Genomic DNA, 72,089 nt, shown 5'->3' with positions numbered 1-72,089 from the left:
CAGCAGCCTCAACATCATCTACGCCGAGACCCTCGGGCTCTTGGAGATCGATCTGTCCACGATCCGGGCTGGTGTGGCGCCCTTTCACGGGATCATCCCCGGGAAGCGTGTCCTGCCCCTTGGACAACTCGATCTGCCTGTCTGCTTTGGAACTCCCTCCAACTTCCGAAAGGAAATCCTCACGTTCGAGGTGGTCGAGTTTTGAGGAACCTACCACGCCGTGCTGGAGAGACCGTGCTACGCCAAGTTCATGGCCGTCCCCAACTACACATACCTCAAGCTCAAGATGTCAGGCCCCAACGGGGTCATCACCGTCGGATCCACGTACCGACACGCGTACGAATGCGACGTGGAGTGCGTGGAGTATGCTGAGGCCCTCGCCGAGTCCGAGGCCCTCATCGCTGACCTGGAGTGCCTCTCCAAGGAGGTGCCTGATGCGAAGTGCCACGCCAGCAACTTCGAACCAGCTGAGGCGGTTAAGTCCGTCCCTCTCGACCCCAGCAACAACGCATGCAAGCAAGTCCGGATCGGCTCCGAGCTCGACCCCAAATAGGAAGCAGTGCTCGTCGACTTTCTCCGCACGAACGCCGAAGTCTTTGCGTGGAGTCCCTCGGACATGCCAGGCATACCAAGGGATGTCGCCGAGCACTCGCTGGATATCCGAGCTGGAGCCCGACCCATGAAGCAGCACCTGCACCACTTTGACGAAGAAAAGCGTAGAGCCATAGGCGAGGAGATCCACAAGCTGATGGCTGCAGGGTTCATCAAAGATGTGCGACATACCAAAGGTGCATGAACCACGTGTTCGGAGAGCACATCGGTCGAACGGTCGAGGCTTACATCGATGACATCGTTGTCAAGACGAGGAAAGCCTCCAACCTCCTCTCTGACCTTGAAACGACATTCAAGTGTCTGAGAGCGAAAGGCATGAAGCTCAATCCCAAGAAGTGTCTTTGGAGTCCCCCGAGGCATGCTCCTGGGGTTCATCGTCTCCCAGCGGGGCATCGAGGCCAACCCGGAGAAAATCGCGGCCATCACCAACATGGGGCCTATCAAAGATTTGAAAGGAGTACAAAGGGTCATGGGATGCCTTGCGGCTCTGAGCCGCTTCATCTCGCGCCTTAGCGAAAAAGGCCTACCCTTATACCGCCTCTTAAGGAAGACCGAGCGCTTCACTTGGACCCCCGAGGCCGAGGAAGCCCTCGGAAACTTAAAGGCGCTCCTTACAAACTCGCCCATCTTGGTGCCCCCGCTGCGGGAGAAGCCCTCTTGATCTACGTAGCCGCAACCACTCAGGTGGTCAGCGCCGCGATCGTAGTCGAGAGACGAGAAGAAGGGCATACACTGCTCGTCCAGAGGCCGGTCTACTTCATCAGTGAATTGCTATCCGAGACCAAGATCCGCTACCCGAAAATTCAGAAGCTACTGTACGCAGTAATTCTTACGCGGCGAAAGTTGCGACACTACTTCGAGTCTCATCCGGTGACTGTGGTGTCATCCTTCCCCCTGGGGTAGATCATCCAGTGCCGAGAGGCCTCGGGTAGGATAGCAAAGTGGGCAGTGGAGCTCATGGGCGAAACACTCTCATTCGTCCCTCGGAAGGCCATAAAATCCCAAGTCTTGGCGGATTTCCTGGCGGAATGGGTCGACACCAAATTGCCAACAGCTCCGATCTATCCGGAACTTTGGACCATGTACTTCGATGGGTCGCTGATGAAAACGGGAGCAGGTGCTGGCCTGCTCTTCATCTCACCCCTCGGGAAACATCTCCGCTACGTGTTGCGCCTCCATTTCCCGGCGTCAAACAACGTGGCCGAGTACGAGGCTCTGGTTAACGGGTTGCACATCGCCATCGAGCTAGGGGTTTGGCGCCTCGATGCTCGTGTCGACTCGCAGCTTGTCATTGACCAAGTCATGAAGAACTCCCACTGCCGCAACCGGAAGATGGAGGCCTACTGCGACAAAGTTCGGTGCCAGGAAGACAAGTTCTATGGACTGGAACTTAACCATATCGCTCGACGGTACAACGAGACTGCGGATGAGCTGGCTAAAATAGCCTCGGGCGGACAACGGTTCCCCCGGACGTCTTCTCCAGAGACATACATCAACCCTCCGTCAAGACCAACGACACGCCCGAGCCCGAGGAGGCCTCGGCCCAGCCCGAGGAGGCCTCGGCCTCGCCCGAGGTATCCTCGGCCGCCGAGGCCTCGGCCCTGCGCGTCGAGGGAGAGCGGAATGGGGTTGCGCCAAATCGAAAATGGCAGACCCCGTACCTAGAATATCTCCTCCGAGGAGAGCTACCCCTCGACAAGGCCAAAGCTCGGCGACTGGCGCGACGTGCCAAGTCGTTCGTCTTACTGGGTGATGAAAAGGATCTCTACCACCGCAGCCCCTCAGGCATTCTCCAACGATGCATATCCGTCGCCGAAGGACAGGAGCTATTGCAAGAAGTACACTCGGGGGCTTGCGGTCACCATGCAGCACCTCGAGCCCTCATGGGGAACGCCTTCCGACAAGGCTTCTACTGGCTGACCGCGGTGGCCGACGCCACTAGGATTGTACGCTTCTGCCAAGGGTGTCAATTCTACGCGAGACAGACGCACCTGCCCGCTCAGGCCCTACAGACAATACCCATCACCTAGCCGTTTGTTGTGTGAGGTCTGGACCTCGTCGGTCCCTTGCAGAAGGCACCCGGGGGCTTCTCGCACCTGCTGGTCGCCATCGACAAATTCTCCAAGTGGATCGAGGTCCGACCCCTAACCAGCATCAGGTCTGAGCAGGCAGTGGCGTTCTTCACCAACATCATCCATCGCTTTTGGGTCCTGAACTCCATCATCACCGACAATGGCACGCAGTTCACTGGGAAGAAGTTCCTGGACTTCTGCGAGGACCACCACATCCGTGTGGACTGGGCCGCGGTAGCTCACCCCATGATGAGTGGGCAGGTGGAGCGTGCCAACGGTATGCTTCTGCAAGGACTTAAACCGAGGATCTACAACGACCTCAACAAGTTTGGCAAGCGATGGATGAAAGAGCCACCCTCGGTGGTCTGGAGTCTGAGGAGGACGCCGAGTCGAGCCACGGGTTTCTCGCCGTTCTTTCTAGTCTATGGGGCCGAGGCTATCTTGCCCACAGACTTAGAATACGGTTCCCCGAGGACAAAGGCGTACGACGATCGAAGCAACCAGACCAGCCGAGAAGACTCACTGGACCAGTTGGAAGAGGCTCGAGACGTGGCCTTATTACACTCGACGTGGTATCAGCAGTCTCTGCGACGCTACCACGCCCGAGGGGTTCTGCCCCGAGGCCTCCAGGTGGGAGACTTGGTACTTCGGCTGTGGCAGGACGCCCAAGGGCACCACAAGCTCACTCCTCCCTAGGAAGGGTCATTCATCATCGCCAAGATTTTGAAGCCCGAGACATACAAGCTGGCCAACGATCAAGGCGAGGTCTACAGCAACGCTTGGAACATCCAACAGCTACGTCGCTTCTACCCTTAAGATGTTTCAAGTTGTTCATATACCTCGTTCTCTTTACATACACAAATAAAGTCTAACCGTCAAGGAAGGGTCAGCCTTGCCTCGGCAAAGCCTGACCCTCCCTCGGGGGATAGAAGGGGGAACCCCCTCTACGTCAAAATTTTCCTCGGAAAAAGTCTTTTGCCAGAATGTCTTTCGCGCTTTTTTGACTGCTTCGATAAGCGGGGTCCTGAAAACGACGGGAGTACACGTAAGCGGCAAGGCCGACCGAGCCGAGGGACTCCTACGCCTCCGGGATACGGATACCTCACACATCACCTTCCGTGATAAGTAACTCACGCTCGGATAAGCGATTTTGCTGCCGAACAAGTCCTAACGCTCGAAAAACTTTTCTGCCAGAACGACTTTCGTGCCTTCTCGACTATATCGATAACAGAATCCTACGAACGAGTAAGAGTGTGCGTAAGCGGCAAGGCCGACCGAGCCAAGGGACTCCTACTCCTCCGAGATACGGATACCTCACTCATCACCTTCCGCGAAAAGTAACTCTCGCTCGGATAAGCGATTCTGCTACCGATGAACAAGTCCTGATACTCGAAACAAGAGGAAAGGAAACACAACTTTATAACACGACAATAAGATGTTTAGGCCTCGGCGGCCGCAAAAAACATACACATAATACAGACAAATTGTTCCTGCAGGTTCAGACATCGACAGAGGGAACAACAGCACCCTCGGCGTCGTTTCCACCTTCGGCGGAATCTAGCCCGACCTCGGACGGCGACACAGGCGAAAGGATCTCCACTTCGAAGGAGGACGCCAGCACCGCCACTTGCGCCAATGTCGCGCCTTCTCGACTGCGGAACCGGTGCCGTGACTCGAGGCAACCCTGCGCATGGCCCAACAGTGCCAATCGAGCACAACGATCACGGGTCAGTCAGCCATGGGAGGAGGCGCGACGGTCGATATGGCCAAAAGTGGACCGACAGTAATGGCGGCAGCAGACGAGCGGAAGCAGCGGTCAAAATCGCCTGCAGGCTCACGTCCCCTCCTGAAGCGGCAGGGGAGCCCTCTCCCACGGCGTGAAGACGACATGCCCATCTTCCGTTCCTCGAATGACTTGTGCACGCGGTCACTCCGCGAATCGCCCGTTCTGTCGCATTAACTCCTCGGCAGGGCAAGCGACACCTTTGGCAGGCGAAGCGGGCGTCGTTTCACCTCCGCCATGATAACCGCATCAAAAAAGGTGCGCCACACCGTTTAAATTCATATCCTTTTCCTCTTCCCCTTTCTCTCTCTTGCTACAGGGACCAGGAAAGGGGATATTTTGAAAGGGATCCTTCTCCGCGAAGGAAGCGGGCCCCGAGCCCTCCTACTGATCAGGGGTTCGAAGGCTGGCCCCTCGGAAGGGTTCGACAGCCGCCCCAGAGCACTCAGGCTCCAAGCCCTCTTACTGATCAGGGGTTCGAAGGCTGGCCCCTCGGAAGGGTTCGATAGCCGCCTCAGAGCACTCGGGCTCCGCGCCCACTACTGATCAGGGGTTCGAAGGCTGGCCCCTCAGAAGGGTTCGATAGTCGCCCTAGAGCACGCAGAGCGAGGGATGACTCTGGGTACGTCCGTTACATGGCCGAGGCTCGGGCTACGCTCCCGAGGTACCCTAGGACATTTCTGAGACCAGCAGGAGCGATTTTGTAATGGAATCCCATCAGAGGGAGGCATCGAGCCCTCGGGCCCTATCGAACGGGTCCGGGTCCGGCAAATCACCTGCATGTACTTTTGGAGCGCGCCTCTGGGCCACTAGCCGACCCTTATCAAACGGGGCACGGGCGTCCACTCGGATCACCCGTTAGCAACTCACTGGAGACACCATGTTCGGCGCCCTCCGAGGGCAACATGGCGCTTCCCCCCCTTCCTCCTTGCGGAAAGGCGACGAAGGGACGTATAATAAAAGTCGAGACAGTCCTTGATCGTCCTCTCGCTCCGTGCAGAGGCTCGGGGGCTGCTCCCGCAAAACCCGGCTACGGCCAAACCGTTGACAGTGTCAACAAACCAGCCTGAAAACTTGGGACCTGACCATGCACCCAGGCTAGAATCAGGTCGCATGAGGGAACAACCAGGCCGACCAAGGCATCACGAAAGGCATTAAGACCTCAGAGGAGTCAAAACACTCCTCCGAGGCCTCGAGGGCTACACCCGGCGGGTGCGCTCGCGCGCACCCACCAGAACAAAGTGTAACCGAGAAAGGCCGGTCCCCTCGCAAAAAAGTGCAACAAAGCCTCCAAGCGAGTACCAACACTCCCTTTGAGGCTCGGGGGCTACTGTCGGGTACCGTAATTAGGGGTACACCCAACACTCCTAAACACGGCTGGTAAACACCATCAGCACAAGCTACAGAGACTGATGGGCATGATTCAGGTCAAGGCTTCGTCTACTCAAGGGATGCGATCTTGCCTCGCCCGAGCCCAGCCTCGGGCGGGAACAGTAGTCCCAGACGAATTCACGCCTCGCCCGAGGGCCTCCTCAAGCAACGGGTGCACCCTCGACTTGCTCGAAGCCCAGCTCGGGCATGGTTCGTCATGAAGCAACCTTGGCCAAATCACCTCACCAACCGACCGTATCGCAGGCGCATTCAATGCGAGGATCGCCTGACACCTTATCCTAACACACGTTCCTCAGTCGGCAAGGTCGAAGTGACCGCAGTCACTTCGCCCTTCCACTGACCGACCTAACAGGAAAACAGCGCTGCTCGCCCCGCTCCGACTGCTGTGCCACCCACCAAGGTGAGGCTGACAACAGCTAAGTTCAGCCTCAGGCGCAACAGGAAGCCCCTTCTCGCCCGACCTTGGGCCTCGGCCTCAGGAGGAGGTGTCCGCCTCGCCCGACCCCAGGGCTCGGCCCCCATCTCGGCCTCGGAAGGTGGTCTCCGCCTCACCCGACCCCAGGGCTCGGCCTCAGAAGGTGGTCTCCGCCTCGCCCGACCCCAGGGCTCGGCCTCAACCTCGACCTCGGGAGGAATCGCGTCCTCGCCCGACCCCGGCCTCAGCCTCAGGAGGAGTCTCCGCCTCGCCCGACCTTGGGCTCGGACCGACCATGCCACGGGGGATACATCATTACCCTACCCCTAGCTAGCTCAGGCTACAGGGGAACAAGACCGGCGTCCCATCCAGGCTCGCCCCGGTAACAAGTAATGATGGCTCCCCGCGTGCGTCCATGACGACGGTGGTTCTCAGCCCCCTACGGAAGCAAGGAGACGTCAGCAAGATCCTAGCAGCCCCGACAGCTGTGCTTCTACAGGGCTCAAGCGCTCCTCCGACGGCCATGATACCGCGTACACAGGGCTCTAGCACCTCTTCGACAGCCACGTCGGCATGTACACAGGGCTCAAGCACCTCTCTGCCGGACACGTTAGCGCATAGTTACACCCCCATTGTACACCTGGACCCTCTCCTTGCATCTATAAAAGGGAGGTCCAAGGCCTTCATGCGAGAGGGTCGCGCGGGAGAACAGGCTGACGAACAGGCTCACTCTCTCTCTCTCGCGCGAACGCTTGTAACCCCTACTGCAAGCACACCCCCCTGGCGCGGGGCAACACGAGCCGCGTTTTCCCCCTTATGTTCCGTCTCACGCCAACCCTTCTGGGCTGGGACGCGCAGCGACAAATTTACTCGTCGGTCCAGGGACCCCCCGGGGTCGAAACGCCGACATATAGTGACATGGGTTAAGCAAGTATTGTGTTGTTGTTGGGTTGTCAGTGCTCTATGTAGAGTTTTCGGCATTTCTTCGATGAACTGTGCTACGCAAGATGTTATTGGCTTCTTGTCGGCTTTATTGCTCCATTAGTTCTGTAGATTTTCTCCGTTTTGGTGGGGTGCAAAGTATGTTAGATTACATGATTATCTTTTCATTATGGCAAGAACAAGGTTTAGGAAGATTAGGAGTTTTGTTTCAATATAACTACTTGTTTCGTGGTGCTGTGAGGTGAGGTGTTTGATCTTCTTATACATTCAACTGGTGTGGATGTTTCACCATTGAATTAAAATGAATTGTTGAAGTTGGTAAAGGTTGTGCTTAGTGCGTATTACCCCTTCATAAAAGAGTGTCGTTTTAAGACAATGATGTTGATGTATGGCTGACAAATAATGGACCCATGTTTTGAATGGTGCTGCTATATGGGGTACCTTGGATGTTTTGTTGGAGTGGTCGAATTCGAGGACGAATTCTTTTTAAGGGGGTAGAGTGTAATATCCCAAAAAAAAAGTTGCCAAAGGTTGATCTTCAGTGCATGGATGTGGGAAAAAGGGTTGTGGGTCGTTGGATGCTAAGTCAGAGTCATCTGTGGAGTCGTTTCGTTTCTCCCGCAAAGAAACCCTAGTGGTGGCCCTTTCCCCCTTTTGCCCTTCTTGCCCCCCCCCCTTTCTCCCCCCACACACTTGGCCGCCCCTTCCCCTCTCCCCTTGGTTGGCCGCCCTCTCCTCCCATGAAAGCCCCTCTCCACGGCTTCCTCCTCCCTCTAGATCTCCCCCACGCAGCAAGGATCGAGAAGAGGAGGAGCACGTTGAATTGAAGAGGGAGAGAGGATCAAGGAGATGTTCTTCCCCATCTCTTCTTGAAGATTTTCTTGGGGAAAACCCTAAGTATGGATGAAATCCTTGTTCCTCCCTATAATTATGTGCTTTTGGAGGTTGTGGATCATGAGGATTAAAGGATTAGAGGTTGGATTAGATGTGGGGTTAGGTTTTGATCTCGAATTTAGTTTTCTGCGGAATGGCAGATTTGATAGTTTCTGTTCATGCCAGTTTTCCATGGTCTTAGTGACCTTAAAAAATGAAAAGTCTATATATGAGTCGTAGATAACTTGTAGATCTTTCCGTGGCCGCGAAGAACACCTCAATCGGACATCAGATCTGAAAGCTATTGCAGTTTGATTATAGCAGTTTTTCAGTCTCATAATTCTATGCAGAATCTGTTCTCTTAAGATTTAGGCAATTTTATCAACATAATTCAACCTTAGATTTGTAAGAAAAGTTGTAGATAATTTCATAAGCTTTCCAGATTGTTAAAAAGTGCATTCATATGAATTATGAAACTCCAGTTATGTTTGTTTTACTGTGGCTGTTCCTGTTTGCCTGACAAAAATGAGCGGGTCTGTTCACTGGTAGGTTTCATGCCCGCTAGCAGGTGGCTACACTCCAGATCATGCCTAGTACATTTCTTCTTCTTCGATGAAGGCAAGTGAATGTAGTGGTGGTTGCTTCCGTTCTGACTTGTATTTCTATTGCCTACACTCTAATATTCAGAAGTATTGGATTCTTTCATAATTGGACTCTATGGTGATGCTTTACTTGCTTGCATTATACTGATGCTCAATCATATATTGATGATGATTATGATTCGAGTATGACTCATGAGATTAATTCACACCCCTGAAGGTAAATAAAGTATTATTTGAGGTTGGTATTGTATCTGAAGGTAAATGAAGTATTATTTGAGGTTGGTATTGTATCTGAAGGTAAATGAAGTATTATTTGAGGTTGTATTGTATGTGAAGGAAGTGGAGTATATTGATAAATGCATCATGCCATTTACATTGCATGATTCACTTGCATTTGAAGTTGGGTCGTGACCTATGGTCCGACCGTACCGGTACAACTTAGCATCGTATGTTTCCCGAGGAGGGGTACGATGCGGCTTCATACCCTTAGAAATATGAAGGCAGAGGACATATTGAAAGGGAAATATGGTCAAACCTTTTCCTAAATAATTTTGGTGGTTGAATTGCCCAACACAAATATTGGACTAACTAGTTTGCTCTAGATTACATGTTCTACATGTGCCAAAGGTTTCAGCACAAACCAATAAAAAGATTAAAGTTAGGGTTCAAAAGAAAGGAGCAAAAGAAACCGAAGTGAACCCTCGTCTGGCGCACTGGACTGTCCGGTGTGCCACCAGACAGTGTCCGGTGTGCCAGGGTGGATCGACTTCAAACTCTTCACCTTCGAGTTTCTGAGGCCGCGCTCCGCATAATTCACCGGACAGTCCGGTGGGTCACCAGACTGTCCGGTGTGCAAGCGGAGCAACGGCTCCCAAGCGCAACGGTCGACTCCAACGATCGCCTGCAACGTGAACAGTGCGCGGACAGTTCGCGCAGACTCAGAGCAGCGCCAGAAGGCGCACCGGACAGTGAATAGTGACTATCCGGTGCAGCACCGAACTATCCGGTGGCCCAGGCTGTCAGAGCTCCAACGGTCGAAACCGTCAGAACCCTAACAGTTGGGTGACGTGGCTGGCGCACTGGACAGTGTCCGGTGGCGCACCGGACTGTCCGGTGTGCCCATCGACAGCAGCCCTCCCGAACGGCTGTTTTGGTGGTTGGGGCTATAAATACCCCCCAACCACCTCTATTCAAGGCATCCAACTTTTCAGCATAGTGCATTCAATACAAGAGCTCTAGACTTCATTCCAAGACACAAACAAGAGATCAAATCCTCTCCCAAGTCCAAAATCACTCCAAACACTTAGTGACTAGTGAGAGAGAGATTTTCGTGTTCATTTGAGTTATTGTCGCTTGGATCGCTTTACTTCTTCCCCATTCTTGTTCTCTAGACATTTGTAATCAAAGCAAGAGACACCAATTGTGTGGTGGTCCTTGCGGGGTCTAAGTGACCCATTTGATTAAGGAGAAAAGCTCACTCGGTATAAGTGACCATTTGAGAGAGGGAAAGGGTTGAAAGAGACCCGGTCTTTGTGACCACCTCAACGGGGAGTAGGTTTGTGAAAGTTGCCTAGAGGGGGTGAATAGGCAAGTGGAAACTTTTTCAACAAAAACTATAAACGAACTGGGTAAAATTGGTTCAACCGGTGTCAAAACCGGTTCAACCGGTTTGCACGAGCTCAACTAAAGAATGAGATATAAAACTGAATTGATCTCGAAATCCACCCAGTTAACTTTGGAAATGAGATGTTCTAGTTGATCCACAGGGTTCAAAGTAGTAGATCTGAGAAGGGCACTTCTCAAAATCCACACACCAAAAAGATATGAACAAATCTTCCACGGAAGGGTGAGAGAACGAAGACCACAAACAAACACAATGAGCAAGAACACAAGAGACACAAGATTTATCCCGAGGTTCGGTCACACCACCAAGGTGCCCTACTTCCTCGTTGAGGCGCCCACAAAGAGTCGGGTCTCTTTCAACCCTAATCCTCCCTTTGCCGACCACAAAGGTCAAGCCCACACACTAATCTTTGCTCAAACGAGCGGGTAATACAAACTTTCTTGTGGTCTTCCACAAGATTTGGAGACTCACAAGAGACACCTAGTCGTCTAGTAGCTAGAAGCTCCAAGAGTAATGAATCCACAAAGAACTCGATGTAGTACCAAAGCTCGAATCAAGAAGAGCAAGAGAGATTTGGAGATGAAGCACAAAAAACCGCAGCTCTCAAACTCACTCAAAGATTTCTCTCCAAAAATTTGAAATGGGAGAGGCAAGAGATGTGTGAGAGAGAGTGGGAGGTGTTTCTCAGGTTGGAAATGAAGTTTTGTGCGTGCTCTTCTGTGGAGGAGAGAGGTGGGAGTGAGTATATATAGGTGGGGCTCCAAAACTAGCCGTTTTTTACTTTTCTGCCCAAAAAGCTGCCCACAGCTTTTTGGCTGACACAGCAGACTGGCAGAAAAAAGTGAACAGTGCAAAAACCGGTTGAACCTGTTTCCACCCGACAAAAACCGGTTGAGTGTCCAGCTAAACCAGTATTTTCCAAAAAGGTAAACAATGCAAAAACCGGTTGAACCTGTATTTTCCAAAAAGGTGAACAGTGCAAAAATCGGTTGAACCTGTTTTAAAACCGGTTGAACCTGTATTTTCCAAAAAGCAATTTTGGCCAAGATAGACTTAAAAAGGTTGTACTACATACTTTCACTAAGGATTAACAAGGGTAAAATGGAAGTATTAGATCAAGGATTTTGAGCTTTAGTACCAACACCAACCTTCTTTATGGATCCCCCTTGATAGTACGATGATTCCTATACTCAAGTCAAATAAAATATAATTAAGTAAACTCCTTGAGTCATTGGTATCTCAAGTGTGATTTCTCCATGATGTTGCTTCATAAGGATCACAAACATCTTTGTCTCACCTTTCGAAGCAAACACAAAACGAGTCTGTGACTTGTGCCATTTCACCATATATGAGTTCAAATCATGGCTTCAAGTCACCTTACTGATGCATCAACATGTTGTAACTCTTCATAGCTGATTAGTTCATCGACTTAGTACAAGTACTCTCTTCTTCACCTTAGCCATGGTACCTCGGTCTACAAGCCGTCGCTTGGCCTTCACCTTCGCTTAGTTCCTCGAAGCCCTTTCCTTGCTATCTTCACCCTATCAAGCCATTCTTGAGTCACATCCTATTGAGCATCCATTGAGAGAATCATTTCTTCAATATTGTGAACCTTGCTTGAATGTCATCTAGATATAACTACTAAGATCAATCAAGCTCTAGTTTGATTCTCATATATTCATATATGGACTAATAGTAATATGGTCAAGCCAATTCACGATTCCTCATATCTTATTCACTTTGGCTTGACCAATCCTCTTAATCACTTCAACCTCTATTATGATCATATTTATGCATAGTGATTTCTCAGGACTTGTCCATATATTCAAACCAATATAGAGACCATATTATATCCATTTGCATTGTATCACTGGTTATTTGACCTTGTGTTGAACCTTGTTCATTGATCATTATACACTATTCAAGTATGTTCATCATACTGAATTTCCTGTTCAACACTTAGCAAACCTGTTAGACCTTTAAATGTGTTGTTATCCAAATCACCAAAACTCACAAAAGGGATGAATGCACTTTCAATCTCCCCCTTTTTGGTGATTGATGACAACACATTTAAAGCTTACATAAGATTTGATAAATAAGATTTTGAATCCTATGATATAGTTTCTTCCCCCTAAATATGTGCATTTCAGAAAATACCAATTTTGTACTCAAATGCCAAAAGCACATATTTGGGTCAAAGAGTGAAGACAACTTATATCATACTATTCATAGGGTGCTTTGTGTCATAAATAAATGTGATGCTCATGACATATTATGCACTCATCAATTTCCTTCATCTTATGTTTTACTTATGATTCAACCTTTTTGTTAATTATTTCTCCCCTTTTCAAAAGTCTTCTAACACTTAGTTACATAAGACTAAAGGTAAGCTTTAATGCAAAATTTCTCCCCCTTTGTCATAAATCTCCAAATGGATACAAAGAATAAAAAGGGTAGAAATTATGAGTAAGCATGATGTGAACACACTATCATGAAGAGGGTCCTTAGATGGCACAAAGGTAATGGAGAAGTGTCATAAGTGATATACCTTTGTGTTTTACCTTTTCAAAGGGGTGTTCCACACTTGTGTTGTATTTAGAGTTCATTTTGCAATCTCTTGTTGGCATAATTGTGACATAGGTCCAAGATATCAAATGAATATTGTCATACTAATTGAAAGATAAATCTTGATACCTGGAGTCTAGATGCCACCTAGCATTTTCTTATCATAACAAGAGGCAGCATGAAAATTGCACAAGTATGGATTATACAACTAGTGATCATGTATGAAAAATATCAATTGAAAAACACCAATTGATACAATTTGATAGATAAGCAGATCACTAATAGCATATTACACTAAGTTCTCCTCAAGTTTTAGTACACACATATATATGAATTCAATTGATATCTGTTGAGAGTACTTATTTGCAACTTAAAGTACCATTGGCATAAAAGGAGTATCAATTGAACATAATCATGCAACATAAGAAACATGTGCACTATTTAATCAATTAAGTTCTAGACAGGAGAATTTATAAGCTATGCTACTTTAGACATTTGCAATCCAAAAGAATATGATACATGTTTACGGTTTACCAGTTTTAGATGATTTTGGAGTAGCATATAAAAGAGAAACTCATTCTCTTATGAAATGTATAAAAGATACATTTATTGGAGCAAAGAATTTTTTTTGATTGATACCCATCAAAATTTGCAGTGGAAGCGATTGTCTTTGCTTGAAGATTCCTTTCCAATTTGAGACTACACACATAATAGACTTGAAAATGAAGTTAGTCTCAAAGATTCAAATTATAGACCATTCTCCCCCTAAATGTATGCATACAAGTGATGCTTGTCAGGCCAGGGGATTAAGTTCTACAATTTGAACCTTGGTACAAATAAAGTATGAAAATATGAAATTGCACCAATTTAAGGAATTACTCATAATCAAAAGGTATACTAATAGACATGATATGCAATATTTTAAGCCAAGATTCAAGTGCAACCTTATGATGTGACTTAAGATATTGCATATACATGCATACACTGACTTGTAAGAGCCTAGATACACAAATGTAATACAATAGTTTATGGAGTGACACACCTTTGTTCCATGCCATATGGTCTTCATTATAATCATGAATTTCTATCTTAGCTTTTGATAGGCTTGACATTTTAAAGAGAAACTTATCCTCTTTAAATGATCAAGAGAAACTCATTCTCTTCAAAGAACTACACAAATTCACTAAAAGAAAATGTTAGTCTTTAAGGACACAAGATATAGAGTGAGCTCCCCCTAAATGTATGCATCAAGTACTCGAATACTTGTAACATGCACTTGATTCAATTAAGATTCTTAGAGGAGTTCATCATATATCTTGGTCAAGGCATAATATATTTGAAACAATTGAATTTATGCTAGAGAACACATATTGTTCCCCAATAGAACTAATCCATGGGGTGACATGTGGTAAATATTTGATCATTTCCTTGGAACCCCTCATCCTCATTTGATGTTCTCCAAGGTGTGAGACTACAAAACATGAACTTGAAGAAATCATTAGCCTCACAAGATATAGGCTAAACTCTTCCTCAATTTGTGCATGCAAGAGTACACAAAGTACACTTATGCACATCAACAATACGAGGTTAAAGGTGAAGTTTGCGCTATATCTTAGTTTAACATAACATGCTTTACATAGATGATGAAAATCAAACCAATTGAAAGTTTAAGAACTGAAAGTATATCAATTGAAATTCTAAAGGGTAAAACATGCTAATATGAACCTCAAACCTCATAATAAAGGATATCATATAAATATTTCACTACATCTTCATTATTTGGTTGACAAAAAGTGTAACTCCCTTCTTGAATGATTGTGCTTTCTTTTCTTTTATGATTTCATCCAACCAAGTGACCTTGAACTTTATTCATCTTTGCTTGGTTCGATCATACTTGATATGAGACCCATTGAAACTCAATGATTGAAAGAACCAAGACTCTTATATCCGTAGATTTTGAATCCATCTTGAAAGCACTTGGAAAGACCTTATTGAAACACTTAGAAAAGAGAGCATTAGAAACACAAGGGAGGGTTTCAGAAATGATAATCCTTATATGTGGATGGAAAATGAATAATCATTCTTGAAACCCAAAAGGATAGATTAAATTCCTTTAAATTAGTGCACACATATAGTTGATGTCAAAGTTATATGCACTATTGAACATTTTATATTGCAAGGAAATTTAACCTATACTATGGTACATCCCACTAATGATAGAATACTAAAACAACTGAAGGAGAGGAAGTTTTCATACCTTGGCCTCTTATCAACTTCTTCTTACTTTAGTTGAATAGTATCCTTTAAGCTTGTGATTTATACAATTTAAAACAAGCACCATCTCTTAACATAGATTTTCTATGGATAAACTCAACACAAGAGATGGCATTCGTAGCACAAGCACTAGTTTCTTATTTAGCAACCCTTTATATGTGAAAGGCAAACGAGTTGCTAAAATAGAGAAACATCATAATATGGACTAAATTTCCCTTGAGCCCTCATGCACAATATATTTTGAATGACATGGATAATATGCATGGTTATTCAATGAAGTCTAAAGGGCTAACTTAATCCATATTATGGTGAGTGTCTAATAAAGAAGAATCAAATCCAAATTAACTAGATAGAGAATACGTCACATAATTTTGGATTGTTCACCATATGATAATATTCATTCAACTTCCAATTAGACCTTTATTTCATAAACAACAACTGATGTATATCCTCAAATGCTTCTTTTTCCTTAGTGGCTACACAAGTCACAAAAAGATAAGATTTGAAAATAATATGCATTTGAGATTCAGTTGTTATCACCCTTGCTACTATCTCCAAATATGATTTATACATTCATTATCGAGCACCCAACTTGATCCATTAAAGAAGTGATCCTGCAAAACAAGTTTAAGCTTCGTATCTTGGTACCCAATTTGAATTGGGTCCTTTGAGATTAGTAGTAAGAGCCTTGAGTAACCACACAATCCTTATTGTGGCCTTTCTCTTTGTGTAGGCACCCACATATACTTGACAACCATCTTACATGGTTTCAAGTCAATATTTAATCACATAGATAAAAACTAGAGTTAAGAATAGGAGCCTTTTCTCCTTTTTGTAATACATCGTTGTGTTGCCTTCTTGATGATGAACCTACCTTGACTTTGGGTGCACCCAACTTATCAAGGTTAGTCGCACAAGCATTCATATCATAAAGACAAGTTATGCATGGAATTTACAACTTAGTGATCCAATTCAATGTGAAGCATATGGATATCGATTGAAGTAGATTTCTAAGATATCAAAATATGGGTTTCCAAAATTTAGAGAGTATGGATCACTAATTGTACCTTTTACAGTTTAAAAATCATATCCATGTTAGTGCATATGTATGTGATGAATATCAACAAAAAGATTATTATGCACTTTTAGAATTAACGATAAGGGAATTTTAAACTGCTTCAAGAGTAGCTATTTAGAAAACAAAGATTACAATCCATATGAATGAGATACAAATTTATCATTTTGGATTGTCTTAGTATAGCTTACTCAAGTGAAACTTATTCTCTATGACACAAGATATATAATGTTCTCCCACTAGATATGTGCATCAAGTATTTGAATGACTTGCCACATGCACTTTCAATTTAGTTAAGAGTCTCATGAGGAGTATATTACATATCATGGTCAAGGCATAACAAATTTGCAATGAATTAACTTATGCCTAAGAATACTGTTGGGACCATGCTTCGTCACCGAAGGTCCTGCAGGAAGAAACAGCTTCGGCTAAAGCTGCTTATACATGATGACCGAAGCTACCACTCATGAAGCTTCGGTGTTATAGCGTATCCGAAGATGAAGGATCAAACCGACTTAAAGATAGAATGACCTTTTAGTCCATAAGGGTCTGAGTCATTGTTGTAAACTTTTATAAGGGGCATGATTGTAATTCCTTACAGGCTGTGTCCTGTGCCTATAAATAGTGAACAATATTCCTTTACTGTTCACGGAATCCTGTAATTGCAAACGCATTGCTCGGAAATTATTATTTCCTGCCAAGGCAAAGGTATAAATGTACCTAAACATTATGTTCTGATATTTAGGTTCATATAATAAAATATGTGAATAATGTTATCTATTTTTGATACATCTATCTCTAATGCTTCATGTTTTATATTTTATTTCATATTATTTTGTAAAGTTTGATCATGAAGGCGTGACCTTTGTGATATTCTACTCATGGTCTTCGTCCGAAGTTCATTAAATCCTTGGGGAGATAATGCTTCAGCGGATGAAGGGCATTAATATTTAACATTTTATGTTGCCTTGTTCTTAATTTATAGCATTTGAGAACAAGTCCCCAACATTGGCGCCCACCTCCGGTGAACTCACTTCCACTTTCCTGAGACAATGGCTTCGTTCAAGAACCAAGCTGGAACTGCTTCGGCCCCGAAGCTGATTCTCCCGATAACAGGCGGTTCATGCTCAGAGCCGGCTAACAAGAAATAGAAGAAGGAGGCATAGAGAAGAGTACAACATGTAGGGGTACAAGGACCCTTCATCAAGTCAAGATGGTCTCACATTCCAATTACCTTCTCTCAAGAGGATCTTCAGCTCAAGGATTACCCACACAATGATGCTATGGTTATCTCTTGTGTGATCAAAGGATTTCTGGTCCATAATGTTTTGGTTGATACAGGCAGTGCGGCTGATATCATATTTGCTAAGGCCTTCAGACAGATGCAAGAGCCCGAAGACAAGATCCATGATGCCACACATCCCCTTTGTGGCTTCGGAGGAAGGCAAATTGTAGCACTCGGAAAAATCACAATGCCAGTAACCTTCGGATTTATCAACAACACAAGGACTGAACAAGTTGTGTTCGATATTGTTGACATGGAATACCCTTACAATGCAATCATTGGTCGTGGTACTCTCAATGCCTTTGAAGCAATTCTTCATCCAGCATATCTTTGCATGAAGATACCTTCGGACCAAGGACCTATTGCCATTCATGGAAGTCAGGAAGCTGCCAGAAGAGCCGAAGGAAACTGGACAGACTCAAAAGCAATCCATAACATAGATGGAGCTGAAGCTTGTGAGCAGTACAAGTTTAGAAGGGAGAAAGCTGCTTCGGCCGATCAGCCAAAGCCCATGCTCTTATGTGAGGACATAGCAGAGCAGAAGGTGCTATTGGGATCCCAACTGTCCGAAGAACAGGAGAAAACCTTGATAAGGTTTCTGTTCAACAACAAAGATGTTTTTGCATGGTCAGCTAATGATCTTTGCGGAGTCAACAGGGATGTTATTGAACACTCACTCAATGTTGACCCATCCTTTAGACCCAGAAAGCAGAAGCTTCGGAAGATGTCTGATGACAAGGCCAAAGGTGCTCGGAATGAAGTGAAAAGACTCCTCAGTGCCGGAGTTATCAGAGAGGTAAAATACCCAGAATGGCTGGCTAACATTGTTATGGTAAAAAAGGCCAATGGTAAATGGATAATGTGTATTGATTTTACTGATCTCAACAAGGCCTGTCCGAAGGACGAGTTTCCATTGCCAAGGATAGATTCTCTAGTTGATGCAGCAGCTTCATCAGAGCTTATGAGTCTGTTGGATTGTTATTCAGGCTATCATCAAATTTGGATGAAGAAGGAGGATGAGCCAAAAACCAGCTTCATAACCCCTAGTGGAACATATTGTTACCTTCGGATGCCTGAGGGGCTCAAGAATGCTGGAGGAAGCTTCAGCAGAATGACAGCGAAGGTTCTCCATTCTCAGATAGGCAGAAATGTGCTAACTTATATTGATTATATCATTGTAAAAAGCACGAAGCAAGATAATCACATTGCTGATCTGCAGGAGACCTTCGCTAATTTTAGACAGGCCGGTTTAAAGTTGAATCCAGAAAAATGTGTCTTCGGAGTGAAGAAAGGGAAATTTCTTGGCTGTCTAGTTTCAACAAAAGGGATTGAGGCTAATCCAAATAAAATCGAAGCTATCCTTCGAATGGAACCACCAAGTACAAAGAAGGGGGCTCAAAGATTGACAGGAAGACTGGCATCTCTCAACAGATTTATATCTAGATCAGCAGAGAGAAATTTACCATTTTTCGAAGTGCTGAAGTCAGCCGAAGTTTTTCAATGGGGACCAGTCCAGCAGAGAGCCTTCGAAGAACTGAAGCAATATTTGATAGACCTAACAACACTAACTCCACCAACGCCAGGGGCTCCTCTGTTATTATATGTGGCAGCTTCGCACTCAGCGGTAAGTGCAACACTTGTCCAGGAGAAGCTTGAAGGCCAAGTCAAAAAGCAAGCCCCAATATACTTTGTATCCGAAGTTCTTAGTTTATCAAAGAAAAATTATACAGAATTGGAGAAGGTGATGTATGTTGTTTTGATGGCCTCCAGGAAGCTTCGGCACTATTTTCAGGCATACAATATAGTTGTTCCTTCTTCACAACCGTTGAAGGATATTATGAGAAATAGAGAAGCTACTGGAAGGATTGGAAAATGGGCTGCGGAACTCAATGAATTTTGTATTGATTATGTGCATAGATCTTCGATTCAGTCCCAAGCATTGGCAGACTGGACACCAGGGGCTCAGGAAGAAGAAACGAGTAAAGATGTCGAAGTTTGGACACTATTTTGCGATGGATCTTGCGGAACCTTCGGAGCAGGAGCAGCTGCTGTGTTGGTCGCACCTTTCAAAGTTAAAACTTGTTATGCAACAAGACTTGATTTCAGTTGCACAAATAACATTGTTGAGTACGAAGCTTTGCTCTTGGGTCTTTGGAAGTTAAAGGCGATGGGAATCAGAAGGGTGGTTCTTAAAACTGATTCTCAGGTTATTTCTGGTCATATTGACAAAAGTTATAAAGCAAGAGATCCGAAGCTTGAAAAATATTTGGACACGGTCCAAAGGATTGAGGCTTCCTTTGAAGGGTTTTCTGTTAAAAATATTCCTCGTGGAGAAAATGAATATGCTGATTTATTAGCTAAGTCAGCAACACAGGGGCTGCCATTACCTTCGGAAGTATTTTTCGAAACAATAAAAGCACCTTCGGTTGAGCTTCTTGAAAGAGCAGTCCTCAACATATCCCCTGTTTATAGTGAAGACTGGAGAACTGAGATCATCTCTTTCCTTCAGGGTAACTTTCTTTTAGATGACGAAGCTTATAACAGGAGGATAGAGGCAAGAGCTCGACCATATGTTATAATAGAAGGGGAACTATACAAGCGTGGGGTCTGTTCTCTGTTACTCAAGTGTTTATCCAGAGCCGAAGGTATAGAATTGATGAAGGAAATACACGCAGGCCTATGTGGATCTCACATTGGATCTAGGCCTTTGCTTGGAAAAGTTTTTCGTCAAGGATTTTATTGGCCAAAGGCAGCTTCGGATGCAGCGGAATTAGTCCAAAAGTGCGAAGGTTGTCAGAAATGTGCAAGAGATCAAAAACAACCTTCGTCTTTAACTCAATTAATACAACCCACTTGGCCGTTGCAAAGGTGGGGCCTTGATTTGTTAGGTCCGTTACCACCAGCACAAGGGAACTTAAGATATGTTGTAGTGGCAGTGGAATATTTTTCTAAATGGATTGAGGCAAAGCCTTTAGCCACAATAACTTCGGTCACTATTCAAAAGTTTTTCTGGCAAAATATTGTTTGTCGCTTCGGAGTGCCGAAGGCTATTACTGTGGATAATGGGACGCAGTTTGATTCCGAAGCTTTCAGAGAATTTTGCGATCAAATTGGCACGAAGATCCATTTCGCATCAGTTCGACATCCGGAGTCAAATGGACTTGTTGAAAGAGCTAATGGCATCATAATGACAGGAATAATGAAGTTAATCTTCAATCAGCCCAGGGGAAAGTGGCCAGACGAATTAATCAAAGTGGTGTGGAGCCACAACACAACAGTATCAAGATCAACAGGCTTTACACCATTCAAACTATTGTTTGGTGACGAAGCAATAACTCTGGAAGAAGCCAAAGCAGGATCAATAAGAATAGTAGCTTCGGCAGAAGACGAAGCTGAAGCTGATTACTCTGTGGAAAAAGATGTTATAGAGGGGATCAGGCTTCAAGCTGTGGAAAACATCAACAATTACCAAGCTGAAACAATAAAATGGCGTGATAGAAAGGTTAGGCTAAAGAACATTGAACCAGGACATTTGGTGCTTCGAAGAGTAGCCAACCCAGAGACAGTAGGCAAATTACAGCTGAAGTGGGAAGGACCTTTTCTGGTAGTATCTTCGTCAAGACCCGGTTCCTACAGATTGAAGGATATGGACGGCAACGACATTCCTAGATCATGGAATGTGGACGAGCTTCAGCAATATTATGTTTAGCTTGATGTAGTTTTTTCTATTCTTTATTGTGGCACCCTTTTCCTTTCCAAAGGGGGAGAAAGGTTTTTAATGGGGCCACAACATGTAATTTTTCTTTTCTTTATTTAAATTCTATAAGAGCGATATCCCCCAAAGATGTAAATGTAAAAGCTGAGAACGCACCATCGAGTGCAAAGGAAAGAGAAAAAGAAAACAGGGAGAAGCTCAAAAGTCGTTCCTAAGGGAATGCAGAGCTTACAACGAAAAATAAACGCTGATTCCACCGAAAGTAAAAGGCGAAGAAGCTCCTAAGGGAGGCTTACAGTGAAAAATAAACGCTGATTCCGCCGAAAGTAAAAGGCGAAGAAGCTCCTAAGGGAGGCTTACAACGAAAAGTCAGTGCTGATACACCGAAAAGTAAACGGTGAAGCCGAAAAATAAACGGCAAAAAGATTTGAAATCATTCCCAGGGGAATGAAGGCTGTGATTATGGTTTTGAATATACATTCGGATATTCATTTGCATGATACATTACATCATGACATTTGCATTCATAAACATTCATTTAGACATATATAGAATCATTATCATCATACCACACAAAAAAGGCAGATGCTTCGGCTATGAGGAAAAAACTTCGGAGAAAGAGGAAATTTTCATGCTTCGTTGTGTACGAAAAGAAGGGAAGGTGTTTTTCGCCTTCGGCTCAAAAGTGAAATTTCGTTCATAGCAAAGCAGATTGTACACGGATAAAGGAGAAAAGATATATTACAAGGTATGCACAAATTTACATAAGTTTTTCTACAATTATATTACAAAGATTTCTCCAGAATTTTTTGCAGAAAAGTCTTTTACAGCAACTGTTAAGCTTCAGCCCGTCATTCTTCAGCTTCGTCATCCTGTACATATTAAAACAGAATGAGAAAGGTGCAAATTTCAAGGAGAAGGTAAAAGTAACAAGTATAAGTTTCTCACCGGCTTAAGGTGGCTCCGAGCATCGTCACCAGCCATTTTTCGCCCGCCGTTTACCCAAATCTGGGTCATAAATCTGTTTCCTATGCTTCGGGCTAGGCTTGGGATGTCAACCAAATCTGCCGGTGACAGGCTGAAGTTTGGCCTATTTACAATCTTCCCATGCATGCAGCCGGCCTTCAGGAAAGCGGTAGCCGTGCCTCGAGAAGCTAGCAGGGCGCAGAAATCAGCATGCCCAGCAATAACTTCGTCAAGGGCATCAACCTCGCCTTCAATGTATTCCAAGGTGCTGGGCAGGTTTTCAGCTGAAGGTGTAAATTTATCAGAGCTGGCTCCAATTGAGTGAAACACATCCTTCAACCGTTGCACGCATTGGCTGCCGAAATTTAAGCATTTCTCCTGAAGCTCCTTCAATGATTTTTGCAAATTTGAATTCTTCTCGATCTCGGTCTTGAGACTTGTTTCCAGGTTCTTCTTTTCCTGCTCAGATTTTTCTGACTTTTTGAGTAATTCATTGTTTAATCTGTCATTTTCGGCTTGGACCTCATCCAGTGAACCTTCCATAGAATGAATTACGAAGTCTTTCTTTTCTAAGGCAGCTTCGTGTTCTTTAACTATGATTTCAAGGTCTTGAATGACGAAGTCCTTTTTCTTCAGAGTAGCTTCGTAATTTTCGACTTTGTCTTCTAGATCTTTGATGATAGCTTTGTTTTTTTCCTCTTCAAGATCTTGTTGCATTCTCAGCACTTTACTTAGTAGTATACTCTGCCAAAACAACCTTCGTCAGAAAACAACTTAATTTAAAATAATAATAATAAAAAAATGAGAGTTTTTTACCTTGAAATTAGCATAGAGCAAGCTACCGGCGATATGTTGTCGCTGGTACCTGCAGAGGTCCGCTTCTATCTTCGGCAGGCCAACGCTTTTGGAGAAGGTCCTAACAACCTTGGCCTCGGTTCGATTCCGAAGGCATCTTTGCTTCCCTTCATTGACCCCACCAAATAGCAGAGACCCTGGTTTGTATCCACATGATATAGCATATTTCTTTAGCTCTTCTTTTTCAGCGTCTGTTAACTCTTGTCCAAGTAAATCTTGAAAATTAAAATTTTCTTCTTCCAAAATGTCTTCAATCTGCTGTTTTCCTTTTTCAGTTGCCGTGTTCACCGCAACCACAGCAACTTCTTCTTCAGCCATTCTCAGAAGTATATTGTCAATATCATCAAGCGTGGTTTCCAGGTTAGGATCTTCGGTGGTCCCGGCTTCGGCTCCGGTGGCTTCGGCTTCAGTGGTTGCTCCGGTAGCTTCGGCTCCGGTGGCTTCGGCTTCGGTGGCTTCGGCTTCGGTGGCTTCGGCTCCGGCGGTTTCGGCTCCAGTGGTTTCGGCTCCGGTGGTTTCGGCAATGACAATTTTTGACACCGATATCAGTGGTGGTGTCTGATGAATGACATCTGCAACTTGGATAACTCTTCGTTTTTTCGGCTTTGCAGGACTTTCTGTTGCCGAAGCTTCTTTGTCCTTCTGAAAAAACTTCGTCAGTTCTGGCGCCAGCGGACTTAGCTTGACAGGCAAAGGTTCAGTCATTACCTACAGAATCTCTTCCACTTCGACAATAGAAGGTGTTGCAGGAGCTTCCTCCTCTCGGACCGATGTCTTTGGTTTTGTAGATGCAGGTTTTGGAGATACAACTTTTCTTTTCCTTGAAGCAGCTACCTTCGGCTCAGGGCTCAGTTTTTTAGAAATTTCTTTTTCCTTTTTAGCCAATGTGGTGCTTTCTTTGTCAAGGGCGCTGGCAATTCTTTTTCTCTTTGGGCCTTCGGCGTCTCCGCCCAGTTGCTCGTAATCAGGATAGTCAAAATTCAAGGCATCTAGCACCCGATTCAATCTTCGTTTCGGACGGCTGCCGAAGGCTGCTGTCATCAACTGATCTTCTTTCTTAGAATAATTACCGAGGATATCGTTGCACATAATCTCGATTGTGTCCAACCATTCCTGGCAGGGTTTTTTAAAGTGTTTCTTAAACTTGTAGTAATAAGGCAATCGAACAAGTTCTCCCTTTTTCTTTTCCCCCTCCAGCTTCGGCATCTCCCACTCCCTCATTGTTGGGAACACTTTAAAAGCCAGAAATTCCTGCACTAAGTCTCTAGTGCCAATATGTTCTGAAATTACTCGAAATTCACCCAAAGCAATCTGGCTCGGACTCCCCCTTATCATGTTGCATTGGGGCCTCGTCTCTCCGAAGGTTAGCTCTAGCGGACTCTGGACCAATTTATCTTCATCCTTATCAACTTTAACATAAAACCATTCAGACTTCCATCCGGCTGGCCATTTGCTTCGGTAGCTTATCACTGGAAACTTCGTAGTTTTGCGATAAGCAAAGTTGTAGCAGCCAAAATTCTCATGCAAACCATCTCCTCTGGCTTTAGTCTGGTAATGTAATTCATGAACTTGGCAGAAACCCTCACCGAACGGTTCCACTCCCTGGCTACGAAGGACCCAAATGTAAACACTTAATCTAACAATAGCATTGGGGGTCAGTTGATGAAGGTAAATCTCAAACTTCTTCAGTACAATAGCAATCATCCCATTCAGGGGGAACCTTAGGCCAGCTTTAAAGAAACTTTTGAACACTACAACCTCATTCTTTTCCGGCTTCGGAATAGTTTCCTCTCCGCCAAAACGAACCAGCTCCTTTTTTGCTTCACTAAAGTAGCCCAGCTTCACCATTTTTGGAAGATCAGCTTCAGAGATGGTGGACTTTCCAAAGTCCAAATGACTAGGTTTGCTTGGCATCCCGCAGCTGTACTCATCTTCGGAACCAACTTCTTCAACATCAGCTTGTGTTGCTTCGGCAGCAGGTGTGTCCTCTGATGGAACCAGCTCAGAGTGCCTCATTGCTTCAGAAATCGGAACAGTTTCAACGGCTTCGGTCTCGTCTCCATCACGCTCAACCCTAGCAGTGGAGCGTATTCTGGCCATTTGATTTTAAATTTTCTTGAAAAAATCTTTGGAAGTTAATAACCTTTTTCCGAAGCTCTTCTCGTGACGAAGCACAATCCAAACTGGAGCTTCGTTTGAATGCAAAAGTCAAGCTTCGGCTATGGTTAAATTTTTGGCAGCAAAACAGTGCAATAGCAATGAATGCTGTGGTAACTTCACACCTACCTGTCTGTTTATATAGTGCTGCAGGTAAGAAGGTGAATCGTCAGGATTTTTACACCGGGCAAACAGTCGCTCGCACCCACTGCAAGGTGGGCCGCAAAAACCAAGAAAGTGAACCTGCATGGTGGGACCGCTCCGCGCTCGGAAACTGTATCGTTTCTCAGCAACGAGCTCAGGGAAGGTGTTTTTCGGACCTTCGGCTTCCCGAAGCCTAAAAGACTTTTTTCACGGATCAAGCTCGTTACGAAAAACGATCTAGCACCGCGAAGGGGCTACTATTGGGACCATGCTTCGTCGCCGAAGGTCCTGCAGGAAGAAACAGCTTCGGCTAAAGCTGCTTATACATGATGACCGAAGCTACCACTCATGAAGCTTCGGTGTTATAGCGTATCCGAAGATGAAGGATCGAACCGACTTAAAGATAGAATGACCTTTTAGTCCATAAGGGTCTGAGTCATTGTTGTAAACTTTTATAAGGGGCATGATTGTAATTCCTTACAGGTTGTGTCCTGTGCCTATAAATAGTGAACAGTATTCCTTTACTGTTCACGGAATCCTGTAATTGCAAACGCATTGCTCGGAAATTATTATTTCCTGCCAAGGCAAAGGTATAAATGTACCTAAACATTATGTTCTGATATTTAGGTTCATATAATAAAATATGTGAATAATGTTATCTATTTTTGATACATCTATCTCTAATGCTTCATGTTTTATATTTTATTTCATATTATTTTGTAAAGTTTGATCATGAAGGCGTGACCTTTGTGATATTCTACTCATGGTCTTCGTCCGAAGTTCATTAAATCCTTGGGGAGATAATGCTTCAGCGGATGAAAAGCATTAATATTTAACATTTTATGTTGCCTTGTTCTTAATTCATAGCATTTGAGAACAAGTCCCCAACAAATACTTACCACCATATAGAATGTACCATTTGTTATACCAATTTGATAGATCTTACTATCTGTGGTGGTGTCACCTTAGTATTCTTCTTTTCATCATTTGTGGAGACTTCCTTCTTTGTTATCTCTTTTCCTTTTAAAACTAGTCGATAAAACACTTTGAAAAGAGGTATTAGTAGTACAAGGAAGTATTTAATGAATGATGATATCTATATATGAATGGCAAACAAATCATCATTTATGAGGCGTAAAGGCATAAATTAAATTCCTTTTAAGTTAATTCACATGGAGCAGTGAATTCACAATATGCACTAATTTACAAATTTAAGCCAAAAGGAATTTAACCTTCATATTGACATTCCTTTCCATAGAATATATTACTACCAATTGAAAGAATGCCACTTGGAAGGAACTACTATTGATCAACTACCAATTGAAGCAATTTGTTCCATACCATTGCCTTGAGCATTCCTAATCTTTCTTTTAGGTGAAGATTAACCTTTAAAGCTTGTGATTTTACCAATTGAAAGAGCACAATCTCTACTTATGAATTTCCATGAAATATCTTAAAAGAGATTGTATTAGTAACACAAGAAATAGTTTCCTATTTAGCAACCTCTAGTATATGAATGACAAGAAGGTTACTAAAACAAGGAAACCTTATGATATGAACTAAATTACCCTTACAAGCATCATGCATAACATCAATTGTAAAAAAGATGAAAGTAGCATGATTATTTAATTAAGTTTACATGGCAAGTTTAATTCATAGCATGGTGAGTGATTAATGTAGAAGACTCAAAACCAATTTAAACAAGAATGAATACTTCACATAGTATTGGTTCGATATTCTTTGAATGTTGAATGGCACACTCCATTTGGGAAACACATTCTCATGTTGTGAGACTACATAAACACTTGGATAGAAACATTAGTCTCACAACTCTAGTCATATAGAGAATTCCCTTTTGGTAAGTGCTTTAATAATTTGAATTTCTTACTTAGCACTCTATTCATTTAAACATGGGATAATACTCTTTATGTCTAGGTCATGGCAATAATATGATGATTAACTTGAAATATGCCACAAGATACATACAATCAATTTAAAGCATGTAGATTGTCACAATATAAAAATATGAACTTGCAATCTACCATATAATTAGATCCTTTCCAAAGCAAGGTAAAATCTTTTAAGTTCATTCTCAAGTGCTTCATTTTTTCTATGTGGCTACAAAAGACACAAAGGAATATACCAATTAAAAGCAATGTGCACTTAAGAATTAATTGTTACCATCCTTTGGATATCACTTGGTTGTAGGCCTTTTGCTTGATTCCCACAAAGGTTAATCCTTATTCCCTACAACACAAGTTCTTGCTAGAGATGAATATGAAGTTAGTGATATAACAACTCAATTCATCTTTGGGTCAATCTTAAAGGATAGACAATGTAAGATTGATAGCTTGAGATAAAAATTGAGTTAAACCGCTCAAGCACCCCAAAGCTTCATATCATCTCTGGGTACCTGCAAAACTTATTAAGTACATTTTGGTACCCATTTTTGGATGGGTCCACCAAGGTTAGCTAATAAATACTTAGGCACCCAAATGGCCTTTGTGCTAGTTTTAGGTGAACTACTTACCTTTCTAGCACAAGTGTCATTTTTGGGTCTCCTAAGTGAATATGAATGAATTGACATGGTAGGCTTAGGATACTCACTCATGGGACAATCCTTGCATAGGTGTCCCTTTCTTCGGCAAGTGTAGCAAATCTGATTTTTAATTTCGCAAGACTCCTTCTTGCCTTGCTTCTTGTTTGCTACATGGTTAGTGGGCCTCTTTCTTTCTAAAGTTAAGCCACTATCCTTTGTGTAGGGACATGACTTAATCTCATGTCCCTTCACATGACATTGATAACACTTTCTAGTGCATCTTCTCTTATTTGGAAGAGTGACTTGTTTGTTACCTTGTGTGGAGCATGTGGAGGCGTGGTTGAGGCACTTGTCATGAGCTTTGGCTTTCTTCTCTTGATGTTTGCTTATGTCCTTCTTGGAAAGCTTGATATTCTTTTGAAGGGGTTTTGTGCATGCTACTATTGTCCCCTTCTCAAGCTTTTTCACCACACTATCACGGTTATCTTGAGAAGGTTGAGCATGAGACTTTCCCTTCAATTGAATCAAGCTCATTTTTAGCCTCTCATTTTCTTCCTTGAGCTCATTGTTTTCTTTTGCATAGGAAACATTACTTGTTCCTGAAAATTCTAGCTCAATGGAAGATTGGCTTTCTTAAGAGCAACATTTGTTAGCACATGATAATATAGTTTCTATTTGAGTACATGTGCATATGTGAGGTTGGTATGATTTCAAATTAGTTAACACAACCTCAAGAGCCATTTCTAACATGATATGTGAATCCATAAATTTATTATGAGAGCACACAAGCATATCATGTTTTTCTTGCAAAGCTAGATTTTCAATATTTAGCTTTTCTATCATGTTATTGAGCATAGTATTTTCTTTTTCTAATTGAGCAACACATGATAAAGCATTTGAAGTACTAGTTTGCTCAATTGAAATCTTTTCATACCTTTGGACCAAATCATCATGAGAGCACTTTAGCTTCTCGTGCTCTTTGGTCAACTTCTCTAAGTCTTTGAATTTTTCGATGAGGATATCTTCCTGCTTATGAAGCATTTCCTTTTGTTCTTTCGCTCTTTTCATGAGTTTGAGCAAGCTCATCCTATTTTTCTTGCTTAGTTGAGCGAAGAATTTTTGAAGATCATTCTCATCTTCACTATCACTTTCATGTTCATCCTCATCCTCACTTTCACTTTCACTATCACTCCCATTAGCGACAAAGCACATATGAGAAGTGGATTTGAAAGACGAACCTTGTGAAGAGGTGGATTCGTCGTTTGGTCTCCATCGATCATTTTCTTCTTCTTCAATCTTCTTCTTCGCCTCATCTTCCTTCATTTTGAGGAACATCCTTTTGGCGATTCTCATGGCAAGATCTATTGCCCTAGGATCAACATCTGCAGCAAAAGATGAAGTCGAGGCAACCTCAACTTTTTCAAGCTTAGAAGCACTTTCGTTTCTTAGTCCCCCTGACATGATCTTTTCCTCACGCGGTTAAGCGTTACAATGAGGATTAGGCTCCGATACCAATTCAAAGTTGCCTAGAGGGGGGTGAATAGGCAAGTGGAAACTTTTTCAACAAAAACTAGAAATGAACTGGGTAAAATCGGTTCAACCGGTGTCAAAACCGGTTCAACCGGTTTGCACAAGCTCAACTAAAGAATGAGATATAAAACTGAATTGATCTCGAAATCCACCCAGTTAACTTTGGAAATGAGATGTTCTAGTTGATCCACAGGGTTCAAAGTAGTAGATCTGGGAAGGGCACTTCTCAAAATCCACACACCAAAAAGATATGAACAAATCTTCCGCGGAAGGGTGAGAGAACGAAGAACACATACAAACACAATGAGCAAGAACACAAGAGACACAAGATTTATCCCGAGGTTCGGTCACACCACCAAGGTGCCCTACTTCCTCGTTGAGGCACCCACAAAGAGTCGGGTCTCTTTCAACCCTAATCCTCCCTTTGCCGACCACAAAGGTCAAGCCCACACACTAATCTTTGCTCAAACGAGCGGGTAATACAAACTTTCTTGTGGTCTTCCACAAGATTTGGAGACTCACAAGAGACACCTAGTCGTCTAGGAGCTAGAAGCTCCAAGAGTAATGAATCCACGAAGAACTCGATGTAGTACCAAAGCTCGAATCAAGAAGAGCAAGAGAGATTTGGAGATGAAGCACAAAAAACTGCAGCTCTCAAACTCACTCAAAGATTTCTCTCCAAAGATTTGAAATGGGAGAGGCAAGAGATGTGTGAGAGAGAGTGGGAGGTGTTTCTCAGGTTGGAAATGAAGTTTTGTGCATGCTCTACTGTGGAGGAGAGAGGTGGGAGTGAGTATATATAGGTGGGGCTCCAAAACTAGCCGTTTTTGACTTTTCTGCCCAAAAAGCTGCGCACAACTTTTTGGCTGACACAGCAAACTGGCAGAAAAAAAGTGAACAGTGCAAAAACCGGTTGAACCTGTTTCCACCAGACAAAAACCGGTTGAGTGTCCGGCTAAACCAGTATTTTCCAAAAAGGTGAACAATGCAAAAACCGGCTGAACCTGTATTTTCCAAAAAGGTGAACAGTGCAGAAACCGGTTGAACCTGTTTTAAAATCGGTTGAACCTGTATTTTCCAAAAAGCAATTTTGGCCAAGATAGACTTAAAAAGGTTGTATTACATACTTTCACTAAGGATTAACAAGGGTAAAATGAAAGTTTTAGATCAAGGATTTTGAGCTTTAGTACCAACACCAACCTTCTTTATGGATCCCCCTTGATAGTACGACGATTCCTATACTCAAGTCAAATAAAATATAATTAAGTAAACTCCTTGAGTCATTGGTGTCTCAAGTGTGATTTCTCCATGATGTTGCTTCATAAGCATCACAAACATCTTTGTCTCACCTTTTGAAGCAAACACAAATCGAGCATGTGACTTGTGCCATTTCACCATATATGAGTTCAAATCATGGCTTCAAGTCACCTTACTGATGCATCAACATGTTGTAACTCTTCATAGCTGATTAGTTCATCGACTTAGTGCAAGTACTCTCTTCTTCACCTTAGCCATGGTACCTCGGTCTACAAGCCGTCGCTTGGCCTTCACCTTCGCTTAGTTCCTCAAAGCCCTTTCCTTGCTATCTTCACCCTATCAAGCCATTCTTGAGTCACATCCTATTGAGCATCCATTGAGAGAATCATTTCTTCAATATTGTGAACCTTGCTTGAATGTCATCTAGATATAACTGCTAAGATCAATCAAGCTCTAGTTTGATTCTCATATATTCATATATGGACTAATAGTAATATGGTCAAGCCAATTCACGATTCCTCATATCTTATTCACTTTGGCTTGACCAATCCTCTTAATCACTTCAACCTCTATTATGATCATATTTATGCATAGCGATTTCTCAGGACTTGTCCACATATTCAAACCAATATAGAGACCATATTATATCCATTTGCATTGTATCACTGGTTATTTGACCTTATGTTGAACCTTGTTCACTGATCATTATACACTATTCAAGTATGTTCATCATACTGAATTTCCTGTTCAACACTTAGCAAACCTGTTAGACCTTTAAATGTGTTGTTATCCAAATCACCAAAACTCACAAAAGGGATGAATGCACTTTCAGTTTGCAAGAACCGAACCTCGGTAAAACAAATCACCGTGTCATCTGCTCTAATTCTTTGGTTGATTTGTTTTCACCCTCTCTTTCGGACTTGATTTTATTTCTAACGCTAACCCCGGCTTATAGTTGTGCTTTAAGTTTGTAAATTTCAGTTTCCGCCTATCCACCCCCTCTAGGCGACTTTCAATTGGTATCAGAACTCGGTGCTTCATTAGAGTCTAACCACTCGAAGTGATGTAGGGAGATCACGCTAAGAGGGAGATCGTGACCGGTGGCGACAAGCCCGCAAGCTCGGGAAGAACCCACTCCAGGGAGTCCGGCCACAAGCACAAGGAGGAATCCTCTTCCTCCATCAAGTCACAATGGAGAGGTGACAAGAAGAAGAAGATGAAGAAAGTGGTCTACTACAAGACCGACTCTTCGTCACCCTCCACCTCCGGCTCCGAATCGACATCCGTCACTTCTAAGCGCCATGAGTGCAAGAAGTATAGTAAGATGCCCCTCCGCTATCCTCGCATTTCCAAATGCACTCCGTTACTTTCCGTTCCCCTAGGCAAACCACCATTTTCTGATGGTGAGGATTATTGTATGTGGAGTGATAAAATGAGGCATCATCTAACCTCACTCCACAAAAGTATATGAGATATTGTTGAGTATGGAGCGCAGGTACCGAAGGTAGGGGACAAGGACTACGATTCGGACGAGGCCGACCAAATCCGGCACTTTAACTACCAAGCCACAACTATACTCCTCGCCTCCTTGTGTCGAGAGAAGTATAATAAGGTGCAAGGGTTAAAGACGGCCAAAGAAATTTGGGACGTCCTCAAGACGGCGCACGAAGGGGACGAGGTGACCAAGATCACCAAACGGGAGACGATCGAGGGGGAGCTCGGTCGATTCATCCTCAACCAAGGAGAGGAGCCACAAGCCATGTACAACCGGCTCAAGACCTTGGTCAACCAAGTGCGCAACCTCGGGAGCACCAAGTGGGATGACCATGAAATGGTCAAGGTTATTCTTAGATCACTTGTTTTTCGTAATCCCACTCAAGTTCAATTAATTCGTGGTGATCCTAGATATAAGTTAATGTCTCCCAAGGAAGTGATAGGAAAATTTATGAGCTTTGAGTTGATGATCAAAGGCTCCAAGCAAATCGTCGAGCAAGGTGGCTCCTCCACACCTGAGGTGCAACCCGTCGCATTCAAAGCGACAGAGGAGAAGAAAGAAGAGTCTACATCAAGTAGGCTCCCCATCGATGCCTCCAAGCTCGACAACGAGGAAATGACGCTCATCATCAAGATCTTCCGCCAAATCCTCAAGGAAAGGAGGGGGAAGGATTACAAACCCCGCTCCAAGAAGGTTTGCTACAAGTGTGGTAAGCCTGGTCACTTTATAGCTAAATGTCCTATATCAAGTGATAGTGACAGGGGTGACGTCAAGAAGGGAAAGAGGAAGGAAAAGAAGAAATACTACAAGAAGAAGGGTGGCGATGCCCACGTATGTCGGGAATGGGACTCCGATGAGAGCTTCATCGACTCCTTCTCCGACGAGGATGCCGCCAACATCGCCGTCAACAAGGGACTCCTCTTCCCCAACGTCGGCCACAAGTGCCTCATGGCAAAGGACGGTAAAAAGAAGAAGGTAAAATCTAGAGCCTCCACTAAATATACAACATCTAGTGATGATGGTAGCTATAGCGATGATGAGGATGATCTGATTGCCCTTTTTGCCAACCTTAACATGCAACAAAAGGAAAAAGTAAATGAATTAATAGGAGCTATTCATGAGAAGGATGAACTCTTGGATAGCCAAGAGGAATTTCTTATTAAGGAAAACAAAAAGCATGTTAAGGTGAAAAATGCTTATGCTCAAGAATTAGAGAAATGTGAAAAATTGACTAGTGAGCTTAACATTTGCCATGAAACTATCTCCAACCTTAGAATTGAAAATGCCAAATTAATTGCTAAGGTTGAGAAATTAAATGTTTGTGATAATTCTCTTGTCAACCTTAAAAATGATAATGCTAGTTTGATTGCTAAGATTGACAAATTGAATGAATCAATTTGTAGCCTTAAGATTGAGAATGATAAACTAATTTCTAAGGCTAAAGATTTAAATGTTTGCAATATTTCTATTTCCAATCTTAGAAATGAGAATGCCATGTTACATGCTAAGATTGATGAATTAAATGCTTGCAAACCCTCTACATCCACCGTTGATCATGTTTCTATTTGCATGAGATGTAGAGACATTAATGTTGATGCTATCCATGATCACATTGCTATGATTAAACAACAAAATGATCATATAACTAAACTAGATGCTAAAATTGCTGAGCATGAACTAGAAAATGAAAATTTTAAATTTGCTCGTAGCATGCTTTATAATGGGAGACGCCCTAGCATTAAGGATGGCATTGACTTCCAACAGGGAGACAATGTCAAGCTTAATACCCCCAAGAAATTGTCTAATTTTGTTAAGGGTAAGGCTCCCATGGCTCAGGATAACGAGGGCTATATTTTATATCCTGTTGGTTATCCCGAGCATAAGATTAGGAGAATTCATGCTAGGAAACCTCATAATGTTTCACATCATGCTTTTATGTATAAAAATGAGGCTTCTAACTCTAGGCAATCAACCCATGTTAAATTGCCTAAAAAGAAATCTCCTATTGCATCAAATGAACCTAATGTTTCATTTAAGACTTTTGATGCTTCTTATGTTTTAACTAACAAATCAGGCAAAGTAGTTGCCAAATATGTTGGGGGCAAACACAAGGGATCAAAGACTTGTGTTTGGGTACCCAAGTGCTTGTTTCTAATGTGAAAGGACCTAAGACCGTTTGGGTACCTAAGAACAAGGCCTAAACTTGTTTTGTAAGTTTATGCATCCGGGGGCTAAAGTTGGATCATTGATAGTGGATGCACAAACCATATGATAGGAGAGAAAAAGATGTTCTCCTCCTACAAGAAAAACGATGGTCCCCAACGAGCTATCACATTCGGGGATGGAAATCAAGGTTTGGTCAAAGGACTTGGTAAAATTGCTATATCACCTGACCATTCTATTATAATGTTTTTCTTGTAGATTCTTTAGATTACAATTTGCTTTCTGTTTCTCAATTATGCAAAATGGGTTACAACTGTCTTTTTATAGATATAGGTGTTACTGTCTTTAGAAGAAGTGATGATTCAGTAGCATTTAAGGGAGTATTAGAGGGTCAGCTATACTTAGTTGATTTTAATAGAGCTGAACTCGATACTTGCTTAATTGCTAAGACTAATATGGGTTGGCTCTAGCATCGCCGACTAGCCCATGTTGGGATGAAGAATCTTCACAAGCTTCTAAAGGGAGAACACATTTTGGGACTAACCAGTATTCATTTTGAGAAAGACAGGGTTTGTAGCGCATGTCAAGCAGGGAAGCAAGTTGGTACCCATCATCCACACAAGAACATCATGACGACCAACATGCCGCTTGAGCTACTCCACATGGATCTATTCGGCCTGATCGCTTACATAAGCATCGACGGGAGTAAGTATTGTCTTGTAATTGTTGATGATTATTCTCGCTTCACTTGGGTATTCTTTTTGCAGGAAAAATCTCAAACCCAAGAGACCTTAAATTGATTCTTGAGACGAGCTCAAAATGAGTTCGGATTAAGGATCAAAAAGATAAGAAGCGACAACGTGACAGAGTTCAAGAACTCTCAAATTGAAGGCTTTCTTGAGGATGAGGGCATCAAGCATGAGTTCTCTTCTCCCTACACACCACAACAAAATGGTGTAGTGGAGAGGAAGAATAGAACTCTACTTGACATGGCGAGGACCATGCTTGATGAGTACAAGACTTCGGACCGGTTTTGGGCGGAAGCAATCAACACTGGTTGCTACTCCATCAACCGGCTCTACCTTCACCGGATCCTCAAGAAGACATCCTACGAACTCTTACCGGTAAAAAGTCCAATGTTCCATATTTTAGAGTCTTTGGTAGCAAATGTTTTATTCTTGTTAAAAGAGGTAGAAAATCTAAATTTGCTCCTAAGGCTGTAGAAGGCTTTTTACTTGGTTTTGACTTAAACACAAGGGCATATAGAGTTTTCAACAAATCCACTGGATAAGTTGAGGTTTCTTGTGACATTGTGTTTGATGGGACTAATGGCTCTCAAGTAGAGCAAGTTGATCTTGATGAGCTAGATGATGAAGAGGCTCCATGTATTGCGCTAAGGAACATGTCCATTGGGGATGTGTGTCCTAAGGAATCCGAAGAGCCTTCACAAACACAAGATCAACCGCCATCTTCCTTGCAAGCATCTCCACCAATCCAAGATGAGGATCAAGCTCAAGACAATGAAGAAGAAGATCAAGACAATGAGCCACCTCAAGAGGAGGACAATGATCAAGGGGGAGATGACAATGATCAAGACAAGGAAGATGATCAAGAAGAATAGGGTCAAAGACCGCCACACCCAAGAGCCCACCAAGCGATACAACGAGATCACCCCATGAACTCCATCCTCGGCGATATTCACAAGGGGGTAACAACTCGATCTCGTGTCACACATTTTTGTGAACATTACTCTTTTGTGTCTTCTATTGAGCCATACGGGGTGGAAGATGTATTAAGAGATTCGAATTGGGTGTTGGCAATGCAAGAGGAACTCAACAACTTCACGAGGAATGAGGTATGGTATCTTGTTCCACGTCCTAACCAAAATGTTGTAGGAACCAAGTGGGTTTTCTGCAACAAGCAAGATGAGCATGGTGTGGTGACAAGGAACAAAGCCCGACTTGTAGCCAAAGGATATTCACAAGTCGAAGGTTTGGATTTCGGTGAAACCTATGCACCCATAGCTAGGCTTGAGTCAATTCGCATATTACTTGCCTAGGCTACTTACCATGGCTTTAAGCTTTATCAAATGGACGTGAAAAGTGCCTTCCTCAATGGACCAATCAAGGAAGAGGTATATGTTGAGCAACCTCCCGGCTTTGAAGATAGTGAGTACCCTAACCATGTTTATAAGCTCTCAAAGGTGCTTTATGGGCTCAAGCAAGCCCTAAGAGCATGGTATGAATGTCTAAGAGATTTCCTTATCACTAATGGTTTCAAAGTCGGTAAAGCCGATCCTACGCTCTTTACTAAAACCATTGCAAATGATTTGTTCGTATGCCAAATTTATGTTGATGATATCATATTTGGATCCACTAACAAATCTACTTGTGAAGAGTTTAGTAGGATAATGATTCAAAAATTCGAGATGTCTATGATGGGGGAGTTGAAGTATTTCCTCAGATTTCAAGTGAAGCAACTTCAAGAGGGCACCTTCATCAGCCAAACCAAGTACATTCAAGATATACTTACCAAGTTTGGAATGAAGGATGCCAAGCCCACCAAGACACCCATGGGAACTAATGGGCATCTCGACCTCGACACGGGAGGTAAATCCGTAGATCAAAAGGTATACCGGTCGATGATAGGATCTTTACTCTATTTATGTGCATCTCGATCGGATATTATGCTTTCCGTATGCATGTGTGCAAGATTCCAAGCCGATCCTAAGGAAGTTCACCTTAGGGCCGTGAAAAGAATCTTGATATATTTAGTTCACACACCTAAGTTTGGTCTTTGGTACCCCAAGGGATCCACCTTTGATTTAATAGGTTACTCAGATGCTGATTGGGCAGGGTGTAAGATTGATAGGAAGAGCACATCAGGGACTTGTCAGTTCTTGGGAAGATCCCTGGTGTCTTGGGCTTCAAAGAAACAAAATTATGTAGCTCTTTCTACCACCGAAGCCGAGTATATTGCCGCAGGCCATTATTGCGCGCAATTACTTTGGATGAGGCAAACCCTTAGGGACTATGGCTACAAATTTAGCAAAGTCCCTCTCCTATGTGATAATGAGAGTGCAATCCACATGGCGGATAATCCCATTGAACACAGCCGCACTAAGCACATAGCCATTCAGTATCACTTTTTGAGGGATCACCAACAAAGGAGGGATATCGAGATTGCTTATGTTAGCACCAAAGAACAATTAGCCGATATCTTTACCAAACCATTAGATGAGAAAACCTTTACCAAACTTAGGAATGAGCTAAACATACTTGATTCTCGGAACTTTGATTGATACTTTGCACACATAGCTCATTTATGTACCTTTGATCATATCTCTTTTATGTCTACGACTAATGTGTTTTCAAGTGTATTCCTCTACTAAGTCGTAGATTGAAAGGGAAATGGAGTCTTCGGCAAAGACAAGGCTTCCACTCCACTCTATCAGTATTATTTACCCTTCGCCGTCACTCCACAACGCTCTCCACTTTGGTATAATCTTCACTCATATTCATTTGTACCATTGGGGAGAAAGTAAAGAGGGCTCTAAAGACTCTATTTTTGGCGATTAATGCCAAAGGGGAGAGAGTATTAGCCCAAAGCAAAAGGACCGCACCACCACCAATTTCAAAGTTTAAAAAGAAGTTCTGTTAATTGGTATCTTATGATGAATTATTTAAAAGAGGATTTTTCAATTGGTTAGTATTTTTCAATTTGGTATTAAATAGTTAAATTGGTTAATCTTATTTCAATTGGTAAAACCCTCTTGAGCACTAAGAGGAGAATTTAATTCAGGGGGAGTTTTGGTTTAGTCAAAGGAAAAGCATTTGAAACAGGGGGAGAAAATTTCAAATCTTGAAAATACTTCTTGCAATCTTATTCATATATCTTTGACTATTTGCAAAATTACTTTGAAAATATTTTCCAAAAGATTTTGCAAAAACAAAACAAGTGGTGCAAGCGTGGTCCAAAATGTTAAAAGAAAGAAAGCAATCCATGCATATCTAATGAAAGTATAAATTGGTTTAACTCCAAGCATCCTTTGCACTTACCTTATGCAAACTAGTTCAATTCTGCACTTATATATTTACTTTGGTTTGTGTTGGCATCAATCATCAAAAAGGGGGAGATTGAAAGGTAAATAGGGTCAAACCTTTTCCTAAATGATTTTGGTGGTTGAATTGCCCAACACAAATATTGGACTAACTAGTTTGCTCTAGATTACATGTTCTACAGGTGCCAAAGGTTCAGCACAAACCAATAAAAAGATTAAAGTTAGGGTTCAAAAGAAAGGAGCAAAAGAAACCGAAGTGAACCCTGGTCTGGCGCACCGGACTGTCCGGTGCACCAGGGTGGATCGACTTCAAACTCTTCACCTTCGGGTTTCTGAGGCCGCGCTCCGCTATAATTCACCAGACTGTCCGGTGGGTCACCGGACTGTCCGGTGTGCCAGCGGAGCAACGGCTCCCAAGCGCAATGGTCGACTCCAACGATCGCCTGCAATGTGAACAGTGCGCGAACAGTTCGCAAAGAGTCAGAGCAGCACCAGAAGGCACACCGGACAGTGAACAGTGACTGTTCGGTGCAGCACCGGACTGTCCGATGGCCCAGGCTACCAGAGCTCCAACGGTTGAAACCGTCAGAACCCTAACGGTTGGGTGACGTGGCTGGTGCACCGGTCAGTGTCCGGTGGCGCACTAGATTGTCCGGTGCGCCCATCGACACTAGCCCTCCCCAACGACTGTTTTGGTGCTTGGGGCTATAAATACCCCCAACCACCTCTATTCAAGGCATTCGAGTTTTCAGCATAGTGCATTCAATACAAGAGCTCTAGACTTCATTCCAAGACACAAACAAGAGATCAAATCCTCTTCCAAGTCCAAAATCACTCCAAACACTTAGTGACTAGTGAGAGAGATTTTCGTATTCATTTGAGTTCTTGTCGCTTGGATTGCTTTACTTCTTCCCCATTCTTGTTCTCAAGACATTTGTAATCAAAGCAAGAGACACCAATTGTATGGTGGTCCTTGTGGGGTCTAAGTGACCCATTTGATTGAGGAGAAAAGCTCACTCGGTCTAAGTGACCGTTTGAGAGAGGGAAAGGGTTGAAAGAGACTCGGTCTTTGTGACCACCTCAACGGAGAGTAGGTTTGAAAGAACCGAACCTCGGTAAAACAAATCACCGTGTCATCCACTCAAATTCTTTGGTTGATTTGTTTTCGCCCTCTCTTTCGGACTTGGTTTTATTTCTAACGCTAACCCCAGCTTATAGTTGTGCTTTAAGTTTGTAAATTTCAGTTTCCGCCTATCCACCCCCTCTAGGCGACTTTCACATATGCATTGCATTCATATGCATTCATTGAAGTGATATTTGCAGATGATGTGGTTTTATACCTTCAGAGGTATGAAGACAGAGTACCTACACTTTGCATTCCTATGCATACATTGAAGTGATATTTGCAGGTTTTGTTGACGCAAGGAAGTGTTATAGAACCTATTGTGGTTGTTTGAGGAAATGAGATGGTATTGGTTATATTGGGACTACTGAGTTCTATATCTACAAGTATTTCTGATCTTAATTGTGATATTTTAAAATGTTGAGTAATTCAATTTGTGGTTTAAATATCTCGTCAAAACAATTCGCTTGCTGAGATGTTTCATCTCACTCTTGCATTACTCAATGCAGGTGCTTGTTGCTCATCCAGGGAAGTGGGAAGTAGCAACACATCCACCTTCACTCTCATAATAACGCTGCTTAGGCGCAGTCATGATTTAATTAGAAGCTTCTTGTCAAAGGATGTTTGTTTCTAACTAGTTGTGCGCACTGGTTAATTTAGTTCATGTCGTTATGGTTGTCTTCCCATTGCTAGGAGATTATTAATGTCGATTATGTTTTCTTATCATGATATCTATTTATACTTTGTTGCTTTCCCGTTTATGCAATTTTCAAAGGAGATGTTGTCGAAATTTTATATACGAATGTTAGAGGTGTAGTTTAGTAGCATTCTGGGGTGTCTGTGGATCCTGGGGTATTACAGTTTTCTTACCTATATAGGTTTGGGAGGTAAATCCAGTCTCCCAATACAACTGTAAATATATTTTGATGTATATAAGTTGTCGCTAGGCTTTGGCGCTAGAATTTTTTTTTCACCAACATTTCAACGGTAGGAGAAAAAGATTAACCACAGAAGAGGAGATACAAAGATATATTTGAAATTTTTAAGGTCTCCTCTCTAAATCCTATCTCCAATAAGAAAAAAAGTGGACGGGAGAAGAAGAGTTGTGTCAATTGTTTGAGGGGTATGATGTTAAGATTTGAGAGGCCGAGAAAGAAATCTCTTATTGAGGGTGGGTTTTGGGGACTTGTTGGAGCTATAGATGTCAAATGGGCCGTGTCTGGCGGATCGGACTGAAACACTACCCATTTAATAGTGTCGTGGACCGGTCCGGCATGAAGATAAGATCGTGCCATGCTTGGCCACTGCCTCGGCCCGTAGTGACGGTCTGGCCCGACATAATTATATATTTTATATTTTACAAAAAGTAATATATATATATATATACAATTTATATTCGCTACCGCTACCTTGGTTCTATTGGTTAGTTGACTTTGTACAGTGCTCTCATCCTTGCTCTAGGAGCTCGTGGGTTTGAACCCTTTGGGCTAATGGGCTGGTCTAGCACGGGCAACATACCGGTGTGCTATGCCTGGACCGGGGCTGAGCAACGTGGGCCGATCCAGCACAACTCAATTAGTAGTTGTTGGGGGCCTTCTTACTCCGAAGGTCCTCAAAACACTCATCCGATAACGTTTTTTTGTTTCACATGTTGCAGAATTAATGCTGAAGGTAGCCTTAAAACTGGAACTATCAACGTACACTTTCTAAGAAGAGGAAGTTTCGAACAAATACCATGTGCTCGTGTATGCCGAAGCAAAGAAGAACCATATAACACTTTCGAAGTTTAATCTACAAGTCAGAAGAAGGAAAGGACAACTTCACCCTTGGCATGTAAAATAGACTAAATGTATAGCCTTAAGGTCACAATTGTAATTTCACCAATGTTGTATATTGTGTCTATAAATAGATGAATAGTGCCAAGCATTGGGTGGGAATTTTTTAGTCGAGGCAGGCTTTACCTCTCTCCATACGAAGCTGTAATTTCCTTCTCCTTCTACCTTTGTAAATTCACGAAGGCTAAGGTACTTGAATAAACCCTTGTTTGATAATAAAAAATTAGAAACACACAATGATATAACTCCTTTTATGTTTAATCATGTGTTTTTCATCGTTCGATATCACTTCTTTCTCATTTCTTCCCATGAACCTTTGTTCTCAAGTTATTACTTCAGAGAAGTAAATAACAGGTGGACGAAGGTTCAAACTTTTTAACTTGTGTTGCCTTGTTTTTGTTGCCATGTAACAATTGAAAAAGTGACCAACAATAGTGAGACCTAGTGGGTCCATGCCGGATCGGTCGGTCCGCCTCAAAAAATTGAGCCTCAAGTCAAAATTTCTAATGCGAGGGAGACAACGATTGATTGTGATCGTTAGATGCCTTGAACACATGGTGCCCCTGTATTCTCTCCTTTTGGCTCATTTCACTTGTTTCAACTTTGGGGAAAAGCTCTCTCTCTCTCGCCCCACTCTCTCTCACTCTTTCTTAAATCTCAATTCTTTTCAGTGAGATTGGAGTAAGCTTCTCATTGGATTCAACTCCAGAAGTAAGACCCTTCTCTTGAGCATCTATGGCACTCATTGGTGATTTGATTTTCATTCTATTACTCTTGGGTTCTTGGAACCCTAGCCAACTAGGTGTTGCCCGATGATGCCCACGATTCATGCTTGTAAAAGGTGTGTACGAAGTTTGCATTATCCATTTGTTCTAGTGGAAATCTTAGCTAGATCTTTGTGGTTGCTTGGGAAAAATAAGGGTTGAAAGGGACTCTAACCTTTGTGCCCGCCTCAACAGCGGGGGCACAAACACAACTTTGTGGTGTGGATGAGTTAAATCGTGTCTTCATGTGCTTGCGACTTAATATTGCTAATTGTTGTAATGGAGAGATATAAATTGCTTGTGACGTACTATTGCAAACCCTATAACTATGGTTTATGTCACTTATATCACCAATTTAGGCGTGGTTGATGGTACTAACAACCACATAGTCGACTCTTGAGCCTTATGCTTGCCTTTCACTCTCGCAACCTGATCCATGATAGCTAAATCATGTGTCTTGGTCTTCTCCACCTAGCCATATAACACCATGACATGTCTCATATACAATGAGGTTATTTAAAGCATTAGTTGAGCATTTGCAACATAACCAAACCTCCTCTCCACCATAGCTTTAAGTGTTGCTCATATACAATAAGGTAGGACATGAGCTCTAAGATCAATTAAATCAAGTTGTCTTTACATAGGTACACTTAAAAATAAATATTTATCATCATCATCATGAATCTATAAAGATAATGCTTATATACTGTTGGAACTTGCTCTACAGGGCAAGATGATCCAACGCCCCAACATATACCTATAGACTGTCCCAAGAGGTTTGAGAGTGTAAGAAACTGTCGAGCCCTTTTTGGAGCAAGCCTTCCTACGTTTATTTCTATAAAATTAAACAGACCTGTATAAAATTTATATATAGTTTTGTGAAATTTCTACGTTCCAAATGAACCCTCAAATAAAAGTTTTGACACAAGGTTGAATCAATAATTTAAACAAAATTTTCTGTTGTACCTTGTGAATCTTCGTAGATTTAGATCAACTTATTAAAGTGTCAACTGTTTGATTACCTGGAAGGCTGGAACCTATTTCTGACGCGTTCACTCCCGATTAATCAATGTGTCCATACTCCATACACTTCGACGCTAAAAGCCGAACCGCTCTACCACTCCACTCTCGAATGCTCCCTCCTCGCTAACGGTCGCGAGGGGCATTCCCGTCCTTCTGCCGCCCCGCAAACCCCCGAAATTTCAAAACCCGACACTCGAAAGCGGGCGTCTCCATTTCCCACTCGCCCCCTCCTCGATTCGATCCAGCTGGACGCCGCTCCCCGACGACGAGGACGCCCGTGGAGCTCTAGAATCAAGCCATGCGACGGGACGACGCCGGCGGCGTAACCGGCTTCCACGACTTGTTTGACTCGGTGCGCCGCTCCATCTCCTTCCGGCCCGCCGCCGCAGCCCCGGAAGCCCCCGCGGGCCCATTCGTCGCGGGGGCTGGGGGGATCGGTGTGCGGATCAGCTCTTGCCTCCGGAAGTCGCGGGGGATGGGGCTGCTCGGTCTCATCACCAAAAACCCCTCGCCGCCGCGCCGCATGCTACCGCCGATGCCCGATGAGTCGGGCGGCGGCAGCGGAGGAGGTGGGGGCGACGACGCAGGCGGAGAGGAGAACCCGCCGATCCGGTGGCGGAAGGGGGAGCTCATCGGGGCCGGTGCGTTCGGGCAAGTCTACCTCGGGATGAACCTGGACTCGGGCGAGCTCCTCGCTGTCAAACAGGTGAGGGGGGTTCGACGCGCGGGATTATTGTTATTATTATGTCTTTACCGTTTAATGTTTTGGTGGCATTCGGACTAGTAACTTGTTCCTGTGACTCATTACAGGTTTTGATCGGCAGGAGCAACGCGACACGGGAGAAGGCCCAAGTGAGTAGCATTTTTATAAAAGAATTGCGCTATCAGGGAATTAGAGTCTTGATGCTTTTGTGAGTTTGTTTGACGCGATGTGCCTTTTGTGGCTAGGCTCATATTAAAGAGCTCGAAGAAGAAGTGAAACTGCTCAAGAACCTGTCTCACCCCAACATCGTTGTGAGTGGATGCAAAATTTTTGCTTTCACTAGGTAATTGCTAAGTTTTTTGACTTACTCTGTTTGGTCCGAAAAGAGGTATCTTGGGACTGTTCGTGAGGAAGACACGCTAAACATTTTGCTGGAATTTGTTCCTGGAGGGTCTATTCAGTCACTTTTGGGGAAGCTCGGTTCATTCCCGGAGCCTGTAAGTAATCATCAATCTGTGTGACTTGCAATCCTGGTGAGTTCATAGTGGAGAGTAACTTATCCATTATATCTGTTGATCAGGTCATTAAGAAATACACTAAGCAAATTTTGCAAGGATTGGAGTATCTGCATAGCAATGCAATAATACATAGAGATATAAAGGTATGCACGTTGAAGTCTTAATATATAATGCAGATATTTGGCCTTGTTTGTTCTGTTGCAATGCTTATTCTAATGAACTTGAAAATTTTGCCAAATTTCAGGGTGCAAACATTCTTGTTGATAATAAAGGGTGCATCAAACTTGCTGATTTTGGGGCATCTAAGCAAGTTGCAAAGTTGGTAAGATCAAAATAATACGCTTAGTGTGCCCTTAAGGTCAAGTGTAACTGATGGAAGTTAGCAAACTTGGGCAATAAGATTGGGTTAGTCAGAAGAGAAACTTAGAGCATTCCGTCTCATCAATAATGAAAGAGCAAGTTCCATGCAGGCTAGATTCAGGGAGTCATCTATTCTTTTTTCCTTTGGCAAATTAGTTGCAACTGAATACGGTAGAGATAAAAACATGTGCTAGGTGGTGAAAGACGAAGCAAACATGAAAAATTCTAGAATATTGTAGGACTAAAATCTAATCTGTAGGCCTGTACTGAAGCTTACAAAACAAAGTGCGGGTGCTCATAACTTCTATTCTTGTAGTGACAACGCTAAGACACAACAACAATAACAACAAAGCTTTATAATCTTATGTAAGTTGAAGTAGACTAGAGTTGAAACTCAATGAAAACCATGGCACATGGATATATGTTTTTCATGCACTTCTATTAAAGGCTAAATCTTTGGTTATATCGCATCTTTTTAAATCTCATGTTACTACCTCTTTTCATGTTAATTTTAGCCTTCCAATGTATCTCTTTCCATTGTTATCGCATCTTAGGATCTCACCGGTGCCACTAGAGGTATCCGTTGGACACATTCAAACCATCTCAATCGGTGTTAGATAAGCTTTTCTTCAATTGGTGCTACCCCTAGTCTATCACGTTTATCATCATTCTGGGGTCACAAATATAACACAAGATACATATTTTTGCAACACTTATTTGCTGAGCATGGCGTCTTTTTGTAGGCCAACATTTTACATCATACAACACAAACAAGTGTAATCAACGTCGTATAAAACTTGCCTTTTAACTTTTGTGGTACCTTCTTTTCACATAGAACGATAGATGCTTGACGTCACTTCATCCACACTATTTTGATTCTATGGCTAACATCTTCAACAATATCTTCATCTCTTTGTAGTGTTGATCCTAAATACCGAAAGATATCTTTTCCAGGAACTACTTGACCTTTTAAACTAACATCTCCTTCCTCATTTGTAGTGGTACCAAAATCACATCTTATATATTCGTACCTTTGGACCCTAGAGCCCCCAGTTCCAGTTTCCTATTTCTCTTGCTCGACTTTCATCAATTAGCACTACATTGTTTGCAAAAAAACATAGATAAATGGATATTCATGACTCTTGTGACCTCATCCATCACTAAGATAAAAAACTAAGGGCTCAAAGCTGATCCTTGATGTAATCATGAAATCATCTGTCTTCATCACTTGTTCGAACACTAATCATAATATTGCTGTACACATCCTTAATGAGTCGAACGTACTTCGTTGAAATTTTGTTTGTCCAAAGCCTACCACATAACATTCCTTGGTTTTTTGTCATAAGTCTTTTCCAAGTTAGTAAAAACCATATGTAGGTCTTTCTTCTGCTCCCTATACTATACCATCACTTGTCTTATTAAGAAAATGGCTTCAATGATTGATCTTCTGGGCATGAAACCAAACTGGTTCATAGAACTCCTCCTTATGTCTCTTAGACAATACTCGATAACTCTCTCTCATAGCTTCATACTTATCAACTTAATTCCTTGATAATTAGTACAACTTTGAATATCTCCTTTATTTTTGTAGATCGGTACCAATATACTTCTCCACTCGTTAGGCATCTTGTTTGATCGAAAGATATGGTTGAATAAATTTGTTAGCCATATTATAACTATGTCCCTGAGGCATCTCCATGTCAAAAAAAAAAACTTGACCTGCGGGGGGTAAGACAGCCCCCGGGTATTGTATTAAGAAGAAGACCTTCTCACACAGGTCAAGAAAACCCCCGAACCCCTGCCCCACCCATACACAGCGGCATCGAAGCCCATGTGGGAACGACCACGACCGGGGCTGAGCCTTAGACCTGTGCTTTGGCGTGGGACAGACGAGGGGATTTTTTAACCACAGCCTGAAATTCGCTCCCACGGGGAGTCGAACCCAGGACCTGAGGAGTGCTACTCAGACCACCTAACCAACTCAGCTAGAGGCCCTTTCGCGAGGCATCTCCATGTCTCAATTGGGATACCATCAGAGCCCATTTTCTTACCCTCTTTCATTCTTTTTAATGCCTCTTTAACCTTATATTCTTGGATTCTACGTACAAAGTACTTATTGGTGTCATCAAAAGAGTCATTGATTTGAAAGGGTGTGTTCATGTTCTCTCCATCGAATAATTTTCAAAATACTCTCGCTATTTATGTCTAATCTCATCCTCCTTCACCAAAAGATGTTCTGTTTCATCCTTAATGCACTTAACTTGGTTGAAGTCCCTTATCTTTCTCTCACGGAGCCTAGCCATCATATATACGTCTTCTCATTCCTTCGTACTCAAATGTTGGTAAAGATCCTCATACGCCTATCCTTTGCCACAATTATAGTTCACTTTGTGGTTTTCTTTGCTACCTTGTACTTCTCTATGTTGTCCATACTCCTGTCGTGTTTCAAACGTCTATATCATTCTTTCTTCTCCCTAATAGCCTACAACAGTGGTTGCTTTTCAGCCCTTTGGCTTTTGCCTTTTGCGAAAGCAAAATTAGGTTAAAAAGCCTAACCAAAGAGGACCTTAGTCTTTGGAACTTATAAGAATATTTACACATCTTGTAGTAGTTGTCTCAACCAACTCACTTAACTTATCTACATCTCAACTACCTAAATGGAACCTAGCTGAAGCTCACCTAGGATTCATCTGTAGTCTGCCCAGACTTGGTTGGGACAAAAGTGCTTCTTGTTATTATCAGTGGCAATGTTAAACTACTAGAAATAGGCAGTCTGGTATGTCGCCGATGTGGTCTATTTTTATAATAGAAACATTGCAATTGATACCCAATTACCCCCATCTGATCATCATATTTCTACTTTTCTGGCCACAATTATGCAATCTGGTGTGGTAGTATGTCAGAGCAATTAGCATTTGCCAATACTCATCCTCACTTCTTGTATTATTTGTGTATTAACATAATTTCCGTCTGCATTTTTTATTTGGAGATATGGTGCCACTATGTTTTTTCTTTCTCCAAGATATTCCTAATTTTCTATGTCAATGCACTTACAACAATATGCCTTGCTTTGTTAGGCTACTGTGACAGCAGCCAAAACAATGAAAGGCACACCCTATTGGATGGCACCTGAAGTCATTGTTGGGAGTGGGCATAGCTTGTATGTCAAGAAACTCTTCCACCACCTTGTTTATTGCTTTTCCGGATTTAAATAAGAAATTTTGTTTTCGTTTTCCAATAATGATATATCAGCAATAATATCTTATTTAGACTTAAGAATGTTCAGGACTAATCTTGGAAACATAATACATTTTCTGTAAAGAAAATCATGGAGCTGATTAGAAAATATGCTGCTGCTACTATTAGTACTGCTTTAAGGACATGTCTGACACAGTGGTGAGAAGCCTTTCCCACTAAGCTAAAGGTCATGGGTTTGACACAGCCTCTTTGCAAAATGCAAGGGCAAGGCTTGCCTTGTTTTTTACTTCCCTAGACCTCACTTATGTGGGAGCCACCAGTACAGTCTGTCATTTTGTTAGTACTGCTTTAAGTTGTGTGTACTTTATAATTTTCCAGGACATAATAAAATATTCCTGGTAAGAATTATATATGTTTTGTCTCTTTAGACCCTTATTTCTCTCTTCTTAATATATATCTAAAACGCAGTTCTCCTGCGTTTTTCGAGAAAAAAAAGAATTATATATGTTAAATGTCCTCCCTGCACTACATAGATTGTCCCTGGTACGACTTGAATATCACTTCCACTCAAATTTGCTAAATGATTAGTTATGGGACTTCTGTTGTTCAAATACAGAAAAAGTGGCAGGAAACAGCAGCAGCATTTATTACTTTAAGATTTATCAGTCCCCTACTGTTTTGATACATTGTCACACACACACACACACACACACACACACACACACACACACATGTATGTAACCTTTACCAAGGAAGAAAGTAATGTACTGTGATCTGAAATAGAAAACTACTTCAGAATCGTGTTGCCTTTTTTTTTTGGTCTAATTTGGCACACCCGCCCTTACTATTCCGTTCTCTCAGTTCTGCAGATATATGGAGTGTAGGGTGCACAGTCATTGAAATGGCCACTGGCAAACCACCATGGAGCCAGCAGTATCAAGAAGTAAGTTTATATCACATAAACCGTAAGCAAGTTCAAGAAAACTCTAATTTCATGCACTAAAAAAATTCTTTTTAGGTTGCTCTTCTATTTCATGTTGGAACTACAAAATCGCATCCACCTATACCTGAACATCTATCGCCAGAAGCCAAAGATTTTCTGCTAAAGTGCCTGCAGAAGTAATTACTGTTATACCTTTCACTTAACTAATATATGCTCCAAAAGTATTTGGAGACTTCCTGCAAATGAAATCCCAATTTTCTAATGTTTTGTCTGGTACCTTGATTCTCTATTCTTTTAGGGAACCAGAGCTGAGGTCTACTGCACCAGACTTATTAAAGGTATATTTGTACCAATTCTGAATCATAGCAAGTCTATGCTGATTGTGCCTGGTAATTTTGACTTATTGAAACTTTTTTTGCAGCATCCTTTTGTCACTGGAGAATTGGATGACCTGCAGCCACTCAATCATGCTGCACGCAAGGTTTGATATAGCATGTCTGATGTTGCTTCCTGCTCTTTTCCTGGACTCCCACTCACTTTTGTAACTTAATAACTTCATCTAAACATGATACAGAACTCTTTTAATGAGATTCCTTCAGATGATATGCCAAATGGCTTGTAAGTGTATTCTGTAATTCATGTGTTCACTTGATTCTTCACCATATATTTTTTTTCCATCTATAGCTTTAAGGATTTATTAACTGCTTCCAGGGGTTTGAATAAGTCTTCCAACTGGTCCACTATGAACTCCAGTAAATCATCCAAAATCAAGCCCTTATGGGAGGGTGGCTGTGATGATGATGACATGTGTGAGTTTGCTGACAAGGATGACTATGCAGGAGTTGGATCTGTAAGAATTTTTCTTCAGACATTGGCTTTTCAAAATATTGCTTCCACATTTGTTGTGATGTGCATATGGGCTGGTTCTTTCAATGCCCTTGTGCATGTTTTTTGTTGTAAAAACCACCCCACTGTACAAACCACTAATGTAGTCTTTATTAAAGCTAGATTCTTCTAAAAGTACAAACATGACATTTTTAAGAGCTTCCACAATCACAGATGCAAAACTTAAGCATGGTCACATTGGTTTTTTGTTGCTCTCAAAATTTCTTCACCTCGTTTGATGAGTACGCACAATCAAAGCACCAGAAAATCTTGACTGCACAAGCATGGATCATGGTGGCTCTACATTAGCAAAAACAGGAAAAATTTGCTACGCATACGTATAGTGGGGTGTTTTTTTTGCAACGAAGTGAACTAGGGGGTGGGCATTTGCAACAAAAAGTCTTATGGGGTTATCTCAAAATACAATTGGGCTGGTTTGGGGAATTTTCCATAGTTTTGCTGTGAATCAACTATGTTACATCCTTGTTGACTTTCCACTCTGTCAATTCCAGAGCTATAATCCTATGTCAGAACCATTTGATAACTGGGAAAACAAGTTTGACATAAGCCCAGAGCAAAATTCTCATCAACCAATGGAATTTGGTGAATTGGCCAAACATGTTGAAAGCAGCATAACTGGGAATGATTTTACGTTCCCTGTTGGGGGAAGTTGTGAAGATGATGATGTACTTACAGAGTCAAAAATAAAGGCATTTCTTGAGGAGAAGGTAACTAGTATTTATTAGATTGCACAAATTCAGTTGTTCACTGCTAGTGCTTAAAAGCTGTTTGCTGTTTTTCTTGCAGGCTCTTGACCTGAAAAAGCTACAAACACCTTTGTATGAGGAGTTCTACAACACTGTGCATGGAGGGAGTTTTCAGGGAGCTGATCAAACTTCCAAGGGAAAACTCCCAATTAGTCCAAAATTTCCCCCTCGAGGAAAGTCGCCTCCATGCAAGACACGTGTAGGTGCATGTGATACTTCGAATGACACAGCTCCTGAAAGCTGCAGCAAGCAATTTCCAAGAAGCAGTGTGGTGGATAGCAGCCGAATTTTGAGAGAAATTGCTTCTCCTCAACTGAATGAGTTTGCGGATAAAATCCATCTTGATGCCCAAGATAGCCCAAGGTTTGTTCGTATGCCATGCCATGTTTTGGAACTGAAATTTGATTCCGCAAAATCCTGACGAATACTGAAGCACTTGTAGCCTCGTTTATTGAGGGGCCTGTGCATGATCTAATTGGAAGTTTCTGTTAACAGCATCAGCTTCACCGAAAGGCAGAGGAAGTGGAAAGAAGAGTTGGACCAGGAACTTGAGAGGGAGAGAGGTAGACGGAAGTTTTCATTATCTTTTCATTATTGATAATTTACCCCGATGCTGATACAAAAAAGTTATATATGAATTCTCCTGCAGTGCTGAGATTAGCTGGCTGTGGTAAAGCACCATCCCCAAACAGAGGTTCCAACGTGAAAAAGGAGTATCATGCTGACCATTGAACAAACAGCAGCGTTCATCGTCTCTTTATTTCATCCCACAGAACACAACTGGATAGTAACTACACAATGCCACAGACTGGCAGCAACATGAGTACAGCCTGCAGCGCCTCACCATTCGCGGTATTGGCCAAGCTATGACTGCAGATCCATCTCGTACAAGTGGCAGATTTACGTTGAAGTGGACTGGTACATAGGGGCACTCGTCGCGAATATCAGGATCATTGTCGCTGCTACCCCGGAGGACGGCGTGCTGACAGTTTCCTGATTTTAAGGCCGCGTTTGTCATTCTTTTTGATGCAGTGCTATACATGCGACTTCGGTTATATTTGGTTTCTATTGAGAAAAAAATAGTGTTGTAAAAATTTTGTGTTTGTAAGCGAGCTTGGCGTGGGGTTTGGTTTTGTATGGAGCTTGTTTGTGAAAGCGTGTAATAAGATAGCTATGCAAATTACAGGTCATTCTGCTGGCTGAATGAATCTGAGCTTTTCGGAAGCTACAACTGATCTTCTGCTGTTAATAGTTGCAATCAAATTGTGAACCAGCCTTTAGGAAGCTCAAACCTAAAACTGATCTCCAGCAGATCCTTTATCACATCTCCTATCTCATCCTCATCCTTGTTTTAAACTTCATCTTATAAACTATCATCTACAGTTTTGTGTCACCCTATTTTAGACTACCTATTGGAGACAGTCTAAGACTAATAGTCTAAGACTAAGAGGAATAAGCTCAAGTGTTAACAGTTAATAGACCTCTCTTCAAGACATCAAGCCCGGTTGAGGTGTCGAGCAATAGATCTTAGCAGAGCTCAACCTTCTGGTGTTTGTTTGAGATTATAATATGTTTAGATTATATAATCTAACTTATTTTAAACTAACAATTAATTCAAAATAAGTTAGATTATATAATTTAATGGGATTATAATCCTAAACAAATAGGTTCTTAGTCACCCTTTATTTCTTGTAGTGTTGCAGATGGCCGTTGGTGGCTTACCAAGGATTTTCGAGTTTCTTAGGGGGTGTTTGGTTTCTATGGACTAATTTTTAGTCCCTATATTTTATTCCACTTTAGTTCCAAAATAGAATAAAATGAAGGGACTAAACATTAGTCCATAGAAACCAAACACCCCTTTAGTCTCTGCTCGTAACTTCTAGAGTTAATAGTTAGCAAGCTAATAAGCTAGGTTGAACTAAGAGCATCTCCAACAGCTAATGTATAACTATAGCTATTTATAGAGTTTTGCAAAAGATACTTAGCAATAGACACCTAAATAAAAGGCTATGTTACCAACAGACTCTCTATATTTATCGCAACAATATTTGTCGCAATGCTATGTTTGTAAATAAATTGGAACTACTAGTCTACTATACACATGTTCTATTTCAATAGAGAGCATTTTAGAAACAACAATACCAATCTTCTTTCTATCGTTCCCTGCATCTGAAAAGCTGGCGCTGCTGCCGTTTTCCAAATAGAAGCTGGAATCAGTATTGTTTACTGAAGACTGCTAGTAATAGTTTACTTAATTTGATCAGAATATGGCTTGTCCTCATTATTCATCAGGGATACTCCACCATTATTGTCTTCGTTTTTATGTTGGCATGGAAATGAATATGAGATTATCTAATTCAAGAGTATCTTAATTAACAATGCAATACAACATGCATCTCAGCAGTTTAGGGATCTCAACATCATCCAATTCACAAACGATTCCTCTGTTCGTGCAAAATAAACAACAAGGATAAAATTAATTAATTGCACCACCATCTTAGCAGTGAGACTCACCGTGGAATGGAGTAGAATTGGACACATCGTCTGGCATCCAGTCGAGACCTCCGTCCTACCTCTACCTGGCTCTTGTTCCAGGCGTCCTGGCACAAACTGGGAAGGAAGAAGCCTCTCTGCAGATCCAGTCAGCGACCCAATATCCCCAGCCTCCGTTGTACGGGGATGCGGCGGCCTATACATGGATGACCGAGGGCTAGCAAAGAATGCGGCGGAATTGCTAGGTCACGGAGGCGAGTTCTCAAAACTCAAGGGCAAGTGCGCGGGAGCGAGAGCATCAGTGCGCGGGAGCAGGAGGTGCTCGTGGGAGATGGCGAGTCACAACAGCTCGGGAAATATGGCTAGCGACGGGGAGGTGATGCCGAGCACGATGGAGAAGTGAGGACGAAGGCGAGTCTGTTGGAATTTGTTTTCACGGCGATTTTCATTTTTTTGCCGAGCAGAGACTATTTACCGAGCCTATTGGACTTGCTCTAACTAATAAATATCAAGACCGGTCAAGTCATCGAGCGATAGATCTTCGCTGAGCTTAACTTCCTGGTCCCTCCCTGCCCTTTCTTCAGACGCCCTCAATTTCTCGTAGTGATAGGTTGGTTTTCTGTTGCACATGGCTGTTGGTGGCTTGGCCAAAGATTTTCGAGTTTCTTAGGCTCTGCTTAACCTCTAGAGCTAACAGCTAATAAATTAATTATTAGCATCGAGGTAGCTAAATTAGTTATGGTATTAACCGAGGATATTTGAAACCCAACAACTAATTTTTAGTAGATAACTATTAGTTCTAGAGATTCGAAACAATACCTTAGCGTTCTGATGTGGTCTTTTGTTTTGCCGTCTCCCCATGCTCCATGGGCTTTTACGTTTATCGGATTAAATCTTTTGAATACAAGGAGTTTCTTCTTCCATCTTTGGAGCTCGGGTGGACCGAATTGGTGGTGGGAGTTTGCTTCATTCCTCTGCGAAGAATCCACCTTCTGGCGCTCGGTTCCTGGGAAGGTGTTCGACAGGTCTTTTGTTGATGCTATCAAGAATCATATCCTCACTCACCCATCCCGATTGGTCCCAAGGCTTGGCGTCACTGTTTGCCTCGCCATATCGTTGCTATTGCTTGCAGGTTGGATTCTTCAGTTCAGTGAACTATCACTTCACCATGCAAGAAAGAATGCGACGCTTCGCATTCTCTCCACCCGCCGTTCCATTCGGAAGCGCTGCACCGCCGTCCTCGCCGTCGGTCGCTGCAATGGTATAGCACTGGGTCGACCACCAGTGCACCCTGCTCCATTTCTTCCCCGAGGCTTCCTCCATCAATCGGTCCTATTCCACAAGTCGATGACTCAGGCAATCTCTAGGAAAATGTCGCCAAAGTATGAGGATTTCGCAGTCGTCTCCATCCACCCCTTACCGATGGAACCACTTGCTTTCCCCCAACGTTAGAAAAGATGACATCTAGAAGAAGAAGCTCAACATCACTGATGCCACACCACACATGCTATGATCTCTGGGATAAGGAACCTAAAAAAGAGAATGCAACACATTATGGTGGATTTTGACCTTCGATGCCGCGCTAAGCCCAGGGAGAAAAACTCTGGGTTTAAGCAAGGTTCTGCTACTACACATGTTCTTTCCCCAGAGACCCTCATCCATCCGAGAGAGAATTCTGTAACATTCCATGTGCTAACCTCTCTCTTGCAGGTTTGAATGGCTCGGACCCCCCACATTCGAGATTGCTACAATGACGGTTTCGGTGGATGCTGCTGGTGCCCATAACTCTGAAGACAACATGTCCTCGCCGACCCCTCACCAATCATGCAACCAAGACACAAATATATGGAGGTGGGAGGATTATTTTAAAAATATTTTGTGTCTTGATTGCATGGTTGGACTAGTATATATGGTTTCACCAAATATGATCCTAAAATTGACAAAACGTTTGTTTAAGCCATATAACTGTTTGGAACCAAATTGAGCCTTGCGGACGGTCCGGCCCTGAGGCCGGACGGTTCGCGGTCTGGACAGTCCGCGCCTGGGGGCTGGATGGTCCGCGCGTGCGCAGAGCAGATTAGGGTTCCGAGTTTTGTGTTATGGTTGTTAACTAAAATCACGGGAAAAGCTCGAAAATTAGTTTGTAAAGAGTCCAACCCCCTCCTCTATAAATAGAGAGGTATACGACCGATTTGTAATCATCAATCGAATCTTCAATCAATACAATTCGCATTTTATCCTAGGAGTAGTTCTAGTCTAGTTTAGGTTTAGCCTCTCGATCTCCAAATTCTCGCTTCTCTTCGACTCTACGCCGATTGGAAGAGTCTAGATCGGCCTGCCGAGCCTAGACATCACCTAGGATCTCTCCTCCCCGACGGGGTCCCTCCCGGGAGCGAGATCCAGGCCGCCGCCGGTGACTTCCGCCGCCCCTGCGTACGCGCGGACCGTCCGGCCGCCAGGGCGCGGACCGTCCGACCGTCAGGCAGAGGACCTTAGCCCCTGCGCCAGGTCGCGGACCGTTCGCGCCTTACCAGAGAGCACCGCCACGGTTCTTGTTGAGTGTTTGACGCTCTGAAAAGGCGTCAACATACTTTTTGGCGACTCCGCTGGGGACAACACATATAGACCTATCAAATCGGCTCTCAATGGCCGGTTCAAAGGATAGCTCTGGAGTTTCCACCAGCAATATCATCACACCGACATGGGAAACCTTGTCGGCTGAAGAACAACTCCTGTTCGAGGAGCGTCAGGAGCAGCTGATCCAAGAAGCAAAGACGAAGTTCCTGACCGACTTCAAAGTGGACAAGAACAACAAAGTCGTTCGGCAACGAGCGACGGATCTGGCTTCGCTCCGATCTACTACGATTACCCCCAATGTAAGTAACACCAACAAACTCCAATCTATTAAAGCTTACATAGACGAGCAGCGAGAACAGTTGCAACGTATCGTAGGGGATATACAAAATGATCATAAAAGGCTAGTGTGTGTGCTTGATAAGTCTACTATGGCAAATCTTCCTTCGCACGAGGTTGAATTGAGGGAATACACACATAATTCATCGGCTACAGGTTGTCACGACCAGTCACAACCCCTTTATGGGATGCCGATGGACATGTACCCTGGGCAACGACAGCCTCCCACGCACATCGGCGATAAATTTGCTGATCTGCACATGTCCGGACCGTCCGTACGTGGGCGCGGACCGTCCGGGCCAGCGGTGGCCGGTCCCATTTTTAGAAGCGAATTACCGAGACCTGCACCCAAGCCGCCACATGTCGTGCAAACCCTAGATAACCCATTCAGACCATCTGCGTATGGCACCAGACAGTCCGAATACAATGTCGGACGGTCCGGCCACATGGCCGGACAGTTCGCGCACGGAGCCGGACGGTCCACGTATTTAACCGGACGGTCCGGCACAGAGTTTTTTAAGGAGGATGGATATCCAACTCCGTATCCGTCCCAGCTAGACTCCCCATCTCACCATACGACACACCAGCACCATAATATAATCTATCAAACCCGTGAGAGTGAGTACTTTCCGGCCCCTAGAAGGCCAGAAAGGAATGGCCAGTCCTATGAGCCTCATAGGGCATGCATTAACACGCCGCAAAACCCAAACCAATGGGGAGGAAAACAATATACCAACATCCAAACAAACTCACCCATATTGGATCAAAGAGCCGGTGGTCTCCCACCGGCTGCCATCGATATAGTAAGGGAGGAAATAGCTGGGGCGTTCCGAGATAAGCTCGGAGTTAGTATAGTCCCTGGGGGCAGTCATATCAGAGACCTTATGATAGCCAGTTTGACCGGCTCCCATACCCACAGGGGACCAGAATACCCGAATTCGTAAAGTTTTCGGGTGACCAAGAAAAGAGCACGCATGAGCACATAGACCAGTTCTTAGCACAGTTAGGAGAATTGGCCGACACCGAAGCATTCCGTGTACGTTTATTTCCATTATCTTTAACAGGGACTGCATTCACATGGTATGCCATGCTCCCTCCTAATTCCATTTTGTCGTGGGGAGATTTAGAACACAAATTTCATGAACATTTCTTCTCTGGCGATTATGAGCTAGATTTAGTAGACTTAGTGGCCCTACGACAAGAAAAGGATGAATCGGTTAGTGATTACATCCGGAGATTCCGGGATACGAGAAACCGATGCTTTCAAATTCATTTAACAGATAAACAACTAGCGGGAATAGCCTTTGATGGGTTGCGCTATTATTTAAAAGAGAAATTAGAAGGCATCCAGTTCTTTAAGCTAACACAATTACATTAGAAAGCTTCGGCTTGTGAAAGCCGAAGCAAAGAACTAGTCAAAACGGTTCATCATAATGTCCATATAGTAGAACACAATCAAAGTAGTTCGGACGGTGAACCAAAGGAAATTTACACTGCCGAAATAGTTTGGCCTGAGCAGGCCAAATCTTCGGCTTGCTCCTCCTTGCAGCCAGTTCAAAAGAAACAGCAGGAGGAGATTAAGTTTACATTTAATGTTGGCAAATGTGATAAGATATTCGATGAATTACTAAAAAATGGTAACATTAAAATTGATTATATCGTTCCACCTACCGACGAACTAAAGCGTCGCGCATACTGCAAGTGGCACAACTCATTTTCCCATGCCATTAATGATTGTAATGTGTTCCGACGACAAATCTAATCGGCCATTAACGAAGGACGATTGAAATTTCAGGAAGACACAGAGCCCTTTCCAATGAATATGATCGACTTTAAGGGCAAAAAGGTCCTAATTCGGCCCAGCACAGCCGATAAGGGCAAAGACAAAGAAGTCATCATCGGCAACTCACGGGAGGCCGATGGAAACAACAAAATTTCTTGCAGGAAAGTGGTGGCCGAGAAGACTCCTGATGGAGGAGAGACTGAAAGTAGCCTAGAGGGGGGGGTGAATAGGCTACACCTGAAAATTTTCACTAAAAACTTCGAGATAGGTTAAATTAAAGTTGCACTGGTGCAAACCGGTTCAGTCGATTTTAATTACAACTGAACAAGTTTGAACCTGCTCAACTTAAATTAGGTAATCTGTTAAACAAATACGAAGTAGTGAAGAATATAGCTAAAGACTTGCCCTACACAAAATCTACTCGAATGAATAATATGAACCAACCAATGAATTTAAAGCGCTTGACAAGAACACACAAGAACACGTGATATAACCCGAGGTTCGGCAACCACCACAAAGGTGTCCTACTCCTCGTTGAGGAACCCACAAAGGATTGGGTCTTTTCCAACCCTAATCCTCCACAAGCTGACCACAAAGGTCAAGGCAATCTCTTCTCAAATCAGCTCAAAGAGCGGGTGATACAAACTTCTTGGGGTCGTCCACAAATTTGGAGACTCCCAAGCAACCTCTAACTGTCAAGGAACACGAGGTTCCAAGAGTAACAAATCCGCACAAGGTTAAGTTTGCAACGAGCTCAAGAACAAAGAGAATGGGAGAATCGAGATGAAATTGACAGCGAGTTCGATCGAGTTCACCTCACACCAAGGGTCCTTCAATTTATTGAAGGAGATGCGATTGCGGGTGTAAAAGGTGAAATGAATGTGCTTGTTTGAAGGTTGGTCAGCCAAGAATTCGTGGGAGAGGCCGGAGTAAATGAGAGAGAGAGTGTGAGGGGGTATATAAAGGATCCCCCAAAAGCTGGCATCCGTTGGGAGAAAAAGAGTAAAAACCGGTTGAACCGGTTTTCAGACCGGTTGAACCGGTTTCTACCAGGGGGATCCCGGTCCACTGAGCTACTCAGCCGGAGACTCAACCGGTTTCAAAACCGGTTGAGTAAGAGAAAATTCCGGTTCAACCGGTTTTCAAAAAAAGGTTTGCAGCGACTTTTCTGACAGCTCTGACTGTGAGACAGGTCAGAGCAGAGATGGCAGAGGAACAGTCCCAAAACCGGTTGAACCGGTTTTAGGACCGGTTGAACCGGTTTTCAGGGCTGAAACCAAATTTTGAGTATTTTGAAGAGAACAAAAGTGGAGTCTTTGTGGGAAGTAAAATTTGTTTTTCTCAAGGGCATTCATGATCTAGAAAAATGTTCTCCAAGATGTTTTCAAAAGATTTTGAACTTGGCTCGTTGCACAACTTACTTAACCGTCGCGGATCACTCTTAATTGTACGGCGATTCCTATGACTCAAGAATTATAAATTTAGCACCGCCGTTGTTTCTAAGCACTTGGAGCACGCCATTTGATGTGGAATTTTAAATCCGCTGTGCTTTATACTTTTATGCTCGTAAGATATGTGCTTCTCCTGTCTGTAGAATTACTGTGTACATGCTAGAAGCAAACTTGTTAGAATCTCAGTTTGTTTTGTCATTAATCACCAAAACCCTCAATTAGGGTTGATTGCACTTACAATCTCCCCCTTTTTGGTGATTGATGCCAAAACAAACTGGAGTAGAAATAAAAATTAAAAGTTACAAGTACTTGCTAGATAAAATCCTTTGTGTATGTGTAGCTCCCCCTAAATATGTGCATGAGTTTTGCGATATTATCATTGACTTGATATGTCAATTTGCAACATATTTAGAGAGAGAGAACAATTAACACCATACACAAAACAATGAGGAATGAAACATAATTAGATAGAAAGAGTAAAAATTACACATTAAAGCTCATTATCGCATAGCATATGATATGAAAAATTCTACTGCTATTACAATAATGAGAACTCATCTCATCACATCATAAAAATGTTTATGGCTTTAGAGCCATGCATGCATCATACGATAGACCAAATAGTTATTACAGACCGATTGTTCATTACAAAAATAAAGGGTACTGCATAAAGGGTACTACCATAATAAACCTTCTCCCCCTTTTTGGCAACAAGAACCAAAAAGAGAGAGAGACGCCAGTCCAAGGATCACCAGTTGGGAGGAGGAGGATGAGGAGCAAAGAGGTGGTGCGCCAGGTGAGAGGCAAAGTGTTCCTCCCCAGACTGATCCGGGGGAGGAGCACTGCCAGAAGGATCCTGGGGCGGAGGGTGAGAGGACGATTGGCCCAGATCCCCGTGATACGGAGGCGGGACAAACTGCTCACGATCATCAAAATAAGCTTCTTCTTCTTCGTCGACGTCGTCTGCTGTCATAAAAGGCACCCCGTATGCCTGCTGGTACCACTCGTTGATCTCCGGAGGAGGAGGATGGAGAGGTACGTCAGGCGAGCGGGGGGCGAAGGGAGTACCTGAGAGCACCTAGAGGGGGGGGGGTGAATAGGTGATCCTGTGAAACTTGAAAACTTAAGCCACAAAACTTGGTTAATCGTTAGCACAATAATTGCCAAGTGGCTAGAGAGGAGTCAAAACACAATGACCACAATAAATCAATCACAGAGATGGCACGGTGGTTATCCCGTGGTTCGGCCAAGACCAACGCTTGCCTACTCCACGTTGTGGCGTCCCAACGGACGAGGGTTGCAATCAACCCCTCTCAAGCGGTCCAAAGACCCACTTGAATACCACAGTGTTTTGCTTGCTTTTTCTCAATCCCTTTTGCGAGGAATCTCCACAACTTGGAGTCTCTCGCCCTTACACTTGAAGTTCACAAAGAAACACGGAGTAAGGGAGGGAAGCAACACACACAAATCCACAGCAAAATGTGCACACACACACGGCCAAGAATCGAGCTCAAAAGACTATCTCAAAGTTCTTACTAGAACGGAGCTCGAATCACTGAGAATGACAAACGAATGCGCAAAGACTGAGTGTGGATGATCAAGAATGCCCTAAGGTTGCTTGGTATACTCCTCCATGCGCCTAGGGGTCCCTTTTATAGCCCCAAGGTAGCCAGAAGCCGTTGAGAACATTCCAGGAAGGCAGTTCTTGCCTTCTGTCGCCTGGCGCACCGGACAGTCCGGTGCACACCAGACATTGTCCGGTGCCCGATTTCTTTCCATAAACGAAGCAGTCGACCGTTGGCAGGCTGAGAGCCGTTGGCGCACCGGACATGTCCGGTGCACACCGGACAGTCCGGTGCCTTCTTCTAGCTGTTGGCTCGGCCACGTGTCCCGCGCAGATCGCGCGGCCGACCGTTGGCCCGGCCGACCGTTGGCTCACCGGACAGTCCGGTGAATTATAGTCGTACGTCGCCGGTGAATTCCCGAGAGCGGCCACTTCGCTCGAGGCAGCCTGGCGCACCGGACACTGTCCGGTGCTCCCAGACTCAGCAGAGTCTTGGCTGCTTGAGCCAAGACATTTCCAATTGGATTTTTCCTGTTTCCAGCACTTAGACACAATACATTAGTCCATAAAACAATGTACTAAGTCTGAGAAACATACCTTTATCCTTGATTTGTACTTTGTCCACCATTTTACACTTAGGCACTTGTGTTGGACACTAAATCACCAAAATACTTAGAAATGGCCCAAGGCACATTTCCCTTTCAATCTCCCCCTTTTTGGTGATTTATGCCAACACAATATAAAGCAAGTAGAACAAATACAAAATCAATTCAAATAAGAACTCAAATTTGTTTTGATTCAAATTTGACATATATGGATCATTTTATGCCACCACTTGGTTTGTTTTTGCAAATCAAACTCAAATTCCTATCTCTAAGTCAAATCCACTTGTAGAGACATAAAGAGAGGTTTTCCAAAGAAATTTGATCAAGGATTTCAAAAACTCCCCCCTTTTCCCATAATCAGCATTTCTCCCCACAAGAAGCCAACTTTTGACTTTTGACAAACAAAAAAGCTCTATTCTACTATTTTCAAAATATCTCAAGTGGTAGCTGATCCATTTATCGCTTTGGCCTTTATTTTCTCCCCCTTTGGCATCAAACACCAAAACGGGATCAATCTTGGCCATATAACCCCATTGCCTCACAAAAATCTTCAAAGAAGAACACAAGGGCAATAAGAGTATAAAGATGAACTTGGAAAAGTTACTCTTTTCATCGGAGTGCAGTGGAAGTCTTGCATGGTCCAAGTCCACCTTTTCCCTTTCAATTCTCCTTCGAGACTAAATCAAGCAAACTCAAGCATATGGTTAGTCTCAAAGGGTCAAGTTGTAACACATCTCCCCCTAAATATGTGCATTACTGACACAAGGACTTGTGAGGTCCGGGGAGTGCTTGTACAACTTGAGCACCATAATAAGCAACACAATGCAGAATGAACATGATCAAAGGCATAAACACATGTATGCTACAATTCAATCCAAATTCCGTGAATCTAAGACATTTAGCTCACTACGCAGCCTGCAAAAGGTCTTCTCGTCTAGAGGCTTGGTAAAGATATCGGCTAGCTGGTTCTCGGTGCTAACATGAAACACTTCGATATCTCCCTTTTGCTGGTGGTCTCTCAGAAAGTGATGCCGGATGTCAATGTGCTTTGTGCGGCTGTGTTCAACAGGATTTTCCGCCATGCGGATAGCACTCTCATTGTCACATAGGAGTGGGACTTTGCTCAGATTGTAGCCAAAGTCCCGAAGGGTTTGCCTCATCCAAAGTAGTTGCGCGCAACACTGTCCTGCGGCAACATACTCGGCCTCAGCGGTGGATAGGGCGATAGAGGTTTGTTTCTTAGAGTTCCACGATACCAGGGACCTTCCTAAGAATTGGCACGTCCCTGATGTACTCTTCCTATCGACCTTACATCCAGCATAGTCGGAATCTGAGTATCCAACCAAGTCAAAGGTAGACCCCTTTGGATACCAGAGCTCGAAGCAAGGCGTAGCAACCAAATATCTAAGAATTCGCTTCACCGCCACTAAGTGACGCTCCTTAGGATCGGATTAAGATCTAGCACACATGCATACGCTAAGCATAATATCCGGTCTACTAGCACATAAATAAAGTAAAGACCCTATCATTGACCGGTATGCTTTTTGATCAACGGACTTACCTCCTTTGTTGAGGTCGGTGTGTCCGTCGGTCCACATCGGAGTCTTCGCGGGCTTGGCGTCCTTCATCCCAAACCGCTTTAGCAGATCTTGCATGTACTTCGTTTGGGAGATGAAGGTGCCGTCCTTGAGTTGCTTCACTTGGAACCCAAGGAAGTAGTTCAACTCGCCCATCATCGACATCTCGAATTTCTGCGTCATTACCCTGCTAAACTCTTCACAAGACTTTTGGTTAGTAGAACCAAATATTATGTCATCGACATAAATTTGGCACACAAACAAATCACCATCACATGTCTTAGTAAAAAGAGTTGGATCGGCTTTCCCAACCTTGAAAGCATTAACAATTAGAAAGTCTCTAAGGCATTCATACCATGCTCTTGGGGCTTGCTTAAGTCCATAGAGCGCCTTAGAGAGCTTACACACGTGGTCGGGGTACCGTTCATCCTCGAAGCCAGGGGGTTGCTCCACGTACACCTCCTCCTTGATCGGCCCGTTGAGGAAAGCGCTCTTCACATCCATTTGGAACAACCTGAAGGAATGATGAGTGGCATATGCTAGCAAGATACGAATTGATTCTAGCCTAGCCACAGGAGCAAAAGTCTCCTCAAAGTCCAAACCTGCGACTTGGGCATAACCTTTTGCCACAAGTCGAGCCTTGTTCCTTGTCACCACCCCGTGCTCGTCCTGTTTGTTGCGGAACACCCACTTGGTTCCCACAACATTTTGCTTGGGACGAGGCACCAGTGTCCAAACTTCATTGCGCTTGAAGTTGTTGAGCTCCTCCTGCATGGCCAATACCCAGTCCGGATCTAGCAAGGCCTCCTCTACCCTGAAAGGCTCAATAGAAGAGACAAAGGAGTAATGCTCACAAAAATTAACTAATCGAGATCGAGTAGTTACTCCCTTGCTAATGTCACCCAGAATTTGGTCGACGGGATGATCCCTTTGAATCATCGCTCGAACTTGGGTTGGAGGTGTCGGTTGTGCTTCTTCCTCCATCACATGATCATCTTGTGCTCCCCCTTGATCATGCGCCTCCACTTGAGGTACCTGTTCGTCATCTTGGGTTGGGGGATGCACCATAGTTGAGGAAGACGGTTGATCTTGCTCCAATTGTTCCTGAGGCAGCACATCTCCAATCGCCATGGTGCGTATCGCGGCCGTTGGAACATCTTCTTCATCTACATCATCAAGATCAACAACTTGCTCTCTTGGAGAGCCATTAGTCTCATCAAATACAACGTCGCTAGAGACTTCAACCAAACCCGATGATTTGTTGAAGACTCTATACGCCTTTGTATTTGAGTCATAACCTAACAAAAACCCTTCTACAACTTTGGGAGCAAACTTAGAATTTCTACCCTTCTTCACTAGAATGTAGCATTTGCTCCCAAATACACGAAAGTAAGATACATTGGGTTTGTTACCGGTTAGCAGCTCATACGACGTCTTCTTGAGGAGGCGATGAAGGTAGACCCTGTTGATGGCGTGGCAAGCCGTGTTTACGGCTTCTGACCAAAAGCACTCGGGGGTCTTGAACTCTCCAAGCATCGTTCTCGCCATGTCGATAAGCGTCCTGTTCTTCCTCTCAACCACACCATTTTGTTGTGGTGTGTAGGGAGCGGAGAACTCGTGCTTGATCCCTTCCTCCTCAAGAAACTCCTCCACTTGAAGGTTCTTGAACTCGGACCCGTTGTCGCTCCTTATCTTCTTTACCTTGAGCTCAAACTCATTTTGAGCTCTCCTTAGGAAGCGCTTGAGGGTCCCTTGGGTTTCAGACTTATCCTGCAAAAAGAACACCCAAGTGAAGCGGGAAAAGTCATCAACAATAACTAGACCATACTTACTTCCTCCTATGCTTAGATAGGTGACGGGTCCGAAGAGGTCCATATGTAGCAGCTCCAAGGGTCTTGATGTGGTCATCACATTCTTGCTGTGATGCGCTCCTCCAACTTGTTTACCTGCTTGACAAGCTGCACAAGGTCTATCTTTTTCGAATTGCACGTTAGTCAAACCTATCACGTGTTCTCCCTTTAGAAGCTTGTGAAGGTTCTTCATCCCTACATGTGCTAAGCGGCGATGCCACAACCAGCCCATGCTAGTCTTATCTATTAAGCATGCATCTAGACCGGCCTCTTCTTTTGCAAAATCAACTAAGTAAAGTTTGCCGTCTAATACACCCTTAAAAGCTAGTGAACCATCACTTCTCCTAAAGACAAACACATCTATGTTTGTGAATAAACAATTGTATCCCATATTGCATAATTGACTAACAGATAGTAAATTATATCCCAGAGACTCAACTAAAAACACATTAGAAATAGAGTGCTCATTTGAGATTGCAATTTTACCTAACCCTTTTACCTTGCCTTGGTTCCCATCACCGAAAATTATTGAATCTTGGGAATCCTTATTCTTGACGTAGGAGGTGAACATCTTCTTCTCCCCCGTCATATGGTTTGTGCATCCGCTGTCGATAATCCAGCTTGAACCTCCGGATGCATAAACCTGCAAGGCAAATTTAGGCTTGGGTCTTAGGTACCCAACTCATGTTGGGTCCTACAAGGTTAGTGCAAATATCCTTAGGGACCCAAATGCAAGTTTTGTCTCCCTTGCATTTTGCCCCTAACTTCCTAGCAACTATTTTCCTATCCTTTCTACAAATAGCAAAGGAAGCATTTAAAGCACGATAAATTGTAGAAGGTTCATTCATTACTTTCCTAGGAGCATGAATAATATTCTTTCTAGGCACATGATGAATAGCACTTCTCCTAGACATATTTCTACCATGCATATAGGAAGAACTAGAAGCAAACATGGCATGAGAATCAAAATTATAACTCCTATAAGCATTTCTAGTTTGTCTCCTATCATGGTACATAAAAGCATGGTTCTTTTTAGCACTACTAGCCATAGGAGCCTTCCCTTTCTCCTTGGCGGAGATAGGAGCCTTATGGCTTGTCAAGTCCTTGGCTTCCCTCTTGTAGCCAAGTCCATCCTTAATTGAGGGGTGTCTACCAATTGTGTAGGCATCCCTTGCAAATTTTAGCTTATCAAAATTACTCTTGCTAGTCTTAAGTTGAGCATTAAGACTAGCCAATTCATCATTAAGTTTGGAAATTGAAACTAGGTGTTCACTACAAGCATCAATGTCAAAATCTTTACACCTATTACAAGTTTCAACAATTTCTACACAAGATGTTGATTTACTAGCTATTTCTAACTTAGCATTCAAATCATCATTAACACTTTTTAATTTAGAGATGGATTTATGACAAGTAGATAATTCACTAGAGAGCATTTCATTCCTTTTAATTTCTAGAGCCAGAGAATTTTGTGCACTAACAAATTTATCATGCTCCTCATATAAAAGATCCTCTTGTTTTTCTAGTAATCTATTCTTGTCATTCAAAGCATCAATCAACTCATTAATCTTATTAATTTTAGATCTATCTAATCCCTTGAATAAGCATGAGTAATCTATCTCATCATCATCACTAGACTCATCCTCACTTGAAGAAGCATAAGTACTAGTATCATGAGTGCTTACTTTCTTCTCCCTTGCCATGAGGCAAGTGTGACGCTCGTTGGGGAAGAGGGATGACTTGTTGAAGGCGGTGGCGGCGAGTCCTTCATTGTCGGAGTCGGAGGAGGAGCAATCCGAATCCCACTCCTTTCCGATATGTGCCTCGCCCTTGGCCTTCTTGTAATGCTTCTTCTTCTCCCTTTTGTTCCCCTTTTCCTGGTCACTTTCATTATCGGGACAGTTAGCAATGAAATGACCAATATTACCACATTTGAAGCACGAGCGCTTCTCCTTTGTCTTGGTCTTGCTTGGCTGTCCCTTGCGACCTTTAAGTGCCGTCTTGAAGCGCTTAATGATGAGGGCCATCTCCTCATCATTTAGCCCGGCCGCCTCAACTTGCGCCACCTTGCTTGGTAGCGCCTCCTTGCTCCTCGTTGCCTTGAGAGCAATGGGTTGAGGCTCATGAATAGGACCGTTCAACGCGTCGTCCACGTATCTCGCCTCCTTGATCATCATTCGCCCGCTTACGAACTTCCCAAGAACTTCTTCGGGCGACATCTTGGTGTACCTAGGATTTTCACGAATGTTGTTCACCAAATGAGGATCAAGAACGGTAAAGGACCTTAGCATTAGGCGGACGACGTCGTGGTCCGTCCATCGCGTGCTCCCGTAGCTCCTTATTTTGTTGATAAGGGTCTTGAGCCGGTTGTATGTTTGGGTTGGCTCCTCGCCCCTTATCATCGCGAATCGTCCAAGCTCGCCCTCCACCAACTCCATCTTGGTGAGCAAGGTGACATCATTCCCCTCATGAGAGATCTTGAGGGTGTCCCAGATCTGCTTGGCATTGTCCAAGCCGCTCACCTTATGGTACTCGTCCCTGCACAAAGAGGCTAGCAACACAGTAGTAGCTTGTGCATTTTTATGAATCTGTTCATTGATAAACATGGGACTATCCGTACTATCAAAGTGCATTCCACTCTCTACAATCTCCCATATGCTAGGATGGAGAGAGAATAAGTGACTACGCATTTTGTGACTCCAAAATCCGTAGTCCTCTCCATCAAAATGAGGAGGTTTACCGAGTGGAATAGATAATAAATGAGCATTAGTACTTTGAGGAATACGAGAGTAATCAAAAGAAAAGTTCGAATTGACCGTTTTCTTTTTCTCGTGGTCGTTGTCGTCCTTTTGGGAGGAGGAAGATTCGTCGCTGTCGTAGTAGACAATTTCCTTGATGCGCCTTGTCTTCTTCTTCCTTCCGTCTTTTCTTTTGTGGCCCGAGCCTGAGTCGGTGGGCCTGTCATCATTGGGCTCGTTGACGAAGGACTCCTTCTCCTTGTCGTTGATCACCATCCCCTTGCCTTTAGGATCCATCTCTTCGGGCGGTTAGTCCCTTTCTTGAAGAGAACGGCTCTGATACCAATTGAGAGCACCTAGAGGGGGGTGAATAGGTGATCCTGTGAAACTTGAAAAGTTAAGCCACAAAACTTGGTTAATCGTTAGCACAATAATTGCCAAGTGGCTAGAGAGGAGTCAAAACACAATAACCACAATAAATCAATCATAGAGATGGCACGGTGGTTATCCCGTGGTTCGGCCAAGACCAACGCTTGCCTACTCCACGTTGTGGCGTCCCAACGGACGAGGGTTGCAATCAACCCCTCTCAAGCGGTCCAAAGACCCACTTGAATACCACAGTGTTTTGCTTGCTTTTTCTCAATCCCTTTTGCGAGGAATCTCCACAACTTGGAGTCTCTCGCCCTTACACTTGAAGTTCACAAAGAAACACGGAGTAAGGGAGGGAAGCAACAGACACAAATCCACAGCAAAATGTGCACACACACGGCCAAGAATCGAGCTCAAAAGACTATCTCAAAGTTCTTACTAGAACGGAGCTCGAATCACTGAGAATGACAAACGAATGCGCAAAGACTGAGTGTGGATGATCAAGAATGCCCTAAGGTTGCTTGGTATACTCCTCCATGCGCCTAGGGGTCCCTTTTATAGCCCCAAGGTAGCTAGAAGCCGTTGAGAACATTCCAGGAAGGCAGTTCTTGCCTTCTGTCGCCTGGCGCACCGGACAGTCCGGTGCACACCGGACATTGTCCGGTGCCCGATTTCTTTCCATAAACGAAGCAGTCGACCGTTGGCAGGCTGAGAGCCGTTGGCGCACCGGACATGTCCGGTGCACACCGGACAGTCCGGTGCCTTCTTCTAGCTGTTGGCTCGGCCACGTGTCCCGCGCAGATCGCGCGGCCGACCGTTGGCCCGGCCGACCGTTGGCTCACCGGACAGTCCGGTGCACACCGGACAGTCCGGTGAATTATAGCCGTACGTCGCCGGTGAATTCCCGAGAGCGGCCACTTCGCTCGAGGCAGCCTGGCGCACCGGACACTGTCCGGTGCACCACCGGACTGTCCGGTGCTCCCAGACTCAGCAGAGTCTTGGCTGCTCGAGCCAAGACATTTCCAATTGGATTTTTCCTGTTTCCAGCACTTAGACACAATACATTAGTCCATAAAACAATGTACTAAGTCTGAGAAACATACCTTTATCCTTGATTTGTACTTTGTCCACCATTTACACTTAGGCACTTGTGTTGGACACTAAATCACCAAAATACTTAGAAATGGCCCAAGGCACATTTCCCTTTCAGTACCCAAAGAGGAAGCTTGACGACGTAGGTTGTCGTCAGTCTCCCGCTGACGTCGAGCCACCTCATGGACATCCGCAGCAATGTTCCGGCACATGGAGAAAAATGCCGCAAACCCGTGGGCCAAGCGGGCACCCATCCCTCGGCCACGACCTCGACCACGACCACGACCACGTGGCGTGGGAGATCCGCGGCCAGGGGAGGGACGCGAGGCACCGGTAGCAGCAGCAGCAGGACCAGCAGACGGACCCGCAGATGTATGAGCACGAGAGCTGGAGGGGGCTTTCCTGAGGCGCCCTGCTGGATTGTTGGGATCAATCCAGAAAGGGGTATATGACTGATGTCTTGTACCTTTGTCAAATTTAAACTGGGTCACAACCTCAATCATCTTCATGATAAACGGAGCATGAAGACACCCCTTCAATGGAAAGCAGGCGACATGAATGATTTCCTGCCAAATCATATCAAAGACATTTATACTCTCTGAGCTGCTGGTTTCATGAAAGAGAGCAAGACCTTGCTCTCTCCAAGAATGTTCATCTGATTACCCCCTTTTGGAATGAGGGTCATCCTGCAGAGGGAGTTGATGTATCGATAATACTTATGCATGTTTGTAGACTCCCAATACTTCCCAGACTCAGAAAGATGAAGATCTTTGGCTTCATCTCTAGTAGGCTGCCGGAAATCATGTATCTTGATCTTGTCGCCAGAGATATCATTGTCAGAAAAACCAAGAATGTGAGCAAACCTACGGTAGCTCACCTTATACCAACTACCTTCAATGAAGAAGTTCAGATAAGGATAGTTGTATGGACTCTCCTCGTCAGCTGGCTTGATCCACAAAGTTGAGTAGAATTGGGCAATCACTTCATCATTCCAATCATATTGGAATGTCATGATACTCTTCATCTTTTTCCTTTCACAGACCCTCAATGCCTGTGTCATCTCTGGGTCCCCAATGGCCTCACAACCTTCCCAGTTGATATAGCGTTGAAGCAGGATAGGTTGATGCTTCTTGGGGAGAATCACGGAATTATAAAAATCCACGTGATGAAGCGTCCAAAAGCGGTTTCCATCAATCCTGGCATCGCGAATGTGCAATGCAGGATTCTGGAAACGGAGATCCTGAAGGAGAGCAGAACCTCCACTGGCAGTGAAATCAGTTACTGGCTCATTGCCAGCACGCCGAGCCTCTGCCCGGTGGAGGACCAACCCACGAATCACAGGGGCGTGGGTCGGGGGAAGATCAATTTCATCATCCTTCCCGCCTTCATCATCACTCGTAGCCTCCCACGCCTGCGGATTCGTCGCGGGTCGGGACCGACCGGAAGGATTCCGGGTTGTCCGACCGCGAGCACTTTGAGACCCGGAGGCCTCAACACCTTGCATGACATTTCCGCTTCCTCACCCACGCTTGGAACGAGAGCGTGGGGGAGTATCTCCATGTATTTCTTGGTCATCAGAGGAGTCGGATTCAACCACGGACGGGTTCCTCCGACGCACCATTCTAAGAAAAAATAGAACCTATGATGAGCAAGGATCAAACACGTTTGAGTAGAGACGCATAAGATATTGAGCATGCACTTCAACCATTCATATGAGCGGTTCAACTACAACGAACAATATCAAGTCGCTAAACTCAAACAATATTCGTGACAAATGAAGATAATCTAAGTGTTACAAGCACTTAAACTAAAATGTACCCAACGAATGATACATTAGATAATCAAGAACGCGTAGGATCGAGTAAAAAGGAATGAAATAGGGCAATACCTCGATCCGGAGATTTAGTCAAGAAATCCCAACGAGATTGAGGAAGATGATGGAGAACGCCGGGATGAACGGATCTCCAACAAATCTTCCAAAGTTGAGAGGGCACAAGTGAGTTTTTGGAGTGGAGAAGGTGTGAAGGAGAGAGAGGAAGAAGAGTGGGTGGCGGCGGCTGGAAAGTGAAACTGAGAAGAAGAGAAGAGGAGAGAGGGAGAGAAATAAGGGGGAGTCGGCCGGTCAGAACACAGAAAACCGGTTCAACCGGTTTCTGGTCAAACTGCGCAGTAAAAGCGCGCAGAAAAAGGTGTTGACTGCGCGAAATTTCTGGCAGTCTGACAGCGCAGACTGCGCGCAGACTGACGGCGCGGATGCGGAGGAGGTCAAAACCGGTTCAACCGGTTTCCACCAGGGGAAAACCGGTTGAGCGGCCTACTCAGCCGGTTTACTCAACCAGTTTCCAGATATTGCCCAGAAGGGCTATAATAGCACTTAGCAAATATGACATGAGTGATTTTAATGGTAAAAATGTTATTTCTCATTTCATATTGCTCAAACAATCAATTTTCATCCATCAAATTTGATCAAAATTTTAGTTATTAAGACACGTTTCGAGAATCCAAGATATTTAGCTCACTCCTAAGAAAACAAAACCTAGTCTCATCAAGGGGTTTTGTGAAGATATCGGCTAGTTGATTTTCGGTGCTCACATGAAACAATTCGATATCTCCTTTGGCTTCATGGTCTCTCAAGAAATGGTGTCTGATGTCAATATGTTTAGTTCTAGAGTGTTGCACTGGATTGTTTGCAAGTTTTATGGCACTTCCATTGTCACACAAAAGTGGAATTTTGTTAAACTCACAACCAAAATCTCTAAGGGTTTGCTTCATCCATAACAACTGTGCACAACATGCCCCAGCTGCTATGTACTCAGCTTCTGCAGTGGAAAGTGCAACACAATTTTGTTTCTTGGAACTCCATGACACTAAGGACCGCCCAAGGAATTGGCAAGTCCCAGTAGTGCTTTTTCGATCTACTTTGCAACCGGCATAACTGAGTCAGAGTAGCCAAGCAAATCGAAAAGAAAGCCTTTGGGATACCATAATCCTAGGTTTTGGGTGTGGACTAAGTATCTTAGAATTCTCTTAACGGCTACAAGATGGCAATCTTTAGGGTTTGCTTGAAAACGTGCACACATGCAAACACTCAACATTATATCAGGTCTAGATGCACATAAGTAAAGCAGTGATCCTATCAT

At 43.6% G+C, this 72,089-nt stretch overlaps 1 protein-coding gene across 1 annotated transcript; it reads left to right on the top strand.

The window, feature by feature from the left end:
- The first annotated feature begins 43,238 nt into the window (after nt 1–43,238).
- LOC103647392 (mitogen-activated protein kinase kinase kinase NPK1) lies at nt 43,239–51,738 on the top strand. Its single transcript, XM_008671934.4, has 17 exons — nt 43,239–43,846; nt 43,951–43,992; nt 44,089–44,154; nt 44,230–44,340; nt 44,424–44,504; nt 44,606–44,683; nt 47,799–47,881; nt 48,781–48,862; nt 48,938–49,038; nt 49,161–49,200; nt 49,284–49,343; nt 49,437–49,480; nt 49,574–49,712; nt 50,260–50,475; nt 50,555–50,877; nt 51,010–51,077; nt 51,164–51,738. Exons 1-17 carry the CDS (start codon nt 43,439–43,441, stop codon nt 51,244–51,246), a joined length of 2,025 nt encoding a protein of 674 aa, XP_008670156.1. The 5' UTR covers nt 43,239–43,438; the 3' UTR covers nt 51,247–51,738.
- The last annotated feature ends 20,351 nt before the right edge of the window (nt 51,739–72,089 follow it).

The sequence above is a fragment of the Zea mays genome, chromosome 2 (genome assembly GCF_902167145.1).
Source record: "Zea mays cultivar B73 chromosome 2, Zm-B73-REFERENCE-NAM-5.0, whole genome shotgun sequence".
Taxonomy (NCBI): Eukaryota; Viridiplantae; Streptophyta; class Magnoliopsida; order Poales; family Poaceae; genus Zea; species Zea mays.
Note: the sequence above shows the minus strand (reverse complement) of the source record. Positions and strands in the feature narration are given on the sequence as shown.

What these genes read in the sequence shown, in the direction of transcription:
- LOC103647392 (XM_008671934.4), top strand. Translation starts at nt 43,439, where the DNA reads ATGCGACGGGACGACGCCGGCGGCGTAACCGGCTTCCACGACTTGTTT. An exon ending in ACTATGCAGGAGTTGGATCT is followed by an intron (nt 49,713 to 50,259) that starts GTAAGAATTTTT and finishes TGTCAATTCCAG; the next exon opens with AGCTATAATCCTATGTCAGA. An exon ending in GATGCCCAAGATAGCCCAAG is followed by an intron (nt 50,878 to 51,009) that starts GTTTGTTCGTAT and finishes TTCTGTTAACAG; the next exon opens with CATCAGCTTCACCGAAAGGC.